The sequence below is a fragment of the Bubalus kerabau genome, chromosome 6 (genome assembly GCF_029407905.1).
Source record: "Bubalus kerabau isolate K-KA32 ecotype Philippines breed swamp buffalo chromosome 6, PCC_UOA_SB_1v2, whole genome shotgun sequence".
Lineage (NCBI taxonomy): Eukaryota > Metazoa > Chordata > Mammalia > Artiodactyla > Bovidae > Bubalus > Bubalus kerabau.
Genome location: NC_073629.1, coordinates 120,006,579 through 120,078,496, shown reverse-complemented (window position 1 = coordinate 120,078,496; position 71,918 = coordinate 120,006,579). Strand labels below are relative to the sequence as shown.

Sequence of the window (71,918 nt, the reverse complement as noted above, 5' to 3'; positions counted from 1 at the left end):
GCAGGTCTGGGACTCAAGGCCTCTGATGGCCAATTAGGTGAGGCTTGGGCTCTGCGTGCACTGGGACTGCCAACCCCCAGGTCCCAGGAGCTGCAGTCCCAAGGCCAATCTTCCCCTGTCCCCTCTCGACCCAAGGCAGGACAGACAGGAAGCCTGAAGTCTTCAGCAAGCAGTGGGGGGCCAACAGAAGGGGAACACAGACAAGTTAGAGGGACCCAGTGCCCCTCGTTGGATGGGTCTCCCCAGGGGGCAGATGTGACCTCCTGGCCCTCAGCCCTCACTCCTGCCCATCCTTGGAGGTCGTCAGTGTGAGGAAGGGAGGCAGGTGGGCAATCTGTGCCTAGGCCAGCACACAGCCCTCTCTACTCCAGACATAGAGACTCTGCCTCCACAAGCCTGAAATGCGGGCACATCCTTACCCCCTTGAATAATGGGAACGTGGAAATGGACTCTGAATCCCCTCTGTTGTTTTTGTTGTTGCTGGCATGTCTAAAATTCTCCGTGTGTGTGTGTGTGTGTGTGTGTGTGTGTGTGTGTGTGAAATTTCAGAATAAACACATGCTTGATGAAATTCAAGAATTAAGATGTGATATAGTACAATGGGGACTTCCCAGGTGGCGCTAGTGGTAAAGAACCCACCTGTCAATGTAGGACACACGAGTTCCATCCCTGGGTCAGGAAGATCCCCTGGAGAAAGAAATGGCAACCCACTCCACTATTCTTGTCTGGAGAATCCCACGGACAGAGGAGCCTGGCGGCTAGAGTCCATGAGGCCGCAGAGTCAGACATGACTGAGCAGTTGAGCTCACAACGGTACCATGGAAATGCGTTTTCCTTTGGCCCCAGTAAAGCCTCGCCTCTCTTAGCAGTTGGGGGTGTCTGCCCAAGGTGTGTCTGCACACGTGAAGCCTTTCTTTTAGGATCTTTGTGTGAATCAGGTCATGCTGTCCTTAGCTCGCAGTTGGGGCCTTCACTTAACAGACAGCCTAGCAAGGGGGTCTTCCCGGCTCGGTTCTGAACGTCTCCACGGTGTTCCCCTGTGTAGGCGCAGCCAGCGTCACGGGTTTCCTGTCCTGACGGCCACTCCCTCACTCTCCTTCCTCTCACAAACCACGACTTAACCTATGTTCATTCTGGGCTCCTGCTAATATTTCTGTGGGCTAGGGTCCTACAACCACATCACGGGTCATTACAGTGTAGACAGCTTGCTTTGTCTTTATTTTTTTATTAACACAGTCTATTTCCTCCAGAAATGTACAACTTATTTTCTTCCACTGGCTCACAAAGATTTGAATTCCCTTCCCCTCACCACGGCTCATCGTCATCCACCCTGACATTTGCACACTTAGCAGGCAGGTAGTGCCTATGAACGTGCTGGTCGCTCAGTCGTGTCTGACTCTGTGCGACCCCATGGATGGTAGACCACCAGGCTCCTCTGTGCATAGGATTTTCCAGGCAAGAATACTGGAGTGGGTTGCCATTTTCTTTTCCAGGGGATTTTCCCGACCCAGAGACTAAACCTGGGTCTCCTGCATTGCAGACAGATTCTTTACCGTCTGAGCCATCAGGGAAGCCCAGGCCTCTATTTCCTTGTGAGGCTGCATATTTTTTCACGTATTAATATTTGTTGACCATTGGCATTTCTGGGACTGGTTTCCTTAAAATGGTGCCCTGGGTCCTTGCTGCCCAGCTTTCAAGAGAGCTTGTGGGATGGACCAGGCACCCCCATGAATTCTGTTATAGCCGGAGGAGGGCACTGGGGATGGCTGAGCCACACCTGAGTGGGGGGTCCCTGCCCCAGACTGAGAGCCCCATCTTTCTCAGTAATTGATAAAACAAGAAGACAAAGTTGGTAGTTATATATTATAAATGATTTAAAATATCAGCCATCTGTATGTCTTCTTTGGAGAAATGTCTATTTTGTTCTTTGGCCCATTTTTTGATTGGGTCATTAATTTTTCTGGAATTGAGCTGTAGGAGTTGCTTGTATATTTTTGAGATTAGTTGTTTGTCAGTTGCTTCATTTGCTATTATTTTCTCCCATTCTGAAGGCTGTCTTTTCACCTTGCTTATAGTTTCCTTTGTTGTGCAGAAGCTTTTAAGTTTAATTAGGTCCCATTTGTATATTTTTGCTTTTATTTCCAATATTCTGGGAGGTGGGTCATAGAGGATCCTGCTGTGATGTACGTCAGAGAGTGTTTTGCCTATGTTCTCCTCTAGGAGTTTTATAGTTTCTGGTCTTATGTTTAACTCCATTTTGAGTTTATTTTTGTGTATGGTGTTAGAAAGTGTTCTAGTTTCATTCTTTTACAAGTGGTTGACCAGTTTTCCCAGCACCACTTGTTAAAGAGATTGTCTTTCCTCCACTGTATATTCTTGCCTCCTTTATCAAAGATAAGGTGTCCATAGGTGCATGGATTTATCTCTGGGCTTTCTATTTTGTTCCATTGATCTATATTTCTGTCTTTGTGCCAGTACCATACTGTCTTGATGACTGTGGCTTTGTAGTAGAGCCTGAAGTCAGGTAGGTTGATTCTTCCAGTTCCATTCTTCTTTCTCAAGGTTGCTTTGGATATTCAAGGTTTTTTGTATTTCCATACAAATTGTGAAATTATTTGTTTTAGCTCTATGAAAAATACCGTTGGTAGCTTGATAGGGATTGCATTGAATCTATAAATTGCTTTGGGTAGTATACTCATTTTCATTATATTGATTCTTCCAATTCACAAACATGGTATATTTCTCCATCTATTAGTGTCCTCTTTGATTGCTTTCACCAGTGTTTTATAGTTTTCTATATATAGGTCTTTAGTTTCTTTAGGTAGATATATTCCTAAGTATTTTATTCTTTTTGTTGCAATGGTGAATGGAATTGTTTCCTTAATTTCTCTTTCTATTTTCTCATTATTAGTGTATAGGAATGCAAGGGATTTCTGTGTGTTGATTTTATATCCTGCAACTTTACTATATCCATTGATTAGTTCTAGTAATTTTCTGGTGGGGTCTTTAGGGTTTTCTATGTCGAGGATCCATTCTGAAGGAGATCAGCCCGGGGATTTCTTTGGAAGGAATGATGCTAAAGCTGAAACTCCAGTAATTTGGCCACCTCATGCAAAGAGTTGACTCATTGGAAAAGACTCTGATGCTGTGAGGGATTTGGGGCAGGAGGAGAAGGGGACGACAGAGGACGAGATGGCTGGATGGCATCACTGACTCGATGGACATCAGTCTGAGTGAACTCCAGGAGTTGGTGATGGACAGGGAGGCCTGGCATGCTGCGATTCATGGGGTAACAAAGAGTAGGACATGACTGGGCGACTGAACTGAACTGAACTGATGTAAAGGATCATGTCTTCTGCAAACAGTGAGAGTTTTACTTCTTCTTTTCCAATTTGGATTCCTTTTATTTCTTTTTCTGCTCTGATTGCTGTGGCCAAAACTTCCAAAACTATGTTGAATAGTAGTGGTGAGAGTGGGCACCCTTGTCTTGTTCCTGACTTTAGGGGAAATGCTTTCAATTTTTCACCATTGAGGATAATGTTTGCTGTGGGTTTGTCATATATAGCTTTTATTATGTTGAGGTATGTTCCTTCTATTCCTGCTTTCTGGAGAGTTTTTATCATAAATGGATGTTGAATTTTGTCAGAGGCTTTCTCTGCATCTATTGAGATAATCATATGGTTTTTATTTTTCAGTTTGTTTATGTGGTGTATTACATTGATTGATTTGCAGATATTGAAGAAGACTTGCATCCCTGGGATAAAGCCCACTTGGTCATGGTGTAGGATCTTTTTAATGTGTTGTTGGATTCTGATTGCTAGAATTTTGTTAAGGATTTTTGCATCTATGTTCATCAGTGATATTGGCCTGTAGTTTTCTTTTTTTGTGGGATCTTTGTCAGGTTTTGGTATTAGGGTGATGGCCTCATAGAATGAGTTTGGAAGTTTACCTTCCTCTGCAATTTTCTGGAAGAGTTTGAGTAAGATAGGTGTTAGCTCTTCTCTAAATTTTTGGTAGAATTCAGCTGTGAAGCTGTCTGGACCTGGGCTTTTGTTTGCTGGAAGATTTCTGATTACAGTTTCAATTTCCATGCTTGTGATGGGTCTTCGCAGCACTGTTTATAATAGCCAGGACATGAAAGCAACCTAGATGTCCACCAGCAGATGAATGGATAAGAAAGCTGTGGTACATATACACAACAGAGTATTACTCAGGCATTAAAAAGAATACATTTGAATCAGTTCTAATGAGGTGGATGAAACTGGAACCTATTATAGAGTGAAGTAAGCCAGAAAGAAAAACACCAATACAGTATACTAACGCATATATATGGTATTTAGAAAGATGGTAACGACAACCCTGTATGCGAGACAGCGAAAGAGACACTGATGTATAGAACAGTCTTTTGGACTCTGTGGGAGAGGGAGAGGGTGGGATGATTTGGGAGAATGACATTGAAACATGTATAATATCATATACGAAATGAGTCGCCAGTCCAGGTTCGATGCATGATACTGGATGCTTGGGGCTGGTGCACTGGGATGACCCAGAGGGAGGGTACAGGGAGGGAGGAGGGTTCAGGATGGGGAACATGTGTATACCTGTGGCAGATTAATGTTGATATATGGCAAAACCAATACAATATTGTAAAGTTAAAAAATAAAATAAAAAAAAATCAGCCAAGCATACTTTCTTGGTGTAAATAGAACATGACATTCAGAAACTGCAGAATATAAATTCCCTTGAAGAACGTGGAACATCACTGTAGCAAGGGGAACAGTGTCACCACCACCCTCCTCCCCCCAAAACAGTGTCTACTTGGAAATTCAGGAAAAAAGTGAAAGTGAAAGTCACTCAGTCATGTCCAACTCTTTGCGATCCCATGGACTGTACCCCTCCAGGCTCCTCTGTCCATGGAATTTTCCGGGACAGAATACTGGAGTGGGTAGCCATTCCCTTTTCCAGGGGATCGTCCCAACCCAGGGACTGAACCCAGGTTTCCTGCCTTGTAGGCATATTTTTTTACCAGCTGAGCTACCAGGGAAGCCCAAAGGGCATGTTGCTTCCCCATCAGGGAATTAAATCCCAGTCTGTCACATGACAGGCAGGGATACTCAACCACTTTACTAAGAGGATGGCAAAGTTGCTCAGTTGTGTCCAACTGTTTGTGACCCCCGTGAACTATATAGTCCATGGAATTCTCCAGACCAGAATATTGGAGTTGGTAGCCTTTCCCATCTCCAGGGGATCTTCCCAACTCAGGGATCGAACCCAGGTCTCCTGCATTGCAGGTGGATTCTTTACCATCTGAGCCAGCACGGAAGCCCAAGAATACTGAAGTGGGTAGCCTATCCCTTCTCCAGGAGATCTTCCTGACCCAGGAATCAAACTGGAGTCTCCTGCTTTGCAGGTGGATTCTTCACCAGCTGAGATACCAGAGAAGTCCTGGTAACTCAGACTATTACCCTATTTGGAAATAGGGTCTTTCCAAATGAATTAGTTAGGAAGAGGCCATACTGGATTAGAAGGACCCTAAATCCAAAAGACTTCCCTGGTGGCTCAGATTGTAAAGAATTTTGTAATATGTTGAGAATTTTTGCATCTATGCTCATTAGAGATAATAGTTGGTAGTTTTACTTTCCTGTTGTGACCTTTTCTGGCTTTTGTATCAGGGCAATGCTGGACTTGAACGAGTTTGAGAGTGTTCCCTCTTCTTCAATACTTTGAAATTGTTTGAGAAGTATTGGCATTGATAATTCTTTAGTGTTTTGTAGAATTCACCATGAAACTATCTGGTCTGTGGCTTTTCTTTCTTAGAAGGTTCTTCATTACTGATTCAATCTTCTTATCCATTTTTGAACTTTTTAGATTTTCTGTTTTTCCCTAATTCAGTCTTTGGAAGCCACATGATTGTGAACTTGCCCAATTTCTTGCAGGCTGTCAGTTTTATTGGCTTATAACAGGTCATGTAATCTCTCAAAATATTTTGCATTTCTGTCGTCTTGGTTGTAGCTTCTCCTGTTTCATGCTGCTGCTGCTGCTAAGTCACTTCAGTTATGTCTGACTCTGTGCGACCCCATAGACAGAAGCCCACCAGGCTCCCTGTCCCTGGGATTCTCCAGGCAAGAACACTGGAGTGGGTTGCCATTTTCTTCTCCAATGCATGAAAGTGAAAAGTGAAAGTGAAGTTGCTCAGTCGTGTCCGACTCTTAGCGACCCCATGGACTGCAGCCTACCAGACTCCTCCATCCATGGGATTTTCCAGGCAAGAGTACTGGAGTGGGGTGCCATTGCCTTCTGCGTGTTTATTTGGGCCTTCTCTTTTTTCTTAATGTATCTGGCTAAAGGCTTATCAATTTAGTTTATCTTTTCAAAGAACCAATTATGGTTTCATTGATCTTTTCTATTTTTTTTTCTTTTAGTCTGATTTATTTATTTCTGGCCTGATATTTTAAAAAGATTTCTTTGATGTGGAACCATTTTTAAAGTCTGTATTGAATTTGGTACAACATTGCTTCTGTTTTTTTTTTTTTGGCCCCAAGTCATGTGGAATCTTAGCTCTCCAACCAGGAATCAAACTTGCACCCTATGCATTGGAAGATGAAGTCTTGACCACTGGACTTCCAAGGAAGTCCCTGGACTGACTTTTATTATTTCATTTCTTCTAGTAAATTTGGATTTTGTTTATTCTCTTTTTCTATTTTCTTTTGGTGTAAAGTTAGATTGTTTATTGGATATTTTTCTTATTTTATGAATTAGTTTGTATTGCTATAAACTTCACTCTTAGAACTGTTTTAGCTGCATCACATAGATTTTGGATTGATGTGTTTTCCTTTTCCTTTGACTCCAGGTATTTTTAAAATTTCTTCTTTGATTAATTCAATGACCTATAGGTAGTTTAAGTGAAAGTGAAAGTGAAGTCCCTCAGTCGTATCCGACTCTTTGCGACCCCATGGATTGTAGCCTACCAGGCTCCTCTGTCCATGGGATTCTCCAGGCAAGAATACTGGAGTGGGGTGCCATTTCCTTCTCCAGGGGAGCTTCCCGAACCAAGGATTGAACCTGGGTCTCCCTCATTGCAGGCAGACGCTTTAACCTCTGAGCCACCAGGGAAGCCCATAGGTGGTTTAGGAACATATTGTTTAAGTCTCTGTGTTTGTGGGGTGTGTGGCAGTTTTATTTTTTTGCAGTTGGTTTCTAGTTTCATACCTTTGTGGTCAGAAAAAGGTGTGTTATGATTTCAATATTCTTGAAGTTATTGAGACTTATTTAGTGGCCTTGCATGTGATCTGTCCTAGAGAATATTCCACATCCACTTTGAAGAATGTGCATTCTGCTGTTTGGGGATAAAATATCCTGTATATAGCAATTCATTCTATCTGGTATAATAGGTCATTTAAAAGCACTGTTTCCTTACTGATTTTCTGTGACATTAAAATAAAAAACAGCAATGTGATAACTACTTCACAAGTATTAGAATGGCTACTCTTAAAAACAAAGAAAGAAAAGAAGATAGGCTGACTAGGAAGTGGAGAAATTGGAAGATTTTTGCTCTGTTGATGGGAATGTAAATTGATACAACTACTATGGGAAGTACTTTGGAGATTTTTCTCCCAGATTAAAAACCATTTACTATATGATCCAGTAATTGCATGTATGAACTTAGAAAGCAGTATCTATAAGAGATATTTGGACAACAGGTGAAAGGTAGAAGTAACCTAGGTGTTGAATAGATAAACAAAATGATAGATAAATAGATAAGCAAAATGTGGTGTATATACATGATGGACTGTTATTCAACCTTTAAAAAACGAAAATATGTTCATTTACAGCAATATGAATGAACCTTGAAAAAATTATGCCAAGTGAAATAACCAGAGAGAAAAAGGCATATTCTGTGTTTTACTTACCTGTGGAATTGAAAGTAGCCACTTTCATGGAGATAAAAATAAATGTTGACTATCAGTGGTGGAGGTAAGGGGAAAATAAGGAGTTGTTGCTGAAGGGGTATGCAGTTCAGTTTTGCAGGATGAAATTTTCTGGAGATCTGTTACACAACAAGGTGAATATATTGAGCAATACTAAACTGTACACTTATGATGGTTAGATGGTTGGAAGGCATCAGTGGCTCAATGGACATGAGTTTGGGCCAACTCAGGGAGACAGTGAAGGACAGGGAAGTCTGAAGTCTGGTGTGCTGCAGTTCACACGGTCACAAAGAGTCGGACATGACTTAGCAGCTGAACATCAACAAGCTGTACACTTATAATTGGTTACAACAGAAATGTTATTTTAAACACAATAAAAATTGTAATCTTTTAAAAAAGTAAGGAAACAGAATTAAAACTACAACATGGTCTTCAAATTTAAGATGTTTATTCTACACTTAATTAAGATAACTAGAACTATGTCAGGTGTATTTCAGAGTACAATGGCTAATTAGCACTGAACTCAAATTATAATCAGCCAGGAGATATGTGCTGAGAACCTGCAATGTGGCACAGGATGCAATGCATGTATAGGATGAACAAACTAAGTAAACTACGTCTAAAATTGTAAAGAGATGTTCACTGCAATCTGAAATCTGGGTAACATAGACAAATGGAGATGTGCAGGGTTTTTAAAAGTCATGTTTTCCAGATTTTGGAGAATTTCTACTCCATTGACTATCTGATTAACTTCCTAAATTTATTCCAAAGTTAGAATTAATGCTCTTCTACTAGAACCACTAATCCCTTATCATATATATAATTAAATTTACATATTGATGATAATTGTACTATTCTGTAAGAGAAAAAATGTGTTTCCTTTTCTCATTTTGGATTCAGATTCTATGTGCTGTTCTTAGTCACTTAGTCATGTCTGAATCTTTGTGACCCCATGGACTGTAGCCCACCAGGCTTCTCTATCCTTGGGATTTCACAGGCAAGAATACTGGAGTGGGTTGCCATGCCCTTCTCCAGGGGATCTTCTCAACCCAGGGATCAAACCCAGGTGTCCCTCATTGCAGGCAGAACCTTTACTGTCTGAGGCCCAAGGGAAGCCCAAGAATATTGAAGTTGGTAACTTATCTGTTCTCCAGGGGATCTTCCTGACCCAGGAATTGAACTGGGGTCTCCTGTATTGCAGGCAGATTCTTTCCCAGCTGAGTCACCAGGGAAGGCCCTAAGATATTATAAGTCGAGGAATTAAGATTAAGATATTATAAATCCTGGAATATCCTTTTGAAAATCCACGGAATGAAAGAAGAATAAGAGAGAGAAGGGAGAAGAAGGAGGAGAACGAGAAAGAAAAAAAAAAAGGAGGAGGAGGAAGAGAAATGTAAGAAGAGAAAGAAGGAAGAGGAGGAGAAAGACTAGGAGGAAGAGGAGGAGGGCCAGAGTAAAACGAGGGGCAGAATTTGGAAGATGGAACAGTCGTGTAGCATGAGAAGATACCAAGGCATGCCAGATGTGGAGCAGGACACCATGGGTTCTCAAAGGAAGAAATGCATTATATCAAATACAGTAATATATGTCAGCATGCTCAGAGATGAGACAAATGGGGACAAGAATCAAGCAGAGACCTTGGAGTAGCTTCCTACTGAGAAACTGTGAGCAGCAATCAGATAAGTTAGCTGTCAGCCTCTCCCCACAGTCCTCCCGAGCAGGCAGAGAAGGAGATGGAGAATTGTGGTTAGAGAGGCAGGACACATCCCTACTGACCATCCAGGATAGAGAGCACCCCTGTGTCCACAGGGCCACCTCCTCATGGTGACCATGGGAGTGGATGACCCCACTAAAGGGAGGCATAATGAGGCCACTTGGCTCTGAATCCAGGCAGCGTGTTGGGTCCATGGTACATGAGGGTGGAGCTCTGAATGGGCAGATCAAGACAGAGGGTCCAGGATCTCCCAGGGAGTGTGGGACAGAGAGCAAGGAGCTGTGCTCTCTGCCAAGAAAGGGCATCTTATCTCTCCACCTCCTGTCTCTAGGGCAGCCATCAGGACTTTCAGAGATGTTTGAGCTGACAAAGCACCATTTTCTGTGGTCAGAAGTAGTCTGGCTGTGTGGTAGAAGGTCACCTGATCTTTGGGTATGAGACATCCACATTGACTCCCTGGGGCTCCCAGCTGTGGTCTGAGGGGAGAAACCCAGGACAGGGAGCACTAGGAGCATCTGAAGCAGGAGCACAGGTGCTCCCTGCTGCCTTGTTGGGTGGTAGCATCAGTGAACAGAAGGGGGAGGGGAGGAACAGCCCCACTCAGGATTGAGGGGAAGCATGGTCTTCCTAACTCCCCCTAATTGGCTGTGGTGGCCCAGGCTATCACCAAGAAAGGGGCCAGGCTGAGTGTCCTCAGGTTCCCCTTCTAGGTGGTTCAGGGGAGATTACCAACCTCTTATATACAGTAGATTTAGGGAAGGAGGGATAGGAATGGCCTGAGAGTCTATCTACTTACATACCTTCACTGGAATTTGTTGAACTTGGGACATAAATTCTGTTTCAATATTCTGTTCACTGCTCTGACAGTTGTGTTATTCAAACTTCAAGATTAGGGTCTTGCCCCATCAATTCACCATCATTTTTCTGGTGCCTTATCTGATCTCTTCATCTCACACTTGCATGGGGGGCCCATGATGTGCTTCCACAGTGTTGAATGAAATGAATGAAAGAATCACTTGGATGAAGGAAGAATGAATACTTCCAACCAAACCTCTGTCTCGCCCAGAGCCCTCATGTCCAGCCCTCAGAACATTCTGTCTCTCCAGTCACCTTCCTTCACATGGCTATGTGCTTTTGGACCAGTCTCCGCAGGGCATCCTTCACGTCCTTGTTTCTCAGACTGTAGATGAGGGGATTCAGCATCGGGATGACCAGAGTGTAGAAGACAGAGACCACCTTGCCCTGCTCCACGGACTCCACAGCTCCCGGCTGGGCATACATGACAAAAAGGGTCCCATAAAAGAGGGACACGGCTGTCATGTGGGAGCCACAGGTGGAGAAGAGCTTGTGTTTCCCTCCTCCTGAGCGCATCCTCAGGATGGTCACTGTGATGTAGCCATAGGAGACGAGGACCACGAGTGTGGTGCCCACGATGATGAGGCCACAAATGCCAAACATGACAAGCTTGTTGATGGCTGTATTGGCACAAGTGAGCTGTAGCAGGGGAATCACATCACAGAAGAAGTGGCTGATGTGGTTGGAACTGCAGAATGGGAGGCTGAATGTGAAGCTGGTCTAAAGGATGGAATTGAAGCAACCTCCACAGTAGGAGCCCAGCACCAGGCAGGCACAGACCGAGGGGTGCATGGAGATGGGGTAGCACAGTGGACTGCAGATGGCCACGAAGCGGTCATAGGCCATCACAGCCAAGAGGAATGCCTCAGTGGTGCCCATCATGGAGAAGAAGAAGAACTGGGTGGCACATCCCTCCACACCTTGGAGGAGGACAGGAAGTTGGCCAGGGCCTTGGGGACGATGACAGATGAGTAGCACAGGTCCAAGAAGGAGAGGTTCTTGAGGAAGAAGTACATCGGGGAGTGCAGACGGGCATCCAGGGTGATGACCACGATCATGGTGAGGTTCCCCAGGACAGCCACCACGTACAGGGCCAGGAACAGAGCAAAGAGCAGGGCCTGGGTCTGAGGACCACCTTCAAATCCCTCCATCACAAACTCCAGAAGAGGCATCTCTGAGAGGTTTCCACTTTTGGGGGGTTGCATGGCCCTGCGCTGGGGGACACAGGGCAGAGAGCAGAGAATAAGTGGGAGACAGCAAGGGGAAGTCAGTCTAAGTCAGATCATTTTCTCTTGGATAACAGGGGCCCTTCAGCACCTTACTGTTCACTGACTAAGAGACCACCGGCTACACAGTTCTGCTCCAGATGAGCTCAGGTCGACCTGAAATGTAAACATTTCCTCTGATTTACTAATTCCTAAGTATGCTTGAAACACTCACTCTATGAGATGGCTCCAGGGGTCCTGCTGAGCTGAGAGTCTCCAGAGTAAGGATGGCTTCCATCTCCCTGTCCTTGTTTTGCAGGACATGCTCTCCCTTCCCATGGGGATGGTCCTGAGTGGTGCCATTTCTGCACCTGCTCAAGTATCCAATCCTGCACCTTCCACCCCTATTTTATTCATTTTTAATTTTAGAAATCATTAAGCACCTGATGCTATCAGGAACAGACCCAGTGATGGTTCTAACTCCAGGCCAGTGAGGGAGCAGACCAGGGACCAGCCTTCACCAGGCTAAAGTGAAACTATGTCTGTCTCTCCTGAAGACCCCGAGACCTATCTCAGCATCTTTATCTCTGATAAGACTGTGATGGCAACCAGCAACAGAGTCCTCCACATCCTTGAGAATCTAAGGGTTCTTTCTTGCAAAGCCCAGATGTTAGGCAGTTCATGGGCAGGGGAGAGCCCAGCTGCATGGTCTGAGAACAGCAGGACAGGGGCTGTGACACATTCAGGACATGGCATTTCCTCCCCCATCATTACTTTTGTGCCCCTGGTTCCTCTGCACACCCCATGGGGCGATTGCTTGGAGCAATGGGAGCCACCAACACGGTCACACCTGCTCAATGACTGGGCCCTCCTGCTGGGTGCTGCTTCCTGTCCCTGTCACAGCCCAGACCTCCCTTGTCTGCCTTGAGCAGGGCTGACCACCACACTTTCATCGGACATGGGGACCAGCTGCGTGATGGCCACAAGAGTGGTTGAGGGGAATTCTGCCCAAAGATGGAGGAATGAAAAAGGAAGTTGGATGCTGAGCCATCGTGCTTCCTTGGAAGGCAAGCAGATTAGTCAGTGGGTGGAAGTCTATTTCAGAGCAGATTCCACATTTTGTAGAGGTCAGATCTGCAGTGTCATGGAGCTGGCTCTCTTTGGATGGAGTGAGTTCCCTGGAAGTGGGGATATACCGGCAGAGGTTGGGTGGTCAGTGGTATCTGTGGAGGAGAGATTACCCCAAGCTCCCCTAAGCAGGGGAGGTAGTCTCTTAGAAGGTAGTCTGAGAGGGTCCATACTTCCCCAATAAAGCACAGGTTGACTACAGTGAAGGCTGTCCAGTTTCCCTCTCCTGGGAGACTTGACCCCAACCATCACATGAATGAGATGGGACAGTATGACCTGGGATGTCTGGAGTTGGTCACTGCTGTACACACCATGGCTGCCCACCCCTTTGCTACCAGCCCTGACCTGTGCACACACTCACATTCACCAAGGCCAAGCTTTTGCTTCCATCTCTGCCCACACCTTGCTCATACATACAGCAGAGCCACTGTGACCAGAGTGACTGTCTTCTCCCCACCACCCCATGCTGGCTGTCTTGCTCCTGTGTCCACTAGTTTTCCCAGCTTCCTGTTTCTGTTCTGTTTCCCAAGGCCATTCATCCACCTCAGTGGCCTTAGGTCATCAAAACAGTGACCCTTAGGATGCCTGGGGAAGCACATGAGCAGAGATCAACGTCTTCATCTGGGAAGTCAAGCTCTTGGTTTTTTAAAAAAACAAACTCGCACATTCCTTTGGTTGTTGAGACAACTCAGTGTGACTGTAGCGCTGGCCTCAGGAAACCTGCCTGTGAGTTGAGCCTGGTAAATGCCTCAATGGGGGAGGCAGAAGAACCCAGTGTTGTCTACAAGCCTCTGTTTTTAAAGACTGTTCTGCATCTATTCCTTGTAAACTGTAGCTTATCAAGTGTGGTCTGAGGTCTGATATCAGGAGCATCACCTAAAGCTGGCCAGAAATGCAAGATCTCAGGCCACTGAATTTAAACCCATGGTGATACAAGACCCCCTAATTATTTCTACTGTTGTTAAAGTCCAGAACTTCTGCCTTGACTGGCCCTGCCCAGTCCATGGGGCTATAAGTGGTGATGTGTCCAGGTCCAGGCTCCCAGGACTCACCTGTCAGTGATGCTGATCACAATCTGTTGAGTGGTGATCACACTGCTCCTGTGATGTCAGGAGGGGCATGACCCACCCAGGACCCTGTGCTCCCGGGGAGGACTCCTGACCCAGGTCTGTGCTGATGATAATGACGTGGTGTTGAGCACCCTCCTCCACCATGTTCAGCTCTGGCCTCCTGTGCAGGGAAGTGAGAGTGGGGAGGGTGCAGAAGAGAGCACCTGGGGTCACAGTGATAGGCAGACCATGTGCTCCAATTGCCTGCTGCAGGAAGTGCTTGGCTCTTGGTACCAGTGGAAGATTGGTTCAACTCACCTGTTACTCTGTCTTGCCCCCACAGCTGTATAGTATTCATGGCAGCTGCATCCTTGGTCCCTCTGCTGGGGAAGATGCTCTCCACTGGGCACAGCTGGGACTCTCATCTTCAATTGGCCAATTAGGTGAGACTTGGCCTGGGAGTGCACTGGGACTCCCAATTCCCTGGATCCCAGGAAGATGCAGTCCTGTGGCCAAACTTCCTCGGATACATCTCTGTCCAAACCAGGGGGAGGCAGGAAGCCAGAAATCCCCATGGGAGCACTGTCGTCCACAGGCAAGAAGCAAGTCGTTTTAGAAGGACCAGTGGCCATCTTGGAAAGGTCTTCTCAGGACTGCAGGTGTGGCTTCCTGGCCTGCAGTCCTTCCTCCTCTGCTTCATCCTTGTATATTGGTGTGATAAAGAGCGATGGGAAGGACTCTGTGTCTGCAGAAGCTGCAAAACGCTTTCTCATTTATAATGTGGCCCTTCCCTCAATGCAGGTTGAGTAAGCATATCTATTAAAACAAAATATTTTAATCCTGGACAGAAACCCCAAAACAGAGTACAAAGGTGATATATGATTACTATTAAAATATAGGAAGTGTGAAAGTAAAAAGTTGGAAAATGTAGTATCATAAATAGCCTGAAAAAGCCAAGGCTACTGTATTTCAATAATTATCAGACAAAGTAGATTTCAGGAGAAAATTTTGCTCATAAAAGGACATTTTTAAATCCATTAAACATTTTTTATTTATTTTTAATTGAAGATGATTGCTTTACAATATTGTGTTGGTTTCTGCCATACATCAACATGAGTCTGCTATAGGTCACATAGCAGGGACACCCTTCTTCTTGCAACTCCCTCCTATCTCCCACCCCATTCCCCCGCTCTGGGTTGTCATAGAGTCTTGGTTTGAGTTCCCTGAGTCATAGGGCAAATTCCCACTAGTTATCTATTTTACACATGGTAGTGTATATGTTTCCATGTTACTATCTCCCTTTGTCCCACCCTCTCCTTCCCCCACCCCATGTCCATAAGATTGTTCCCCTCATCTGCGTTTTCATTGCTGCCCTGAAAATACATTCATCAGTGCCATCTTTCTAGATTATATATACATATATATATGGATTAATATATGATACTTGGTTTTCTCTATCTGACTGACTCACTCTGCATAATAGGCTCTAGGTTCATCCATCTCATTAGCACTGAGTCAGATGCATTCCTTTTTATGACTGAATAATATTCCATTGTATATATGTACCATAGCTTCTTTCTCCATTCATCTGTCAATAGACATCTAGATTACATCCATGTCCTCAGTTCAGTTCAGTCGCTCAGTCGCGTCTGATTCTTTGGGACCCCATGAATCGCAGCACGCCAGGCCTCCCTGTCCATCACCAACTCCCGGAGTTCACCCAGACTCATGTCCATTGTGTCAGTGATGACATCCAGCCATCTCATCCTCTGTTGTCCCCTTCTCCTCCTGCCCCCAATCCCTCCCAGCATCAGACTCTTTTCCAATGAGTCAACTCTTCTCATGAGGTGGCCAAAGTACTGGAGTTTCAGCTTTAGCATCATTCCTTCCAAAGAACACCCAGGACTGATCTCTTTTAGAATGGATTGGTTGGATCTCCTTGCAGTCCAAGGGACTCGCAAGAGTCTTCTCCAACACCACCGTTCAAAAGCATCAACTCTTCGTCGCTCAGCTTTCTTCACAGTCCAACTCTCACATCCATACATGACCACTGGAAAAACCATAGCCTTGACTAGACGGACCTTTGTTGGCAAAGCAATGTCTCTGCTTTTCAATATGCTATCTAGGTTGGTCATAACTTTTCTTCCAAGCAGTAAGTGTCTTAATTTCATGGCTGCAGTCACCATCTGCAGTGATTTTGGAGCCCCCGAAAATGTCCTAGTTGTTGTAAATAGTGCTGTGATGAACACTGGGGGTACACGTGTCTTTTTCATTAAAAGGGCATATCATAAAGAAATCGGAGAAGGAAACGGCAACCTATCCCAACATTCTTGCCTGCAAAATTCCATGGACAGAGGAGCTTGGCAGGGTACAGTCCACAGAGTCAAAAGAGTTGCATGTGACTCAGTGACTAACACTGACTGACTCATAATGAAATGTTCAATTTTCAATACTCTATATTCAAATGGATGATGTGAAAATTTTAAATTTGTATGAAACTAAAAAAGATTAATTATATAAAGGAAAATCTGACAGAATTAAAAAGAATGCAAACATCCAAATCATGGTTTATTATACCGTCTCAGTAACTGATAAGCAAACAGAAAAATTGTAGTCATATGTTAGATTTGATTCAATATATTAGCTAAATGAGATTATTGGGAGTAGATAGAAAACTATACTCAGAAACTGTAGAATGTAAATTCCCCTGAAGCATAGAGAACATCACTATGATAAGGTGAATAGTGTCTCCCTCCAAAAAAAATGTCCACCCCCAAAATCAGAAATTGATTTTGTTTGAAAATAGGATCTTTCAAAATGAATGTGTTATGATGAGGTCATGCTGGATTAGGTGGACTGTAAATCCAGTGACTGATTTCCTTATAAGAGGAGGAAAGGACACAGAGACATAAAGACACAGAGACATAAAGACAAGGGGCATGAAAAGACTGAGTGGAGGTTAGAGCAATACAGCAACAGGGGAAGGAGTGCCAAGGATACCGAGAGTCCCCAGCACCTAGGAAAAGGCAGGGAAGAATTTTTTTAAAGAAATTTAAAAGGCAGCAGGAACTGCTGAAAACTTGATTTTGGACATCTATCCTCCTGACCCATGAGAGAGTAGGTTCTTATTGCTATAAGTTGCCAACTTTGTGTTAATTAGTTGCGATGGCCCTGATGACACACAGGAGAGCAGTGAGGGAGTTTGCTTTTACCTGGCAAGGTCAGCAATACACTTTCACTCTCCTATCTCAGGGGTGTATCACCTCTCCAGGTCTATGTCAAAATGCACTCTGCAGGGATCTTGATCACCTTTCCCAATCCTTCCATGTTCTAGTTCACTTATTTCAATTGCTTTAAACATGAAAACATATCCTAATTACTTGCAGAAGCTTCTTTAGAGAGACATTTGCTGCTGCTGCTGCTAAGTCGCTTCAGTCGAGTCCGACTCTGTGTGACCCCATAGACGGCGGCCCACCAGGCTCCCCCGTCCCTGGGATTCTCCAGGCAAGAACACTGGAGTGGGTTGCCATTTCCTTCTCCAATGCATGAAAGGGAAAAGGGAAAGTGAAGTCACTCAGTCGTGTCTGACTCTTCACGACCCCATGGTCTGCAGCCTACTAGGCTCCTCCGTCCATGGGATTTTCCAGGCAAGAGTACTGGAGTGGGGTGCCATTGCCTTCTCCAGAGAGATATTTAGGTTACTTCATTTTTATTTGTTTCTTCAGTAGTGCATATTATGCAATGGATATTTTATTCACCTCTAAAGTGTAATCTAGAAAAGGATTCTTGAGTACAAAGACATTTTTTCTCAATTTCATTAATTTTCATGTTAATTTTACATTATAGAGACTCCTTTTCTTCTATTCTTATTCATTTTGCCATCCCCTTACTCTACACAACTGAAAAGATAAGGCTTCTCTTTTAAGAGGTCCTGGTTCCATGGGACTGAAGCAGTCTATAAGGTGCTCCATGACCATGGTGTTGTCTAATAAGGTGAGCATAGAGGTTACCCTTGCCAATCTCTCTTTTCTCTTATGGTTCTCCAGAAATATGGTTTGTCTACATCCATAACATCCAAAGCAAAAGGGTGGTGATTTATTCTTCCTATAAATCGTTCTAGCATTTTGCTCTTCTGGGGAGCAACTGCATTGCATAAGCTTCTTTCTTACATTTACACTTATCTGACCACTTTTCTCTCAAACTGATTGTACCAATGGGCTGCAATCAGCAGTGTGGGAGTCTTTGTCTTCACTATATTCCCTCATTTTCTAGGTGTGTTAAATACATGTTGCTTTGTTTTAATTTGAGTTTCCTAAATTCAGAATGAATTCTAGTAACTTTCTGAATTATTTTGGCCATTTGAGTTTCCTTTCCTATTGTTCTTTTAGACATTTGACAAAACTAGTTTCAACTGTTTGCACTAAAATGTATCTAGCTTTTTTTCAGGAAAGGTCCCTCTTGCTTTTTCTTTTTAAAAAGTCCTCTATATATTCTTTGACAAAGAACTGTACAAAAAATATCTTCACAACCCAGATAATCATGATGGTGTGATCACTAAACTAGAGCCAGATATCCTGGAATGTGAAGTCAAGTGGGCCTTAAGAAGCATCACTATGAACAAAGCTAGTGGAAGTGATGGAATTCCAGTTGAGCTATTTCAAATCCTAAAAGATGATGCTGTGAAAGTGCTGCACTCAATATGCCAGCAAATTTGGAAAACTCAGCAGTAGCCACAGGACTGAAAAAGGTCAGTTTTTATTCCAATCCCAAAGAAAGGCAATGCCAAAGAATGCTCACACTATCACACTATTGCACTCATCTCACACGCTAGTAAAGTAATGCTCAAAATTCTCCAAGCAGACTTCAGCAATATGTGAACTGTGAACTTCCAGATGTTCAAGCTGGTTTTAGAAAAGGCAGAGGAACCAGAGATCAAATTGCCAACATCCGCTGGATCATGGAAAAAGCAAGAGTTCCAGAAAAACATCTATTTCTGCTTTATTGACTATGCCAAAAACTTTGACTGTGTGGATCACAATAAACTGTGGAAAATTCTGAAAGAGATGGGAATACCAGACCACCTGACCTGCCTTCTGAGAAATCTGTATGCAAGTCAGGAAGCAACAGTTAGAATTGGACATGGAACAACAGACTGGTTCCAAATTGGGAAAGGAGTACATCAAGGCTGTATATTGTCACCCTGCTTATTTAACTTCTATGCAGAGTACATCATGAGAAATGCTGGGCTGGAAGAAGCACAAGCTGGAGTCAAGATTGCCGGGAGAAATATCAATAACCTCAGATATGCAGATGATACCACCCTTATGGCAGAAAGTGAAGAGGAACTAAAGAGCCTCTTGATGAAAGTGAAAGAGGAGAGTGAAAAAGTTGGCTTAAAGCTCAACATTCAGTAAACTAAGATCATGGCATCCGGTCCCATCACTTCATGGGAAATAGATCGGGAAACAGTGGCAGACTTTAGTTTTTGAGCTCTAAAAGCACTGCAGGTGATGACTGCAGCCATGAAATTAAAAGACACTTTCTCCTTGGAAGGAAAGTTATGACCAACCTAGATAGCATATTAAAAAGCAGAGATATTACTTTGCCGACAAAGGTCCGTCTAGTCAAGGCTATGGTTTTTCCAGTGGTCATGTATGGATGTGAGAGTTGGACTATAAAGAAAGCTGAGTGCCGAAGAATTGATGCTTTTGAACTGTGGTGTTGGAGAAGACTCTTGAGAGTCCCTTGGACTGCAAGGAGATCCAACCAGCCCATCCTAAAGGAGATCAGTCTTGAGTGTTCATTGGAAGGACTGATGCTGAAGCTGAAGCTCCAGTACTTTGGCCACCTCATGAGAAGAGTTGACTCATTGGAAAAGAGTCTGATGCTGGGAGGGATTGGGGGCAGGAGGAGAAGGGGACAACAGAAGATGAGATAGTTGAATAGCATCACTGACTCAATGGACATGAGTTTGTTTAAGCTCCGGGAGTTGGTGATAGACAGGGAGGCCTGGAGTACTGTGGTCCATGGGGTCATAAAGAGTTGGACAGATTTGACAAGAGGCCAAGTGGAGGCAATGGGCCCTTTCAGTCAATGCTTATCATTGCTCGATGGGAGGTGGCAAAGCCCTGCATCCGGGTGGGCTCAGGATGAATGGTAAAGAGTGTGGGGAAGGTATTAGGGATTTTTTTTTTTTTCTGTGTGAAGTTTGAGTCAAGGTGATACCACAAGATATTTATTCTCTTTCCTACTAAATAAGTGCTTTGATGACAACAAACATTTATGTGCATGATACATAAAAATACGGGGGGAGGAGAGAGAAAATAGTATTACTGACTAGTATGTAAGCAAATCGGAGAAGGCAATGGCAACCCACTCCAGTACTCTTGCCTGGAAAATCCCATTGGTGGAGGAGCCTGGTAGGCTGCAGTCCATGGGGTCGCAAAGAGTTGGACACAACTGAGCGACTTCACTTTCACTTTCCCTTTTCCCTTTCATGCATTGGAGAAGGAAATGGCAACCCACTCCAGTGTTCTTGTCTGGAGAATCCCAGGGATGGGGGAGCCTGATGGGCTGCTGTCTATGGGGTCGCATAGAGTCGGACACGACTAAAGCGACTTAGCAGCAGAAGCAGCAGCATGTAAGTAAATACATAAAGAAAGCTGAGCACTGAAGAATTGATGCTTTTGAACTGTGGTGTTGGCTGGATGGCATCACTGACTCTATGGATGTGAGTCTTAGTGAATTCCAGGAGTTGGTGATGGACAGGGAGGCCTGGCATGCTGTGATTCATGGGCTTGCAAAGAGTTGGGCACGACTGAGTGACTGAACTGAACTGAACTGATGTAAGTAAATACTATGAAAACTTGTGATGGTTTGGAAATCAAAGACTGTAACTCAGTATATTAAGAGGATGATGGGGGAAAATCCCAAGATCAGCTCAACTAATGCAGGTGAATGTTTTAAAAATCCAATTCCCTTTAATTGTATATTAAAAAACAAATAGAAAATGAAAGAAAAAGTTCAACTAAGTGAAATCCACATAGGAACTCTCACAGCTAACATCATACTCACTAGTAAAAGCTTTTCTTCTAAGATTAGGAACAAAATAAGAATGCCTCTTGCCACCTCTATTTAACATAGTACTGGAGGTCCTGACTAGAGCAGGTAGGCATGAAAAAGACATAAAAGAGATCCAAGTTGATAAAGAATTTAAAAATATCTATATCTACAGATGACATGATATTATATATACAAAACCCTAAATATCCATGAAAAATCTGTTAGAAATACAAAATTTAGCAAAGTGTCGATATATAAAATCAATACATTAAAATGAGAAGCACTAATATGCACTATTAATGAACTACATAAAAAGGAATTAATAAAGCCAATCCATTTACAAAAATATCAAAAAGAATAAAATACTAAGGACTAAACTTAGCCACGGGGATAAAAGACTTGGGGATATAAAACTAGAAATCATAGCTGAAAGAAGTTAAAGATATTCAACATAAATGAAAGATATCCCAAGTGCATGAGTCGGAAGATGAAAATATTACCTGATGTGTTCTGAGATTCAGTGCAACCCTTATCAAAATCACAATGTTATTTTTTCTAGAAAATGAAAACATTTTAAATTCATATAGAGTCTCAGGGAGGCTATATGACAAAAACCAACTTGAAAAGAAATTTGGGGGTCTCAGACTTCTTTATTTCTTAACATAAAAGCTACAGTAATCAAAACAGTATGGTATTGGCACAAAGATAGACTGGTTGAACAATGGGGCAGGACAGAGAGCTCAGAAGTGAACCTTCATGGTTTTAGTCAAATGACCTCCAACAAATGTCCCATGGAGAAAACACAGCCTCTCCAACAAATGTCATTGGAAAACTAGCTGTGTATGTGCACAAGTATAAAGCTGGCCCTTTACCTTGCATCATGAACAAAAACCACCTTAAAATGGAATGAAAACCTAAATGGATGAGCCGAGTGTCTTAAATCCATGGAAAAAACATAAGAGAGAAGCTAATAGTCTTAGATTTAGGCATGGTTTCTTGGATATGACATCAACAGGATATGAAACAAAAGTGAAATAGACATGTTGGATGACGTCAAACTTAAAAACGTGTTCATTGAAGACTTAAATATTAATAACAGTGTGGAAAGGCAAGCTGTGGGGTGGGGAAAACGTTTGCAAATGTCTAATAAGAGGATAATATTTGGAATACATAAAAATTACTAAGTTAAGCCAATAACCGTATTTAAAATTTTCATATTACTCGAAGGTATTTCTCTAAAGATGATCTACAAATTGCCAACAAACATATAAGAAAATGCTCAAATCACTAACCATTAGTGAAATAAAAACAATAAAGAGATAATACTTTACAATCATTAAATGGCTGACATGAAAGAGAAAAGAACATGTGTTGGCTATTATGTGGAGAAATTGCAATGATTTTGCCCTGTTGCTGGGAAGAAAAATGGTGCATCTACTATGAAGAGTAATATAGGGTTCTTCCCAAAATTGAAAAAGAATTATTATATGATGCAATAAAACATCTAAATAGATACTAAAAAAAGAACAAAAAAAAAAAGAAAAGAAAAGAGGTAGTCTGTCTAAGAGATATTTGCATGCCCATTTATATAGCAACACTCTTCTGCATAGTTTAAAAGTGGAGGCAACCCAAGTGTTCCTTGGTGGATGAAGACGGAAACAAAATATACACATGTGATGGAATACTCTTCAGCCTTAAAAAGGATGGAAATACAGTCAGATGCTTCAAAATGGCTAAATCTTGAGGACACTATGCTAAGTGAAACAACCAAACCCCCAAAAGACGAATGCTGTAGGTTGTACTTTTCTGGAGTATCTGAAGAAGTCACATTCGTTAGGATAGAAAGTAGAATGGTGGCTGCCAGTGGTGGAGATAATGGGGAAACAAGGAGTTATTGTTTAGGTGCATGGAGTTTCAGGATTGCAAGATCGGAGATCTGATTTACAACAAGTTCAGAGATCTGATTTACAACAGGGTGACTATGCTAAACACTACTGAACTGCACGCTCAAAATTAGTTACAACAAAAAATGCTATTGTTTTGGATTATAAAAAGGTAGAAACTTATAAAAGTTAGTAAAGAATCAACATCAAAACTACAGTAAGGTCTTGAAATATAATGGGTTTATTTTCCGCTTAAGGAGAATAAAAAAACTAGAGCTGCATCATGCATATTTGGGGGTTCAATGACTAGTTAACACTGAACTCAAATTGGAATCAGGCAGTAGGTTAGGTGTGAACTAAGAACCTACTGTGTACCAGCAGCTTGCAAACCATTAACAGGATAAAAAGCCAAATAAACCACTTCTGACACCTTACAGTGATCTTCAGTGTAAAGATCAACCAGGGGTAAAGCCAACCTGTAGGGTTTTAAAAATAATTCTCTTTAAGAGTGTTTGAGAATTTCTACTCAATCTAAAATCAGACAAGCTTTCCTGATTTAGTCAAATTTAGAATTAAGGGTCTTCTAAGATCCACAGATTCCTTTCTGTTTGTACCATTAAATGGACATAATGATGAGATATCTAGAGTCGCAGACAACATATTGTGCTTTTTCTTTCATTTACAAATTTAAATGAAGTATTCCATGGAGTGACAAAAATAAAATAGATGAGAGAGAGAAAGAAGGAAGGAAGAAAGATGAGGAAAAGAGGAGGAGAGTGAGGAGAATAAAAGAGATGAAGAAAGAGAGAGTATGAGATAGAATTATATAATAGCATGAGATGATAAAGAGGCATGTCATTTGGGAATGGAAAATTGTAGGCACTCCTCAGAGTGAAGGCATTATGTGAGAGGAATACAGTAATCTATGGAAGGCTTTGAATTAATTTTGGAGCCCAAAGATGAGACAATGGGATCAAGAATCCAGAAGGGTCCTTGGATTATCTACCCCTTCAGTAATGGTGATCAACAGTCTGATGACTTGCGTGTTCTAGCCCCTCACCCACAGTTCTCCTGAGCAGGAGAGCAGGGAGATGGAGAGCTGTAATCAGAGGCAGGGCACATCCCCACTGACCATATAGGGTGCAGACCATACCATGTCCAGGGGACCACCTTCTGGTAGTGACCATGGGAGTGGATGACTCTAGGGAGCTATGACAAGGAGGCCATTGGGCTCTGAGTCCAGGCTGTGTGTTGAGTCCAGGGAGCAATGAAGATGGAGCTCTGAACAGGCAAGTCAGGATTGAGGGTCCAGGCTACCCTGGGGAGAGTGGGACAGAGAGCAGGGAGCTGTGCTCTCTGCCAAGAAAGTGAACCTTCCCTCTCTAACTCCTGCCTCTACAATAGATACCAGGACCTTCCTCCTTATTCAGAGATACCTGTGCTAACAAAGCACCATATTCTGTGGTCTTAACTAGCCAGGACACTGTCACCTGCCGGGCTGGGTTGTGAAGGATCAGTAGAACTATGGATGTTGGGCATCCCTGGGGCTCCTAAGGGGAGAAACCCAGGACAGGGAGCACTAGGAGCATCTAAAGCAGGAGCAGAGGTGTTCCCTGCTGCCTTGTTGGGTGGTAGCATCAGTGAACAGAAGGGGGAGGGGAGGAACAGCCCCCTGCAGCACTGAGGGAAGCATGGTCTTCCTGACTCCCCGTAACTGACCCCCATGTTATCACTATGGAAGGGGCAAGGCTGAGCCTACCAATGCCCCCCTTCTAGGTGGCTGAGGGGGAATGCAGAGCACATATTTACATGGATTCAGTGAAGTGAAGTGAAGAGGAGGCATCAGAGTTTGTGTAGTTTCATGTCTTCAGTGAAGGATGTTGAATTCGGACACATATGCTATTTCAGAGACTCTGCTCACCACTCTGCCCACTCTGTTACCCAGACTTTGAGCTTGGAGTCTTACCCTTTAAGGATATTAATTTTCTGTTGGCAAGTAAATGCCTTATTCATTTTTCATCTCATACTTGCAGTTATTTTTTTGTCCAGGATATGCTTCCAAGAAGGATTAAATAAAATATAGGATGAAAGAATAAATTAAATGAATGAGGAATTAATTCCTCAAACTAAACCCAGGGCCTCCTCCAAAGCCCTGTTATCCTGCCCTCAGGAAAACCAGTCTCTGCAGTCACCCTCCTTCACGTGGCTGTGTGCTTCTGCCCCAGTCTCCACAGGGCATCCTTCACGTCCTTGTTTCTCAGACTGTAGATGAGGGGGTTGAGCATCGGGATGACCAGGGTGTAGAAGACAGAGACCACCTTGCCCTGCTCCATGGACTGCAGAGCTCCCGGCTGGGCATACATGACAAAGATAGTCCCATAAAGGAGGGACACGGCTGTCATGTGGGAGCCACAGGTGGAGAAGAGCTTGTGTCTCCCTCCTCCTGAGCGCATCCTCAGGATGGTCACTGTGATGTAGCCATAGGAGACGAGGACCACAAGTATGGTGCCCACAATGATGAGGCCACAAATGCTAAACAAGACCAGCTCATTGATCATAGTGTCAGCACAGGCAAGCTTGAGCAGAGGCAGCACATCACAGAAGAAGTGGTTGATGTGGTTGGGGCTGCAGAACGGGAGAGTGAATGTGAAGCTGGCCTGCAGGATGGAGTTGAAGGAGCCCCCACAGTAGCAGCCCAGCATCAGGAGGGCACAGACTGAGGGGCGCATGGAGATGGGGTAGCGCAGGGGGCTGCAGATGGCCACAAAACGGTCATAGGCCATCACGGCCAAGAGGAATCCCTCAGTGGTGATCATGGTGGAGAAGAAGAAGAACTGGGTGGCACATCCTGCAAAGGTGATGACCTTGGTCGACGACATTAAATCAAACAGGGCCTTGGGGTAGATGACAGATGAGTAGCACAAGTCCAGAAAGGAGAGGTTCTTGAGGAAGAAGTACATTGGGGAGTGCAGACGGGCATCCAGCGTGATGACCACGATCATGGTGAGGTTCCCCAGGACGTCCACCAAGTACAGAACAAGGAACAGAGCAAACAGCAGGACCTGGGTCTGTGGGCCACCCCCAAATCCATCTAGCACAAACTCCTGCGGAGACATCACTGACAGGGTTCCATTACCATAGGGTGACATGGCTCTTAGCAAGGCAACAAGCGGCAGACAGCAGAAAGCAAGTGGGAGCAAATGAGAAGGAGCAGGTCAAGGTCACAAGGTTGCATTCTTTTGGAGAACAGGATCCCCTCAGTGACCCACTGCCTCCTGACTAAGGGACAACTAGATACACACCTTTCTTCTAGGTGAGCTGTAGACATAACCTGAAACACATATTTCCTCTAATTCACCAATTCCTAAGTATGCTTGGACCATAAAAAAAGACAGGCACCAAATGATTGATACTTTTGAATTGTGGTGCTGGAGAAGACTCTTGAGAGTCCCTTGGGCTGCAAGGAGTTCAAACCAGTCAATCCTAAAGGAAATCAACCCTAACTATTCATTGGAAGGACTGATGCTGAAGCTCCAATACTTTGACCACCTGATGCAAAGAGCCAAGTCATTGGAAAAGACGCTGAGGCTGGGAAAGGTTGAAGGCAGGAGGAGAAGGGGGCAACAGAGGATGAGATGGTTGGATGGCATCACCGACTCAATGGACATGAGTTTGAGCAAACCCCAGGAGACAGTGGAGGACAAGGAAGCCTGGCATGCTGCAGTCCATGGAGTCTCAAGGAGTTGGACACGACTTAGTGACTGAACAGAACAACAGAGTATGATTGGAGCACTCACTCTGTGGAGGACGCCCAGTGTTTGGTAAGAGATGGTGAGAAAGTCAATTCCTAGGCAGGTTGATAAGAAGTCTGGGGTCCCTGAGGAGGAGAGAGGGGTTTGGGGCTCTCAAAGAGGAGATAGGGGTCTGGAATTCTCAAGGAGGAGGAAAGGACAAGCGTTTTTTTCCTACATTCCTTAGTAAGGGTTATATAACAACAGTGTATCCTGCTTGAGAAACTTGAGGACAGTTTCTCCTTCCTGAAAACCTTCTGGCTGAGCCTGTTATTTTAAAAATGTAAATTATGGGAGTGGGTCTAGTAAGATCCTTACAACCTTGAGACAGTCTTTTGATTTATTGTAAAACCAATATAAAAGTACATAACTCCCTTGCTTAGACTAGTGAGGGGGGCACTCTCCATCCCTCTTCTGATGTCTATGTCAGAACCTTTCTCTGGCCCTTTTCTTACTTTAATAAAACTTCGCTACGCAAAAGCTCTTTAGTGATCAAGGCTGGCCCCTGGTCCCAAAGCTATATCTTCTTCTTCAGAGATCATGAATCCGACATTGTTCACTGTAAGCTATCATTCTGGGGCTTCGTCCAGGATCTTCAGGACAACATAAGAACCCTCAGAGCTCTAGACTCTGCTTTCTCAACATGCACATTTTCTGCTTTACTTTACCAACTCTTCTGTGTGCTTTTGTGAACGAATGACATGCCCCACGTGAAGCAAGTGATGAGCCCTGCTCTGTGGTTTCACAGTGCTGTGTAATGACTGATGGAAGCCCCAGAAAGGGGAACCTTGTCGGGGGTTTATATCAACCTGCCAATGCCAAGAGACACCCAACATCCCTGCGAGGGTAGCAGCCAGAGTTGGGCAAAGCGTGTGGACCAAACTTTCCTTTCTCAGTTACCTTTTCCTGGTTTCGTTGACCATTTTGTAATTGCTTGGGGAATTAAACCTACTAACATAATCTGTCAGATCATAAACTTTCAAGGGACTTGTGATCCATGCTGCTATTGTGTACTTTTACTTAGACCCCCTCTATAGGAGTGCTTAGCCTTGCTAGAAAGTTACTAGGAGCATATATGGAGCAAGGGGGAACTCTCGGTCCAGCAGCATGTTCGGGAACTAGGCAGAACTCTAGCTCCAGGAATATCTCTCAGGCTAGAGGTCACTCCCTTGGCTGTCTGCCTCAGGGACCAGAGTCCTAAAAGTGAGTCTTTGTCATGGCTGTGCCTCCACCCAATGTGGATAGAAGCGCTGCTGGTGACCATGAGGTTTTTGAGGACACAGACCAGGAATTGCAGGATCTGGTCAGATTGGAAGTGCAATGGGCTTCTTCCTTTGCTAGTGCTGTTAGTGGACCAGGGGAATGAACGGGAAGGATTGGTCCTAGAAGCTTGAGGACAAAATTCACGTTTTCCTCACTGGCCAACCCTCCACCACCTCTTTTACTATCACGAATACTAGCGTGGTGACGCTCAGAAGGGACGTCTTGATCGTTGTTCATCTCTTCGTGACTCACCGCTTCTACTGCAGTCAGGATTGTATTCAGGAATGTGAATGGGCACATGGAACACTGATGCTTCCCATAGCAGTCCCAGCTTGGGCAACATTGCGGGACAGCTACTCTGTTGCATTCTGGGTGGCAGTAGAGAAAAGGACAAGTGAAACAAAGATCTTGGTGGTAAGGAGCTAGAAATCAAGCTGGGATGCCATCAGGTCTACCCCTGGTGCATCTCCACCCCTCCTCAGTGGAAGAACCGGGAGGGATGAGTAAGGCGCCTGTGTGGGTAAGGGACAGACTACGTCTGACCAGGGAAAAAAAGCTTCAGTGGAAAGTCTGTCTACACCCCCATTTAGAGCAGGGAGGGATGCCTCTGATGGAAAGAAGCCATGGCTGTGGATGCTGCTTTTTTCTCTCTTACAGATGGGAGGTAGCAGTTCCAAAACCACTCCTTTAAAACGTATTAAAAAAAAAAAAAAAAAAAACTGGGATGAGTTTGATCCCTACAATTTAAAAAGACATACCTGATCTTCTTCTGTGATATTGAATGGGCTCAGTATCCTTTGGAAGACAGGGAACACTGGCTGGTTAAAGGGTCTCTCAATTATGACACTGTTTTACAACTAGACGAGTTCTGTAGAAAACAAGAGAAAAAGGGTAGAAGTACCATATGTGTGGCTCTTTATCTCTCTCTGAGATATTCAAGACTTGGGTTCCAAGGGTGCAGATTTGGGTGTTAAACCTTCAGTTCCCCCCAGTCCTCTTACTTTGCCCCTGCATCTGGGGTTCCCAACTGAACAGGCTGAGAATCAGGACACCCTTCCAGGAGGGGTTGCTTCAGTCTAGGTAGAAATTCACACAGTTCCAATTGTGGTCATGACTATTTAGAGGATCCAAAAAGTACATAGAAGTCTTTATGGGACTAACTTTACTTTATGAGCTTACTTAGAGAGATATAATACATGTCTTGGGACAGATGCTGACTCCTGATTTGAGAGCTCGAGTTCTGAGGGAAGCTACTACTTTTGGAGATGAATGTCTTGAACCTGAGATAAGGGGAAAGAGGGAACATGAAATAGGCCTCCCCCCTACTGGGAGCCAAGCAGTTCCCACGACAGAGCCAGACTGGGACTATAACATGGCTAACTGGGATCAGAATCACTTTGCCAGACATATTCTTGAGAGACTCAAGCAAATACACACTCAGACTTTATGCTAATTTGGCTGACATAGAGCAGGATGAGAAGGAAACTCCTGGCAAATTCCTAGATAATTATGGGAGGCTCTCTGCAAGTTTACTGACGTTGATCCTGTAACTGCAGAGGAGGAACGATCTTAAAAGATGGATTTCTCACTCAGTTGATTCCAGATACCTGCTGTAAGTTACACAAACAGGCATTCAGACCAAATCAGCCTTTAGAAAAACTGTTGCAGCTGGCTCAGACAGTATATTACAGTAGAGAAATGAGGATAAACGACAACAGACAAGAACCAAAGAAAAGACCCAGGCTCTAGTGATGGCTGTGAGAACTGCTATGAATCAACCTGAAGAGAAAAGTGCCCAGAGGGACCCAGGTGAAAAGGGGCGGACTTGTTATCACTGTGGAGAGGAGGGGCATCTCAAGCGGGATTGCCCTCAGGCATCTACGCCGCCCCTGGCTCCATGTCTGGTCTGCAAAGGACCACGCTGGAGGAGAAACTGCCCTCTGAGGCATAGGCCCCAGGAGTCAGACTTTCAGGACAATCAGGACTGAAGCTGCCCAGGGTCCCCACACAACCCCCCCATCCTAACAGCCCTTGAGGAACCCTGGGTATTAATAACTGTGGAGGGCCAATCAGTCAATTTTCTTTTGGACACTGGGGCAAATTTCTCTGTCCTCACTGAAGCCCCTGGCCTGCTTTCCTTCCAATCCACTACCATCATGGGACTATCTGGACAAGCCAAATATTATTTCAGTCATCCTTTAGGCTGCAACTTGGACTCTGTACTATTTTCTCCTGAGTTCCCATTCGCGCTGGAGTCTCCCTCACCCTTTCTGGGGAGGGATACACTGAGCAAGGTCCAGGCCTCCGTTTTCATAAATGTGGAGCCTGCTCCTTTTCTCCCATTAATTGAACAAAATGTAAATCCTAAAGTGTGGGCTGATGGAAAAACTGTGTGTCGAGCACAAAATGCTGTTCCTGTCTTTATCAAGCTCAAAGGTCCTCACCTATTTCCACATCAAAAGCAGTACCCACTGAAAGTTTAAGGAAGGGTTAAAACCCATCACTGAGAATTTAAAGGAGCGGGGGCTATTAATTCCCTGTAACAGTCCATGCAACACTCCTATTTTGGGTATAGAAAAATCAAATGATAAATGGAGACTAGGTTTATGAAAAATAAGATTTATGAATAATCTCATTATCTCATAATAAGATTTATGAATAATAAATGAGGCTGTGGTTCCTTTTCCTCATGTGCCAAAAACAAATGGATTTTCTTGCTCACAGGTCTGGGTGGACACTTTTACTGGGTGGACTGAGGCCTTTCCCTGCTGTAGTGAACAGGCTAAGGAGTTATGCACATTTTGATCCCTGAAATTATTCCCAGGTTCCGGCTGCTGCAGAGCCTCCAGAGTGACTATGGCTCCACCTTAGAGCTGCTGTGAGTCAGTGGGCGTCAAAAGCTTTAGGAATAGAATACTACTTATACTATCACTGGAGACCCAGTCCTCAGGAAAGGTTGAAAATCTAATGACATCATGAAGAGACAGCTGCACAAATTAACCCAAGAGACACAGGAAAATGGGCTTAAAATTCTACCCATAGCTTTAATGAGGGCTCGAGCTGTCCCCCAAAAGGAGGGACTGTTCCCCTTTGAATGTATTTATGGAAGACCCTTCTTATGCACAGACATTGTTATAGACCCTGAAGCCTCAGAATTAACTATGTGACTCAGCTTTCAGCTTTTCAACCTCCTCACCAATTGATGGCTTCCCATGGTGGGTTTCTCCACTTCAGGGGAAGGACTTTCTTCAACTCTGTGAAAACCTTCACCACCAACAACAATCATATGTGATGCCTCTTCTTGATCTGATGGCATCTAACAATCCTAAGATGGACTGGTATAACTTAACTAAGGACATAATGTGACTTTTAATTTTAGAATTAAAATTTTATGTTTTAACTTGGTTTAATGACTATTTTGCCTTACATCTGTAACTGTAAAGTGAGGTTTGTTTCTAAGCGTCTGAAAGCTTCTAAGTTACAGATGGCTGTCCAGGTTCCTACAATTGCTGCAGCCTCCCCCAACTATTACTGGGGCCCCTGGTCAAAGACCCTGCTATGAGGGTTAGCAGAATATGTTGCCTCAACAGTTTAGGGACTATGCTCCTCAACAGCAGGAAGTAGTTATGGAATGAAAACGATGCCCCTTTCCCTTGGAAACATAATTCTCCTAAAATATAAGGGGGGAATGAGAGAGTCAATTCTTAGGCAGGTTGATAAGAAGTCCAGGGTCCCTGAGGAGGAGAGAAGGGTCTGGGGTTCTCAAAGAGGAGGCAGCGGTCTGGAATTCTCAAGGAGGATGGAAGGCCAAACTTATTTTTTTTCTTCTATATTCTTAGTAAGGATTATATAACAGCAATGTATCCTTCTTGAGGACAGTTTCTCCTTCCTGAAAACCTGGCTAATCCTGTTATCATAAAATATAAATTATGGGAGTGGGTCTAGTAAGATCTTTACAACTTTAACACATTCTTTTGACTTATTGTAATAACTAATTAAAAAAGTATATAACTCCCTTTCTGAGACTAGTAGGGGGGGCACTCTCCATCCCCCTTCTGATGTCTATGTCAGAAACTTTCTCTGGCCCTTTTCTTACTCTAATAAAACTCTGCTACACAAAACTCCTGAGTGATCCAGGCTGGTCCCTGGTCCCGAACTTAAATCTTCTTCTTCAGAGATCATGAATCTGACATCGTTCACCATAGGCTGTCAATGGCTTAAGAGGCCCTGCTGAGCTGAGAGTCTCCAGCATAAAGATGGCTTCCATCTCCTTGTCATTGTTTTGCAGGACATGCTGTCCCTTCTCACGGGGATGGTCCTGAGCTGTGCCATTCCCGCACTGGCTCAGATATCTAATCCTGCACTTCCACCCCTATTTTACTCATTCTTAATTTTAGAAATCATTAAGCACCTGATGCTATCAGGAACTGACCCAGTGATGATTCTAACTCCAGGCCAGTCCGGGAGCAGATCAGGGACCAGCCCTCACCAGGCTAATGTGGAGCTATGTCTGCCTCTCCTGCAGACCCTGAGAGACAGACCCTATGTCTCTCAGCACTTTTGTCTCTGAGGTAAGACTGTCGTGGCAAACATCAACAGAGCTTTCCACATTCTTGGGAATCTAAGGGTTCTTTCTTAAAATGCCTAGAAGTTGGACAATTTGTGGAGAGGGGACAGCCCAGTTCCATGGTCTGAGAACAGCAGGACAGAGGCTGGGACACGTTCAGGACATGAGCAAATCCTCCCTGTCCTTACTCCCATGCCCCTGGTGCCTCGGCACATCCCCTGAAGTGATTGCTTGGAGCCATGGGAGCCACCAACACGGTCACATCTGCCTCAATGTTTGAGTCCTCCTGCTGAGTGCTGCTTCCTGTTCCTGTCACAACCCAGGCCTCCCTTGTCTACGCTGGACAGGGCTGACCACCACACTCACATGGAGCATGGGGACAAGCTGTATGATGGCCAGAGAAAATGCTTAGAGGAAATCTATCCTAAATAGGAAGGAGTGTGGAAGGCAGGGGACACAGAGCTACGGGGCCCCGAAGAAGTTGAGGCGATTAGTGAGAGGGTGAGGTCAATCAGCTTTAGAGCAGTTTCATATTTTCTAGAGGTGAGATCTTTGCCATCCTGGAACTGGCTGATTTTGGCGGGAGTGAGCTCCCTGGGAGTCAGGGTGTGCAGTTGGAGCCCTGTTGGTTGGGGGCTCCTTGAAGGAGCGATGACCTTCCCAGCCTGAAGTTCTCTTAGAAGGAGGTCTGAGAAAGTTCACTCTTTCCAACAATAGAAGTGTGGATGACCATGAAGGTTATCCAGGTTTCCTCTTCTGGCAGACTTGAGTCCAACCCTCACGTGAGAGCAGAGGGGACAGTCTGGCTTGGGACAGGCAGGGTTCACTGTGATATGTGTTTGGAGCTGCTGCTAAAAGCGGAGTTGATGGTCTGCCCTATGCTCCATGGCCAACCACCCTGGCCTCCCACCCCTGGCCTGTGCAAGCAGTCACATTCATCATGACCAAGCTTTTCTGTCCAACTCTGCTTACCCCCTGGTCATACGCACAATAGATTCACTGTGACCAGAGGGACTATCTTTTCCCCACCACCCCAGGCTGGCTGTCTGCTCCTGGGGTTCCCAGCTTCCTGTTTCTGTTCTCTGTTTCCCAGGGCTATTTGTCCACCTCAGGAGCCTCGGGTCATCAAAACAGTGACCGTTAGGGTGCCTGGGGGAGCACATGAGGAACAATTTGCATTTTCATCTGGGAAGCCAATCTCTCAGTTTGCTTTATGGAAACATACTCACACATTCCCTTGGCTGTTGAGATGAGCCAGAGTGGCTGCAGTGCTGGCTTCACTGAATCTGTGAGCTGAGCCTGAGAAATGCCTTAAGGGGGTGAATCGGAATAATCCAGTGCTGTCAGAAGCCTCTGCTTGTAATGACTGGGTCCTGAGTCCTTTCCTAGTATATCTAGTTATCATGTGTGTCTGAGGCCCTACAGCAGCAGCAGCATCTAAGACCCGGTCAGAAATGCAAGGTCTCAGGCACTGAATTTAAGATCAAATTTATTCAAGACCCCCTGATTATTTCTACTCTCATTAAAGATAAAATCCACACTTATATAACACCTCCTGATTATTTCCACTCTCATTAAGGTTCAGACCTGTGGCCCTGACTGATCTTGCCCAGTGCAGTGAGAGGTAGGGGGTCATGTTGTTCGGAGTCCAGGCTCCCAGGACTCACCTGTCAGTGATGCTGCCCACGCCTGCTGAGTGATGACTGCAGCGCTCCTGTGACGTCAGGAGGGGCATGGCTCACCCAGGACCCTGTGCTCCCGGGGAGGACTCCTGACCCAGGTCCGTGCTGACGATAATGACGTGGTGTTGAGGATCCTGCTCCCTCCTTCACCTCTGGCGTCCTGTGCAGGGACATGGGAGTGAGGAGGGGGCAGCAGAGAGCACCTGGGGTACCGGTCAGAGGCAGGCCATGTGCTCCAAGTGCCTGCTGCAGGAAAGTCTTGGGTCTTGGTGTAAGCAGAAGATGAGACTGGCTCAATTCTACCTGTTACCCTCAGCTGGGTAGTATTCATGGCACCTGCATCTTTGGATGACTCTATTCGAAGATGCTCTCCACCTGGCACAGCTGGGATTTGAGGCCTCAAGTGGCCAATTAGCATTAACTTGAGCTCTGAGTACGCTGGGACTCCCAACTCCTTGAGTCCCTGAAAGATGCAATCCTGTGGCTAACCTTCCTTTGATACATCTCAGCCCAAAACAGGAGGAGCAGGAAGCCTGAAATTCCTCTGGGAGCACTAGGGTCCACCGGGTGAGAAGCAACTCAGAGGGACCCAGTGGCCCTTCTTGGAAAGGTCTCCTCAGGCTGCAGGTGTGACCTCCTGGCCCACACCACACCATTCTCCTTTGCTTCATCCTGGCGTGTTGGTGTGACAAAGAGTGATGTGCAGGACTCTGTGTCTGCAGAAGCAGCACAACCCTCTCTAAGTCATAATATGGTCCTTCCCTCATTGCAGGTCGAGAACATGTATCTCTTAAAATATTTTAATCCTGCACTGAAAATCAAAGCCAATTTATAAATGTGATATATGATTATTAGAAAAGTATAGGAAGTATGAGAGTAAAATCCTGGAGAAAGTTGTGTTATGAATATGGTAAGGAAAATGAGGCTCTTAAGGTTCAAAAATTATTAGACAAAGTAGGTTTCAGGGGAAAAGTTTGCTTATAAAGGGACATTTCAAAATAAAAATGTTGAATCCACGTGGATTATCAGAAAATTTAAATTTGTATACCGCTAACCAGTTCATTCTTCTTTGCAACCAAAGATGGAGAAGCTCTATACAGTCAGCAAAAAGAAGACCAGGAGCTGACTGTGGCTCAGACCATGAACTCCTTATTGCCAAATTCAGACTTAAATTGAATAAAGTAGGGAAAACCACTAGACCATTCAGGTATGATCTAAATCAAATCCCTTACGATTATACAGTGGAAGTGAGAAATAGATTTAAGGGCCTAGATCTCATAGATAGAGTGCCTGATGAGCTATGGAATGAGGTTTGTGACATTGTACAAGAGACAGGGATCATGACCATCCCCATGGAAAAGAAATGCAAAAAAGCAAAATGGCTGTCCGGGGAGGCCTTACAAATAGCTGTGAAAAGAAGAGAAGCAAAAAGCAAAGGAGAAAAGGAAAGATATAAGCATCTGAATGCAGAGTTCCAAAGAATAGCAAGAAGAGACAAGAAAGCCTTCTTCAGCGATCAATGCAAAGAAATAGAGGAAAACAACAGAATGGGAAAGACAAATCAGAGATACCAAAGGAATATTTCATGCAAAGATGGGCTTGATAAAGGACAGAAATGGTATGGACCTAACAGAAGCAGAAGATATTAAGAAGAGATGGCAAGATTACACAGAAGAACTGTACAAAAAAGATCTTCACGACCCAGATAATCACGATGGTGTGATCACTGACCTAGAGCCAGACATCCTGGAATGCGAAGTCAAGTGGGCCTTAGAAAGCATCACTACGAACAAAGCTAGTGGAGGTGATGGCATTCCCGTTAAGCTATTCCAAATCCTGAAAGATGATGCTGGGAAAGTGCTGCACTCAATATGCCAGCACATTTGGAAAACTCAGCAGTGGCCACAGGACTGGAAAAGGTCAGTTTTCATTCTGATCCCAAAGAAAGGCAATGCCAAAGAATCATCAAACTACCACACAATTGCATTCATCTCACATGCTAGTAAAGTAATGCTCAAAATTCTCCTAGCCAGGCTTCAGCAATATGTGAACCGTTAACTTCCTGATGTTCAAGCTGGTTATAAAAAAGGCAGAGGAACCAGAGATCAAATTGCCAACATATGCTGGATCATGGAAAAAGCAAGAGAGTTCCAGAAAAACATTTATTTCTGCTTTACTGACTATGCCAAAGCCTTTGACTGTGTGGATCACAATAAACTGTAGAAAATTCTGAAAGAGATGGGAATACCAGACCATCTGCCTCTTGAGAAATTTGTATGCAGGTCAGGAAGTGACAGTTAGAACTGGACATGGAACAACAGACTGGTTCCAAATAGGAAAAGGAGTATGTCAAGGCTGTATAGTGTCACCCTGTTTATTTAATTTCTATGCAGAGTACATCATCTGAAACGCTGGACTGGAAGAAACACAAGCTGGAATCAAGATTGCCGGGAGAAATATCAATAACCTCAGATATGCAGATGACATCACCCTTATGGCAGAAAGTGAAGAGGAACTAAAAAGCCTCTTGATGAAAGTGAAAGTGGAGAGTGAAAAAGTTGGCTTAAAGCTCAACATTCAGAAAATGAAGATCATGGCGTCCGGTCCCATCACTTCATAGGAAATAGATGGGGAAACAGTGGAAACAGTGTCAGACTTTATTTTTCTGTGCTCCAAAATCACTATAGATGGTGATTGCAGCCATGAAACTAAAAGACGCTTACTCCTTGGGAGGAAAGTTATGACCAACCTAGATAGTATATTCAAAAGCAGAGACATTACTTTGCCAACAAAGATTCGTGTAGTCAAGGCTATGGTTTTTCCAGTGGTCATGTATGGATGTGAGAGTTGGACAGTGAAGAATGCTGAGCACCGAAGAATTGATGCTTTTGAATTGTGGTGTTGGAGAAGACTCTTGAGAGTCCCTTGGACTGCAAGGAGATCCAACCAATCCATTCTAAAGGAGATCAGCCCTGGGATTTCTTTGGAAGGAATGATGTTAAAGCTGAAACTCCAGTACTTTGGCCACCTCATGGGAAGAGTTGACTCATTGGAAAAGACTCTGATGCTGGGAGGGATTGCGGGCAAGAGGAGAAGGGGGCGACAGAGGATGAGATGGCTGGATGGCATCACTGACTCGATGGACATGAATCTGAGTGAACTCCGGGAGTTGGTGATGGACAGGGAGCCCTGTCGTGCTGTGATTCATGGGGTCACTAAGAGTTGGACACGACTGAGTGACTGATCTGATCTGATCCAAACCAGTCCATTCTAAAGGAGATCGGTCCTGGGTGTTCTTTGGAAGGAATGATGCTAAAGCTGAAACTCCAGTACTTTGGCCACCTCATGTGCAGAGTCGACTCATTAAAAAAGTCTCTATTGCTGGGAGGGATTGGGGGCAGGAGGAGAAGGTGACAACAGAGGATTAGATGGCTGGATGGCATCACGGACTCGATGGACCTGAGTCTGAGTGAACTCCGGTGTTGGTGATGGACAGGGAGGCCTGGCGTGCTGTGATTCATGGGGTCACAAAGAGTCAGACACGACTGAGTGACTGAACTGAACTGACTGACAATGAAGGAGACCTGGGTTCGATTCCTGGGTTGGGAAGATCCCCTGGAGAAGGAAATGGCACCCCCTCCAGTATTCTTGCCTGGAAAATTCCATGGACAGAGAAGCCTGGTAGGCTACAGTCATGGGGTTGCAAAGAGTCGACATGACTGAGCGACTTCACTTCACTTCACCACTAATGAAGATTTCAAATATATAAATTAAAAACTGACAGAATTAGAAATGTAAACATCAAAATCATGATTTAAATTTATCATACTTCTCTCAGTAATTGATGAAACAAATAAAAATATTGTTGTCATGTATTAGATTGATTCAAAATATGAAACATGATATCACAACAAACTGTTGAAAATTCTTAGACAGATGGGAATTCTTAAAGAGATGCCTCTAAGGAAACCTGTATCCAGGTCAAGAAGCAACAGGTAGAACAGGACATGGAACAACAGACTGGTTCCAAATTGGGAAAAGAGTACGTTAAAGCTGTATATTGTCACCCTGCTTATTTAACTTCTATGCAGAATATATCATGGGAAATGCCAGACTGGATGAATCACAAGCTGGAATCAAGATTGCTGGGAAAACCGGGATAACCTCAGATATGCAGCTGACACCACCACTATGGCAGAAGTTGTAGAGGAATTAAAAAGCCTCTTGAGGAAGGTAAAAAGGAGAGTGAAAAAGCTGGCTTAAAGCTCAACAGTCAAAAAACAAAGACTATGGCGTCTGGTCCCATCACTTCATGGCAAATAGATGGGGAAACAATGAAAACAGTGACAGATTTTATTTTCTTGGGCTCCAAAATCACTGCAGGTGGTGACTGCAGCCTTGAAGTTGAAAGACGTTTGCTCCTTGGAAGAAAAGCTATGACAAACCTAGACAGCATATTAAAAAGCAGAGACATCACTTTGCTGACAAAGGACCGTATAGTCAAAGCTATGGCTTTTCCGGTAGTCATGTACAGGTGTGCGAGTTGGACCATAAAGATAGCTAAGCGCCAAAGAATTGATGCTTTTGAGCAGTGGTGTTGGAAAAGGCCCTTGAGTGTCCCTTGGACTGCTGAAATAGCTGAAAGAAATTAAAGGCAACCCAAAAAATGAAAGATATCCCATATGCTTGAGTTGGAAGAGAACAAAATTATCCAATGTGATCTAAGCTTCAATGTCACACTTTCAAAATCACAGTTACATTTTGCAGAAAATGAAAAGTACATTTTAAAATTCATATGGAGTCTTAAGAAAGACAAATAGTCAAAACAATTTTGAAAGCAAAGTTGAAAGTCCCAGACTTTTTAAAGAAATTTATGTATTTTTAATTGAAGGATAATTGCTTTACAATATTGTGTTGGTTTCTGCCATACATTAACATGAATGCCATAAGTCTACACATGTCGCCTCCCTCTTGAACCTCCCTCTCACCCCCCACCCCACCCCATCCCACCCCTCTAGGTTGTTACAGAGCCCAGTTTGAGTTCTGAGTCATATAGCCAATTCCCACTGGCTAACTGTTTTATATGTGGTGATGTATGTGTTTCCATGACACTCTCTCTATTCATCCCACCCCCTCTCTCCTCCGCCTGCCCATGTCCATAAGTCTGTTCTCTATGTCTGCACCTCCATTGCTGCCCTGCAACTAGGTTCATCAGTACCATATTTTTCAGATTCCCCATATATGCATTAATATACAACATTTGTTTTTCTCTTTCTGACTTACTTCACTCTGTATCATACATTCTAGTTTCATCCACCTCATTAGAACGGACTCCAATGTGTTCCTTTTCATGGCTGAGTAATATTCCATCGTGTATATGTGCCACGGCTTCTTTATCCATTCATCTGTCTATGGACATTCAGGTTGTTTCCATGGCCTAGCTATTGTAAATAGTGGTTCAATGAACGTTGGGGTAAGTGCATCTTTTTCAATTTTGGTTTCCTCGGGGTATATGCCTAGTAGTTGGATTACTGGACATATGGCAGTTTTGTTTCTAGTTCTTTTTAATTTTCTTTTTTAAAAAATATATTTATTTTTAATTGATTGATGATTGCTTTACAATATTGGCTTGATTTCGGCCATACATTAACATGAATTAGCCATAAGTGGGAAGTTGAAGAGGGAGGGGACATGTGTACACGTATTCCTAGATTTTAAAGCAATCTCCATACTGACTTCCATAGTCACTGTATCTATTTGCATTCCCACCAACGGTGCAATAGTCTTCCTATTTCTCTACAGCCTTTCCAGCATTTATTGCTTGTGGATTCTTTGGATAATGGCCATTCTGACTGGTGTGAAGTGATAGCTCATTAGAAAGAAAGATTTTTAAAGATCCTGTCTTTTACACCCAACCCCAACAGTCTCACTCTAAAGAAGATAAAGCTAATGACTTTCCTTACAAGAACTCATGACTAATGTCACTTTGCTATGAAAATCTGTTATTTCTGATTCATTATGAGCACTGAGACAAGATTCAAATATTCCCAGAGAAAGAAGCATAATGCGTGTTGTGATAGTGAGCACGGCATCCCAAACTATCTCATCCCAGCAATTAAATGAACTCAGCCACATTCATCAGTATTTGCTCCACTGTAGAATTGTAGAAAGTCTCAAAGTCATAAAGAATCTTCTTTTCTTCTTCAGTAGCAAAGTTTATAGCCACACTTTTCCTCCCAAATAGACCCCATCTACCGCTTCTGTGATCATCATTTTCATGATTAGTAAGTAGATCATAGATTATAATCAGTGACCCTTGTTGTATATCAGTCGCACAACCCAACAAGTCAGTAAGATCAGAACACAACTTGATCCTGACCGGAGTTCCCTCATGATTACAACTCTTTCCTTCTGATTTATGTCACCATGCACAGAAGAAACTCTGAAGTTCCTGCCATGCATTTTCTCTATGAGTCAGTCTACATTGCGCCTTGTGTTGAGAAAAATAACAGCCTGTGTAATCGTTAGTGTCTCATACAAGTCACAAAAGAATGTCCAACTTTCATTTCTCTCTCTCAACATTAATATTAAATTGTTTGATTCCTTCAGTTCAGTTCAGTTCAGTCACTCGGTCGTGTCCAACTCTTTTCGACCCCATGAATCCCAGCACGCCAGGCCTTCCTATCCATCACCAACTCCCGAGTTCACTCAAACTCATGTCCATCGAGTCAGTGATGCCATCCAGCCATCTAATCCTCTGTTGTCCCCTTCCCCTCCTGCCCTCAATCCCTCCCAGCATCAGGGTCTTTTCCAATAAGTCAGCTCTTCGCATGAGGTGGCCAAAGTATTGGAGTTTCAGCTTCAGCATCAGTCCTTCCAATGAACACCCAGGACTGATCTCCTTTAGGATAGACTGGTTGGATCTCCTTGCAGTCCAAGGGACTCTCAAGAGTCTTCTCCAACACCACAGTTCAAAAGCATCAATTGTTTGGCCCTCAGCTTTCTTCCCAGTCCAACTCTCACATCCATACATGACTCGTGGAAAAACCTTCAAGGGTCAATTATTCCTTTTTCACCAGAATTTGAATTGGGTTTCTCATGAATTTTGGTCACTTCCAACACAGCTGTTGGCCTTGTGGCAGAAAACAACATCACATGAATATTTGTATTTAATTTTTGGAAAATCTCATAGATTTAATCCTTAAACCCTCAGCTCAGCATTTTATCTGCTTCACCCAGAACAAGCATTTTGACCCGTTTTGGAAAAAGATAATTGTTTAACACATCATAAACTCTCCCACGGGTACCAAAAACAATATGTAGTGCTTCAGCCTGCAGTTTTGCATTTTATTTAGAACATTGGCTACACCAATGCAGACATGACAAGTTGCTCCCACGTACTCTCTAAGTGCCAGAATTACTTTTTGTATCTGTGAAGCCAGTTCTCTGGCAGGGGCCAATATTGTGCTTGGGTCTCCTGGAACTCAGTCTCCAACCATTGAGCAAATGTAGCTGTCTTGCCAGTACCTGACTGAGCTTGATAATCACATCATACTCCTTAATACATGGAAGAATAGCTCTCTGCTGAATAACTGATGATTTCTCAAAACCATAAGCATACGTGCCCCAAAGAAGAGATTCCTTTAAGTTCATATTATCGATGTGATCAACAGCCTCATTCCAGTTGCTCTCGATGACACCAGTGGGTCCACTCCCTCTGGGTCATGGTCACCATGTTCTCTCTTGTTATGATCTATGGAACTGCCAGGCATGATCTGAAGAGCCACTCAGCACCCAACTGAAAGGCCCTCAGCCTTCTTACTTTGGAAACATATTACAAATCTACAGTAATCAGAACAGAATAGTATTGGCACAAAGGCAGATTGTAGAGCAATGGAGCAGAATACAGAGCTCAGAAATGAAGCTTCATCAATTTAGTCAAATGGTCAACAAATGTGCCAAGATGACTCACAGGGAAAAGACAGCCCCTTCAACAAACGGCATTGGAAAACTGGCTGCTTATGTGAAAAAGCATAATGTGGGCCCTTACCTTGCTTCATGAACAAAAACTAACTTAATATGGATTAAAAACCTAAACATATGACCTTAGTCTCTTAAACTCCTGGAAGAGAACATCTGAGAAAAACTCAATAACCTTAAATTTAACAATGATTTGTTGGATATGACACCAACAGCATATGAAAAAAAAAAGGAAAATAGGCACATGTGACCACATCAAACTAAAAATGTGTGCATTAAAGACTTAGATAGCAGTACGGTGCCGGGGTCCAGCCCTGGTGGATCCAGGGAATTCGAAGCGGGGACAGCGTCGGCGAGGATCAGGAAACAATTGCTTAATTAAACGTTAATTAAGGATATAAAGAGTGTTTAAATAAGGATAGCTCAGTGAGGAAATTCAGTGGAGAAAAGAGGCTGAAATAAGGATAGCTCAGTGAGGAAATTCAGTGGAGAAAAGAGGCTGAATAATTCAGCCAGAAGGTGAGAGAAAGAATGACATGGGGAGACCAAGTTTTGGTGAATAAGGCCCGCACTTTATTTTCCAAAGTAGTTTTTATGCCTTAAGTTATGCATAGAGGATAATGGGGGAAGGGGTAGAGTCATGCAGTAAGCCAGGCTTTCTTCCTGCAAACTTATATGCAAAAGTTTAGGTGATTTGCATCATCTTCTGGCCCGGAGGCCTGTTAACATTTTAAGACCCTTTCTTCAGAAAACTTATTTTTCTCTAAAGGTGATTAGTCAAGTGCCACCCTCCAAAAGCATTAGATAAAGTTGCATTCCTATAGGGCAAAGGTGTGGTGGGCTACAACAAGAAAAAGAATTAACTCAAGGGTCCAAGGTTACAAACATTAAAGCTACTACTTACACCAATTATATTAATCAATACACTGCCAGGGACACAGCAGGCAAGGGATATGGAAACCTAGCAGCAAACATTGGCCCAACAAGTGAAAAACCCTTCACCAATACAATTTCTAATCAATCTTTTAACAGCTCAAAGGAATCTGTATTTAGACAGTTTAGAACATCTCATGCCTCTCACAGTTGGGAGGCTCTGAACAATCACATGTGGCCGGAAAAGCCTATTGAGGCAGGCTAGAGGATTTCCAAAGGAGTTTGTAGTTTGAAACACTGTCACACCCAGGAATTATTAACTGGAGCTGTAAGTTAACTCTTTTTCAGAGAGAGGTAGTGGGGGACAGCCCCCCGTAAAGTCAGAGGTGTAGGTGAGAGCACAAAGCAGAAAGTAGGCAGACTCTGGTTTTGGGGGTAGATGCTCGAGAATTTCCAGGGGGACTCCTGAGGCTCGATCCCGCCTCTGCGTATACTGAGCCTTCTTCCTCATGACCTTTGCCATGGGCGGAGCTCCTGCTCCCAGCAGTATGGAAAGGCAACCTTGATCTGGAAGAAAATGTTTAAAATGTTATGTCTGATAAGAGGATAATATTCAGAATACATAAGGAATTACTACAATTAAACGAACCAATAACCTAATTTAAAATTTTCATGTTACTTAAAGATATTTCTCTAGAGATAACCTACAAATTGCCAACAAACATATAAGAAAATGCTCAAAATCAATAATCATTAGGGAAATATTAAAAAACAACAAAGAGATTATACCTCACAATCATTATAATGGCTGGCATGAAAGAGAAAGGAAAAGAACATATACTGACTATTATGTGGAGAAATTGCAACACTTTTGCACTTTTGGTAGGCATAAAAATGGTACAGCCATTATGAAAAGTATATAGGGTTCTTCCTAAAATTAAAAAAGAATTCCAATATTATGCAATCAAATATCTGGCTATATAGTAAAAAATAAGATAAAGAACAAAACAGCAGTCTTTCTAAGAGATATTTGCATGCCAAAAGGTGGAGGCAACCCAAGTGTCCCTTGGTGGATGAAGAGATAAACAACAAGTTGCATACACATGTGATGGAATACTATTCAGCCTTAAAGAGGATAGAAATCCTGTCACATGCAGCAACATGGGTAAATCTTAAGGAGACTATGCTAAGTGTTAAAACCAGATGCCAAAAGACCAATGCTTTAGGTTTTACTTACCTGGGGCATCTGAAGAAGTCACATTCGTAGAGAGAGAAGAAGAATGGTGGCTGCCAGTGGTGGAGGTAAGGAGGAAACAGGGAGTTGTTATTTAGGGGGATGGAGTTCCAGGTTTGCAAAATGAAAAGTTCTGGAGATCTGATACACACAAGCTGAATATGCCAGACACTACTGAACTCTACAGTTGGGAAGATGCCCTGGAGGAGGAAATGGCAGCCCATTCCAGAATTCCTGCATGGGAAATTCCATGGACATAGGAGCCTGGCGAGCTCACTCAAAATACAACAAAAGTTACTATTTTTATTATTATTTTTGCTTTTAAAAGGTAGAAACTCCTAAAGTTCACCGAAATATCAGCATCAAAACTACAATATGGTCTTGAAATGTAATGTGTTTGTTGTCCACTTAAGCACAATAAAGAAATGGGCTTTATCATGTATATTTTGGAATTCAGTGACTAACTAACACTGAACTCAACTTATACTCTGGTGTTAGGTGTGAACTGAGAATCTAGTGTGTGCCAGTAGCTGGCAAAGCATAGTATGGGGTGAACAACCAAGTAAACCACTTCTAACATTGTATAGAGATATTCACTGCAATCTGAAATATAGTTTTACGAAGAGGTAAAGTCAACCTGTAGGGTTTTAAAAATAATTATCTTCCAGACTATAGAACAATTTCATTCCATCTAATACTGGACTCAATTTTCCTGATTTATTTGAAAGTGAAAATTAATGTTCCACTGAGAATCATAGATTCCTTACTGCTTGTACCATTAGAATTTACATAATGATGAGAACTCTTCACTTGCATATAAAAGATTGGGATTTTTCTTTTCCTTTAGAAATTTAGAGTAAGATATTCCTTGGAATGACAAAAATAAAATGAGGGAGAGAAGGAGAGTGGAAAGAAGGAAGGAAGGGGAGGAAATGAGGAGGAGGCGGAGAAAAAAGAGGAAGAAAGGAATGCAGGCAAAGAGAACAGTATCCCAGCATGGCACTATAAGAAGGTATGTTATTTTCGGAAAACTCCTCAAAGAATAAAGGTCATCAGATGAATACAGTAATCTACAGCAGACTTAAAACTGATTTTGAAGCTCAAAGATGAGACAATACTATCAGAGTCCAGCAGAGACATTGGAGTAGGTTCCTATTGAGGAATGGTGAGCAGAAATCTAATGACTTGGGTTTTGGCTGCTTGCCAGAGTCTCCTGAGCAGAGACAGCAGGGAGATGGAGAGCTGCGATCAGAGAGGAGGGCACATCCCTACTGGCCCTACAGGGAAGAGACTAGCCCTGTGTCCACAGGACCACCTCCTGAGAGTGACCATGGGACTGGATGACCCTACCCAGGAGACACCATAGGGATCTGAGTGTAGACTGTGTGTTGGGTCCATGGAGCAGGGGCCTGGAGCTCTGAATGGGGAGGTCAAGGCAGACGATCCAGCTGCCCCAGGGAGTGTGGGACAGAGGGCCAGGGAGCTGTGCTTCTGCCAGGAAACTGCCCCTTCTCTCTTCACCCCCTGCTCTCTGCAGCAGCACCAGGACCTGCATCCTTATTCAGAGATGTCTGTGCTGACAAGACCCCATTTCTTAGGGTCACAAGTCATCAGGACAGTGTCACCTGTCAGGTTGGATGGTGAACTTCGGGTATCAGACATCCATGTTTACTCCCTGGGGTCCCAGCTGCTGTCTGAGGGGAGAAACCCAGGACAGGGAGCACTAGGAGCCTCTGAAGCAGGAGCGCAGGTGCTTCTGTTGCCTTGTTGGGTGGCAGCATCAGTGAACAGAAGGGGGAGGGGAAGAACAGCCCTGCTCAGGATTGAGGGGAAGCATGGTCTTCCAAACCCCCCTAATTGGCTGTGGTGACCCAGGCTATCACCAAGGAAGGGGCCGGGCTTAGTGTCCTAGAACCTCCCTACTAGGTGGTCCAAAGGAGATCACTGAGCACATAAATACATGGACTCAACAATGAAATGAAGGGAAAAACATCAGAGTTTGTCTAGTTTCATACCTTCATTGGAGAGCAAGGAGATCCAACCAGTCCATCCTAAAGGAAATCAACTCTGAATAGTCATTCGAAAGAATGATGCTGAAGCTGAAGCTCCAATATTTTGGCGACCTGATGCAAAGAGCTGACTCATTGGAAAAGACCATGATGCTGGGAAAGATTCAGCACAGGAGCAGAAGGGTGTGACAGAGGATAAGATGGCAGGATGGCATCACCAACTTAATGGACATGAGTTTGAGCAAGCTCAAGGATATAGCAAGGAAAGGGAAGACTGGCGTGCTACGTTCATGGGGTCACAAGAAATTGGACACAACTTAGCTACTGAACAACAACAATATCTTCACTGGAGGATGCTGAATTTGGAAATATATTCTCAATCAAAGACTCTCTGCTGATCACTCTGCCCACTGTATCACCCAAACTTCCAGATTAGAGTCATACCTTTTAAGGATCTTAATTTTATGTTGGCAAATAAAATGCCTTATTCATTTTCCATCTCTTGCAGTTTGAAGTCCATGATGTTCTTCAAGAAGGCCTAAATAAAATGTTGGAGGAAAGAATGAATTGAAAGAATGAATTACAAGAAGGAGGAATAAATTCTTAAAATTAAACCTAGTGCCTCCCCTCAAGTCCCTTGTCCAGCCCTCAGGACACTGTCTCTCTGGCCATCATCCTTCACGTGGCTGTGTGCTTCTGCCCCAGTCTCCACAGGGCATCCTTCACGTCCTTGTTTCTCAGACTGTAGACGAGGGGGTTGAGCATCGGGATGACCAGGGTGTAGAAGATAGAAACCACCTTGCCCTGCTCCATGGACTCCACAGCTCCCGGCTGGGCATACATGACAAAAAGGGTCCCATAAAAGAGGGACACGGCTGTCATGTGGGAGCCGCAGGTGGAGAAGAGCTTGTGTCTCCCTCCTCCTGAGCGCATCCTCAGGATGGTCACTGTGATGTAGCCATAGGAGACGAGGACCACGAGTGTGGTGCCCACGATGATGAGGCCACAGATTCCAAACAAGAGCAGCTCATTGATGGTAGTGTCAGCACAGGCGAGCTTGAGCAGAGGCGGCACATCACAGAAGAAGGGGTCGATGTGGTTGGAGCTGCAGAACGGGAGAGTGAATGTGAAGCTGGCCTGCAGGATGGAGTTGAGGCAGCCCCCGCAGTAGCAACCCAGCACCAGGCGGGCACAGATTGAGGGGCACATGGAGATGGGGTACTGCAAGGGGCTACAGATGGCCACAAAGCGGTCATAGGCCATCACGGCCAAGAGGAATGCCTCAGTGACACCCATTAGAGAGAAAAAGAAAAACTGAATGATACATCCCTCAAACGTGATGACCTTGGAGGAAGATACGGTGTTTGCCAGGGCCTTGGGGTAGATGACAGACAAGTAACACAGATCCACAAAGGAGAGGTTCTTGAGGAAGAAGTACATTGGGGAGTGCAGACTGGCATCCAGGCTGATGACCATGATCATGGTGAGGTTCCCCAGGACGGCCACCATGTACAGGGCCAGGAACAGAGCAAAGAGCAGGTCCTGGGTCTGCGGACCACCCACAAATCCATCCAGCACAAACTCCTGCAGAGGCATCACTGAGAGGTTTCCGTTTCCTTGGGGTGACATGGCCCTGAGCTGGTGACACAGGACAGAGAGTTAGGAGCCAGTGGGAGGCAGTGAGAGGGAGCAGATCAGGGTCACAAAGTCATCCTCTCTTGGAGAACAGGCACCCCTCAGTGCCCAACTGCAGGACAACTAGATACCACTCTTCTTCCTGATAAATACTAGCTGATCTGAAGCATAACCATTTCCTCTGATTTACTAATTACCAAGTGTGCTTGGAGCACTCACCCTGTGGGAGACGGGGCATTTGCTATGAGAAAAGACTCAAGGGGTCCTGCCAAGCCGAGAGTCTACTGTGTAAGGGTGGCTTACATCTCCCTGTCCTTGCTTTCAAGGACATGCTCTCCCTCCCCACAGGGATGCTCCTGAGCTGTGCTATTTCTGCACTTGTTCAGGTATCTAATCCTGCACCTCCCACCCCTTATTTACTCATTCTTAAATTTCAGAAATTGTTACGGACTTCATGCCATATGGACATGACCCAGTGATAGCTCTATCCTGGGACAGGCTGGGAGCATGTAAGGGACCAACCCTCACCAGGCTTGTGTGGAGATATGCCTTTCTCTCCTGCAGGAGCAGAGGCCTAACTTAGCATCTTTGTCTATGAGATAGGGTCTTGATGGCAACCTCAGTTGAGCTCTCTGCATCCTTGAGAATCTAAGGGTTCTTTCTTATAATGTCCAGATGTCAGCCATTTCCCAGAGAGGAGAAAGTCCACCTCCATGGCCTGAAAAGCAGCAGGTCAGAGGTTGTGACACAGTCAGCGTGTGGCATGTCCTGGCTCATCCTGACTTCCATGCCCCTGGCTCCTCTGCACACCCTGTGGGGTGATTGCTCGGAGCCGTGGGAGCCACCAACACAGTCACGTCTGTCTCAGTGACTGGGTCCCCCATCTGGGCGCTGCTTCCTGTGCCAGTCACAGCCCAGGCCAGGGCTGAACTCCACACTCACATGGGACATGGGCACCAGCTGTGCGATGCCCAGAGGGGAGGTCAGGGGAGATGCAGACTAAGAGAGAGGAGTGAAGAAGGAAGGTGGACACCACAGTGTCTCCCAGGCCTAAGAGGAGCATCAGTGGGAGAGCAGAGGTGATTTTAGAGCAGTTTCATTCTTTAGAGGTGTGAGCTGCAGGATCACAGGGCTGGCCGCCTTCGGAGGGAGCACCCTCCCCGGGAGTCGGGGTGTACAGGCAGCAGCTATGTGGTCAGTGGGGCCTGAGGAGGAGCGACGACCACCACACTCTCGCTCAACCTGCAGTTCTCTTAGAAGGTGGTCTGAGAGAGTTCATGCTCTCCAACAATAGAGCATGCAGGAGAAAGAATGGGTTGCCCATCTTTCCTCTCCTGGCTGGCCTGACTCCAACCCCCACAGGACAGCAGAGCATTAGAGTTTGCTAGGGATGCCCTGGCATTGTGACATGGGTTAGGAGCTGGTGGTCGGAGTGCAGTTGGTGGGACGCCCTACACACCTCGGCTGCCCCCTCCTTGGCTGTCCTCCCATTCCTGTCCTGTGCACACATTCACATTAGTCTCAGCTGAGTTTTTGCTGGACTGGAATGAGTGAATTAAACTCAGGTGACGATGATATCTACTGCTGTGGACAGGAATCCCTTAGAAGAAATGCAGTAGCCCTCCTAGTCAACAAAAGAGTCTGAAATATAGTATTGGGTACAATCGCAAAAGCGACAATGATCTCTCTTCATTTCCAAAGCAAACCACTGAATGTAACAAATATCCAAGTCTATTTGTATGCAGGTCAGGAAGCAACAGTTAGAACTGGACATGGAACAACAGATTGGTTCCAAATAGGAAAAGGAGAACGTCAAGGCTGTATATTGTCACCCTGTTGATTTAACTTATAAGCAGAGTACATCATGAGAAACGCTGGACTGGAAGAAACACAAGCTGGAATCAAGATTGCCGGGAGAAATATAAAAAACCTCAGATATGCAGATGACACCACCCTTAGGGCAGAAAGTGAAGAGGAACTAAAAAGCCTCTTGATGAAAGTGAAAGTGGAGAGTGAAAAAGTTGGCTTGCAGCTCAACATTCAGAAAACGAAGATCATGGCATCTGGTCCTATCACTTCATGGGAAATAGATGGGGAAACAGTGGAAACAGTGTCAGACTTTATTTTTCTGTGCTCCAAAACCACTGCAGATGGTGCCTGCAGCCATGAAATTAAAAGATGCTTACTCCTTGGAAGGAAAGTTATGGCCAACCTGGATAGCATATTCAAATCCAGAGACATTACTTTGCCAACAAAGTTCCGTCTAGTCAAGGCTATGGTTTTTCCTGTGGTCATGTATGGATGTGAGAGTTGGATTGTGAAGAAGGCTGAGCACCAAAGAATTGATACTTTTGAACTGTGGTGTTGGAGAAGACTCTTGAGAGTCCCTTGGACTGCAAGGAGATTCAACCAGCCCATTCTGAAGGAGATCAGCCCTGGGATTTCTTTGGAAGGAATGATGCTAAAGCTGAAACTCCAGTACTTTGGCCACCTCTTGGGAAGAGTTGACTCATTGGAAAAGACTCTGATGCTGGGAGGGATTGGGGGCAGGAGGAGAAGGGGACGACAGAGGATGAGATGGCTGGATGGCATCACTGACTCAATGGACGTGAGTCTCAGTGAACTCCGGTAGTTGGTGTTGGACAGGGAGGCCTGGCATGCTGTGATTCATGGGGTCACAAAGAGTTGGACACTACTGAATGACTGATCTGATCTGATCTGATGCCCCAACAGTAATGCTAAAGAAGCTGAAGTTGAACGGGTCTATGAAGACCTGTAAGACCTTCTAGAACTAACACTCACAGCGATGTCCTTTTCATTATAGGGACCTGGAATGCAAAAGTAGGAAGTCAAGAAATACCTGGAGTAACAGGCAAATTTGGCCTTGGAGTACAAAATGAAGCAGGGTAAAACCTAACAGAGTTTTGCCAAGAGAACATACTGGTCATAGCAAACACCATCTTCCAACAACATAAGAGAAGACTCAATACATGGACATCACCAGATGGTCAGTACTGAAATCAGATTGATTATATTCTTTGCAGATGAAGATGATGAAGCTCCAGTCAGCAAAAACAAGACTGGTAGTTAAGTGTGGCTCAGATCATGCACTCCTTATTGCCAAATTCAGACTAAATTTGAAGAAAGTAGGGAAGACCACTAGACCATTCAGGTAAGTTTAAATCAAATCCCTTATGATTATACAGTAGTAGTGACAAATAGATCCAAGGGATTAGATCTGATAGACAGAGTGCCTGAGAACTATGGAAGGAGATTCATGACACTGTACAGGAGGCAGTGATGAAGACCATCCCCAAGAAAAAGAAATGTAAAAAGGCAAAATGTTTGTCTGAGGAGGCCTTACAAATAGCTGAGAAAAGAAGAGAAGCTTAAGGCAAAGGAGAAAAGGAAAGGTATGCCCATTTGAGTTCAGAGTTAAAGAATAGCAAGGAGAAATAAGAAAGTTTCCCCAATGATCAATGCAGAGAAATAGAGGAAAACAACAGAATGGGAAAGACTAGAGATCTCTTCAACAAAAGTAGAGATATCAAGGGAATATTTTATGCAAAGATGGCCACAATAAAGAACAGAAATGGTATGGATCTAACAGAGGCAGAAGCTATTAAGAAGAGGTGGCAAGAATACACAGAAGAACTATACAAAAAAGATCTTTATGACCCAGATAACCATGATGGTGTGATCACTGACCTAGAGACAGACATCCTGGAATGCAAAATCAAGTGGGCCTTAGAAGCATCACTATGAACAAAGCTAGTGGAGATGATGGAATTCCAGTTGAGCTATTTAAATCCTAAAAGATGATACTGTGAAAGTGCTGCACTCAATATGCCAGGAAATTTGGAAAATTCAGCAGTGGCTACAGGACTGGAAAAGGTCAGTTTTCACTCCAATCCCAAAGAAAGGTAATGCCAAACAATGTTCAAACTACCACACAATTGCACTCATCTCACATGCTAGAAAAGCAATGCTCAAAATTCTCCAAGCCAGGCTTCAAGAGTATGTGAACCATGAACTTTCATATGCTTAAGCTGGATTTAGAAAAGGCAGAGGAACCAGAGATCAAATTGCCAACCTCTGTTGGATCATTGAAAAAACAAGAGAGTTCCAGTAAAACATCTACTTCTGCTTTATTGACTACGCAAAAGCCTTTGACTGTGTGGATCACACCAAACTGTGGAAAATTCTTCAAGAGATGGGAATACCAAACAACCTGACCTGGCTCCTGAGAATTCTGTATGCAAGTCAAGAAACAACAGTTAGAACCATACATGGAACAACAGACTGGTTCCAAATTGGGAAAGGAGTACGTCATGGCTGAATATTGTCACCCTGCTTATTTAACTTATATGCAGAGTACATCATGAGAAATACTGTGCTGTATGAAGCACAAGCTGGAATCAAGCTTGTCAGGAGAAATATCAATAACCTCAGATATGCAGATGACACCACCCTTATGGCAGAAAGTGAAGAACTAAAAAGCCTCTTGATGAAAGTGAAAGAGGAGAGTGAAAAAGTTGACTTAAAACTCAACATTCATAAAACTAACGTCAGGGCATCTGGTCCCATCACTTTATGGCAAATAGATGGAGAAACAGTGGAAACACTGGCAAACTTTATTTTTTGGGGCTCCAAAAGCACTGCAGATGGTGACTGTAGCCATGAAATGAAAAGATGCTTGATCCTGGGAAGAAAAGCTATGACTAACCTAGACAGCGTATTTGAAAGCAGAGACATTACTTTGCCAACAGAGGTCCATCTAGTCAAGGCTATGGTTTTTCCTATAGTCAGGTATGGATGTGAATGTTGGACTATAAAGAAAGCTGAGCACTGAAGAATTGATGCTTTTGAACTGTAGTGTTCGAGAAGTCTCTTGAGAGTCCCTTGGACTGCAAGGAGATCCAACCACTCAATCCTAAAGGAAATCAGTTCTTAATATTCTTTGGAAGGACTGATGTTGAAGCTGAAATTCCAACACTTTGGGCACTTGATGCGAAGAACTGACTCATTCGAAAAGACCCTGATGCTGGGAAAGATTGAAGGCAGGAGGAGAAGGGTGATGGCATCACTGATTCGACGGACATGAGTTTGAGTGAACTCCAGGAGTTGGTAATGGAACAGGGAGGCCAGGCATGCTGCAGTCCATGGGTCAAAAGGAGTCAGACATGACTGAGTGACTGAACTGAACTGAAGCTTTTTCTGTCCATCTCTGTGTACCTCCTATTTATACACACTATAGAGCCACTGTGACCAGAGTGACCATGTTTCCTCCACCATCCCAGGCCTGCTTTCTTTCTTTTATGTCTCCTGTGGTTCCCAACTTCATGCTCTATTCTTGTTTCCCAGGACACTGGGAAAGAAGAATTTGTCCACTTCAGGAGCCTTGGGTCCTGAGAACAGTGACCTCTAGGATGCCTAGTGAAGCACATGAGAAGCAGTTTGCATTTTCTTCTAGGAAGCCAAGATGGTTTTTGAAAATAAACTCACACATTCCATTGGCTATTGAGATACTGCAGTGGGGCTGTGGTTGCTTCAGTAAACCTGTGATTAAACTTGATATGTACCTTCCCCTGTGTAGCAGAAGAATCCAGTGTTGTCTGCAAGCCTCTGTATTTATTGACTGGGTCCTGTGTCCTTTTCCTTGTACATTTAGTTAGGCAAATGCAGTCTGAAGCCCTATGACAATATCATTACCTAGAGCTGGTCAGAAATGCAAGGTCTCAGGCCACTGGATTTAAGCCCATGTTTCTTTGAGACCTCCTGATTATTTCCACATCGTTAATGTTCAGACCTGCTGCCCTGACTGACCCTGCCCAGTGCAGTTGGGAAGTGGGCAGTGATGTGTCCAGGTCCAGGCCCCCAGGACTCACCTGTCAGTGATGCTGACCACACCCTGCTGAGTGATGGCCTCGGTGCTCCTGTGATGTCAGGAGGGGCATGGCTCACCCAGGACCCTGTGCTCCCAGGGAGGATGGGACTCCTGACCCAGGTCTGTGCTGACGATAATGATGTGGTACTGAGGGCCCTCCACCCTGTTCAGCTCTGGCCTCCTGTGCAGGGAAGTGAGGGTGGGGAGGGCGCAGCAGAGAGCACCTAGGTCAAAATGAGAGGGAGGTCAGGTGCTCCAAGGGCCTTCTGCAGGAAACTCTTAGGTCTTGGTAAAAGCAGAGGGTGGGGGTGGACTCAGCTCACCTGCTCCTCTATGTCTGTCCCCTCAGCCAGCTGGTACTCATGGCACCTGCATCCTTGGGTCCCTCTGCTGGGAAGATGCTCTCCACTTGGCACAGCTGGGATTTGTGGCCTCAAATGGCCAATTAGGTGAGACTTGCCTCTGAGTGCACTGGGGCTCCCTACTCCCAGGGCCCCAGAGAGATGTAGTCCTGTGGCCAAACTTCCTCTGATACATCTCAGCCCAGAACAGGACGGTTAGGAGTGACTCCCTGAAATCATTCTGAACTACTGGGGTCCACTGAGCAAGAAGTAAGGCAATTTGGAGGAACCCAGTGGTCTTCCTTGGAAAGGCCTCCCCAGGGCTGCTGCTGTGACCTTCTGGCCCACAGCCCTTCCTTCCCGTTTCATCCTGGTGTGTTGGCATGACCAAGAGTGATGTGCAGGACTCTGTGCCTGGTGAATAAGCATAGCCCTTTCTCGGTCATAAGGTGGCTCTTCTATCAATGCAGATTGAGTAAACATATGTTAAAACAAAACATTTCCACCCTGGGCAGACATCCAAAATCAAATTATAAATGTTGTATATGGTTACTAGAAAAACATAGAAAGTTTTATAGTAAAAAGTTGGAGAAAGTTGTGTTATGAATATCCTTAGGGAAATGAGGCTCTTATGGCTCAGTAATTATTAGACAAAATAGATTTCAGGGAAAAGTTTGCATATTATAAAGGGATGTTCAAAATGAAAATGTCCAAGCTGGATGATGTGAAAAATTTAAGTTTGCATACAGATTATGAAAATTTAAAATATATGAAGTAAAAACCATGAGAAGAGATGTAAACATCCAAATCATGATTATATTATCACGTTTTTCTCAGTAGTTGATGAAATGGACCAAAGCATTGCTGTCAGGTGTTACATTGTTTCAAAGTGTTAGCACTATGGACCTGCGCGGCATAGACGCAGCACTACACTCAGCAGCTGCGGAATATACATTCCCCCGAACCAGACACAGCATCAGTGTAGTATGTGAACAATGTCTGCCTCCAGAAATGAGTACCCAGAAACTCAGGATGTGACCTTACTTGGAAATGAGGTCTTTCCAACTGAATTAGTTAGAAAGATGTCATGCTGGATTAGGTGGGTCCTAAATTCATCTGGTCCCATCACTTCATGGGAAATAGATGGGGAAACAGTAGAAACAGTGTCAGACTTTATTATTTGGGGCTCCGAAATCACTGCAGATGGTGATTGCAGGCATGAAATTAAAAGACACTGAATCCTTGGAAGGAAAGTTATGACCAACCTAGATAGCATATTAAAAAGCAGAGATAAAGGTCAGTCTAGTCAAGGCTATGGTTTTTCCAGTTCTCATGTATGGATGTGAGAGTTGGATTGTGAAGAAACCTGAGCACCGAAATATTGATGCTTTTGAACTGTGGTGTTGGAGAAGACTCTTGAGAGTCCCTTGGACTGCAAGGAGATCCAACAAGTCCATCTTAAAGGAGATCAGTCCTGGGTGTTCATTGGAAGGACTGTTGCTGAAGCTGAAACTCCAATACTTTGGGCACTTGATAGGAAAAACTGATTCATTTGAAAAGACCCTGATACTGGGAAAGATTGAAGGCCAGAGGAGAAGCGGTTGACAGAGGGTGAGATGGTTGGATGGCATCACCGACTCGATGGACATGAGTTTGAGTAAACTCCAGGAGTTGGTGATGAACAGGGAGGCCTGGCGTGCTGTGATTCATGGGGTCACAAAGAGTCAGACACAACTGAGCAACTGAAGTGAACTGAAATTCAATAACTGGTGTCCATTGAAGAAGAGGAAAAGGCACAAAGACACAAGATCAAAGGGCATGTAAATATGGGACAGAAGTTGGAGTGACACAGGAACAGGGGAAGGAACATCAATGTTGCCAGGAGCCCCCAGGAAGAGGCAAGGAAGAATATTTGTATAAAGCTTTCAAGGGCAGCAGCCCCTGCTGACAAATTGATTTTGGACATCTATCCTTCAAGCTTATGAGAAAATAAATTCCTATGGCTGTAAGTCACCCATTTTGTGTTAACCAGTTACAATGACTCTGGTGACTCTCACAGGAGGGCAGAGAGGGTCTGCTTTCACCTGGCAAGGTCGGCAAAAACCTCTCTCCCAGCTCTCCCGCTCTCCCAGGGGTGTATCACCTCTCCGCTCTATGTCAAAGTGTATCTGCATGGATCTTTATCATCTTTCCCAATCCTTCCTTGTTCTCCATCACTTATTTCAGTTGCTTTAAACATGAAAACATAACTGAATTAGTTGTAGAACCTTCTTTAGAGAGACATTTATATTACTTGCTTTTTATTTGGTTTTTCAATAAAGAATATTATGCAATGGACATTTTTCCACCTCTGAAGTGTATAAAGACATATTTTTTTTCTAAACCTCATTAATTTCAACATTAATCTTACATAATGGAGCCTCCTTTTCTTCCATAATTATTCCGTTTTGTCATCCAGTTACTCTACTCAGTTGTAGAGATAAAAGCCTTCCCTTTCAAGATGTCCTGGTTTCAAGGGACTGTTGGTGTATACGGCGCACCGTTACCAAGGTCTTGTCTAACATGGTGGGCACAGAGGATTGTCCACGCCAATCTCTCCTTTCTGTTCTAGTTCTTCAAAAATCTAAATGGACTACATACATAACATCTATGGGAACAGGAGGTTGATTTTTTTTTTTCTATAAATCATTCTGGCCTTTCACTTTTCTTGGTGAGCAATCATGTCACATAAATTGATGTTTATACATATCTGGGCAATTTTCCTCTCAAAAAGATTTTACCAATGGAGTGCTATCAGCAATGCATGAATCTTAGTTTTCATATATCCTCATTTTTCTGTGTGTGCTAAATCTGTGCTGTTTTGTTTTAATTTGTATTTCCTAGTTGCCAATGTGTTCTAGTAACTTTTTCGAAGTATTTCTGGCCATTTGAGTTTTCTTTCTTATTTTCTATTAGACATTTGCTAAAACTTCAGTTTCAATTTTTGCACTAAATGGAATGATTTAGGACATCTCTCTCTCTTGCTCCTCAAAGTCTTCTACATATTCTTTGACATGGTGCACCCTCTTTTACATTCAGTTTTAACCCTTGAATTTATAGCATTGATTTTAGAGTCATGAGACTAGTTAACTCTGGAGTACAAGAAATGGAATTTAGGAAAGTTTCTTTGTCTTGATCTGTGTAGTGGTGAGTTTCAGGAGTGAATTTCACTGTATAATTTTTTTAACATAATTATAAATATAAAATATTAGCACAAATAGAAAGATCTATGTATTCAATTCTGAGACTAGGAAGGTGAATACTGTGCCTGAAGGTCTGGGTGACCATCTCTAATGACAATGTCACCCATACCCTTGGTGTGATGGAGCAGGAACCACAGAAACATCTGACCCAAATGGAGCCACCAGATTCACATCAGACCACTGACCTGGCTCCTCGATGAAACACACTGTTTGTCAGACCTGAGCCACTGAAGCAAAACCTATGCCAGCAACATCAATCACACCATGTGGAAACTTGCCCACCTATTTTAATTATTTCTCAAACAATTCTCTTTTGTGATGGCGGTGAAGGTGGGCTGGAAAGAGGCCAAGTGGAGGCAGGAGTCAATGCTTCTTGAAAGTTAAGGCCTTTCAGTCAATGCTTATCATTTCTTAACGGGAGATGGCGAGGCCCTGCATCTGGGTAGGGTCAAGAGAAATGGTTAAATATATGTGAAAGTCATCAGGGACTTTTTTCTGTGTGTAATTTGGGTCAAGGTGATACAACAAGACAATGTTTGTTTTCATTTCTACAAAAAAAACCTCTTAATGACAACACATTTTTGTGTGTGCAATAAATAAACATATGAGGGGAGAGAGAGAATAGTATTACTGAGTAAATGTAAATAAATATTATAAAGGCATGTGATGTTTTGGAATTCAAAGAATATAATATAGTACATTAAGAGAATACAGTTAAAATTTGATAAAAATCAACACCTTTTCATCATGTATATGAAGGTAAGCCATGATATATAGATATATAGATATATAAAATATATGAACAATGTGGTTTATATATGAATATAAACATTGATATATATATGTGCTGTGCTTATTCACTCAATCATGTCTGACTCTTTGCGAACCCATGGCTTGTAGCCCGCCAGACTCCTCTGTCCATGGGATTCCCCAGGCAAGAATACTGGAGTGGGTTGCCAAGCCCTCCTCCAGGGGATCTTCCTAACCCAAAGATTGAACCCAGGTTTTCTGTATTGCAGGTGGATTCTTTACCATCTGACCCACCAGGAAAGCCCATTATATATATATATAATACTTATAAGATTTTCCTATAAGATTAGGAACAAAGTAAGGATGCCTGCTCTTCCCACTTCTATTCACTGGAGATCTAGGCTACAGCAATTAATCATGAAAAAAGATATAAAAGAGATCCAAATTGATAAAGAATTTAAAAATCTCTGTTTACATATAATGTTATAAAATATACCAGTCAGTCAGTTCAGTCCCTCAGTCATGTCTGACTCTTTGTGACCCCATGAACTGCAGCACACCAGGTCTCCCTGTCCATCACCAACTCCCGGAATTCACTCAAACTCATGTCCATCGAGTCAATGATCCCATCCAGCCATCTCATCCTCTGTCATCCCCTTCTCCTCCTGCCCCCAATCCCTCCCAGCATCAGAGTCTTTTCCAATGAGTCAACTCTTCGCATGAGGTGGCCAAAGTACTGGAGTTTCAGCTTTAGCATCAGTCCTTCCAATGAAGACCCAGGACTGATCTCCTTTAGGATGGACTGGTTGGATCTCCTTGCAGTCCAAGGGACTCTCAAGAGTCTTCTCCAACACCACAGTTCAAAAGCACCAATTCTTCGTCACTCAGCTTTCTTCACAGTCCAACTCTCACATCCAAACATGACCACTGGAAATATCATAGCCTTGACTAGACAGACCTTTGTTGGCAAAGTAATAGCTCTGCTTTTCAATATGCTATCTAGGTTGGTCATAACTTTCCTTCCAAGGAGTAAGCATCTTTTAATTTCATGGCTGCAATCACCATCTGCAGTGATTTTGGAGCCCCTGAAAATAAAGTCTGATACTGTTTCTACTGTTTCCCCATCTATTTCCCATGAAGGGATGGGACCAGATGCCATGATCTTCGTTTTCTGAATGTTGAGCTTTAAGCCAACTTTTTCACTCTCCTCTTTCACTCTCATCAAGAAGCTTTTTAGTTCCTCTTCACTTTCTGCCATAAGGGTGGTGTCATCTGCATATCTGAGGCTATTGATATTTCTTCCAGCAATCTTGATTCCAGCTTGTGCGTCTTCCAGCTCAGCGTTTCTCATGATGTACTCTGCATAGAAATTAAATAAGCAGGGTGACAATATACAGCCTTGACGTACTCCTTTTCCTATTTAGAACTAGTCTGTTGTTCCATGTCCAGTTCTAACTGTTGCTTCCTGAGCTGCATATAGGTTTCTCAAGAGGCAGGTCAGGTGGTTTGGTATTCCCATCTCTTTCAGGAATTATCCACAATTTATTGTGATCCACCCAGTCAAAGGCTTTGGTGTAGTCAATAAAGCAGAAGAAGATGTCTTTCTGGAACTCTCTTGCTTTTTCAATGATTCAACAGATGTTGGCAATTTTATCTCTGGTTCCTCTGCCTTTTCTAAAACCAGCTTAAACATCAGGAAGTTCTCGGTTCATGTACTTTTGAAGCCTGGCTTCGAGAATTTTGAGCATTACTTTGCTAGCCGGTGAGATGAGTGCAATTGTGTGGTAGTTTGAACATTTTTTGGCATTGCCCTTCTTAGGGATTGGAATGAAAAATGACCTTTTCTAGTCCTGTGGCTACTGCTGAGTTTTCCAAATTTGCTGGCATATTGAGTGTAGCACTTTCATGGCATCATCTTTTAAGATTTGAAATAGCTCAACTGGAATTCCATCATCTCCACTAGCTTTGTTCGTAGTGATGCTTCCTAAGGCCCACTTGACTTTACATTCCAGGATGTCTGGCTCTAGGTGAGTGATCACACCATTGTGGTTATCTTGGTCCTGAAGTTTTCTTTGTATAGTTCTGTGTATTGTTTCCACCTCTTCTTAATATATCCTGCTTCTGTTAGGTCCATACCATTTCTCTCCTTTATTGGGCCCATCTTTGCATGAAATATTCCCTTGGTATTTCTAATTTTCTTGAAGAGATCGCTAGTCTTTCCCATTCTATTGTTTTCCTCTATGTCTCAGTGTGTGTCTTTTGTTTATTTCTTTGATAATATTGCTGAAGTGGTAAATGAGTTCTAATTTAATTGACTTAAAGAAAAGTAAGCACTTACAAATCAGACAATTCTTAATACACAAGAAATTAACCTAAATAAATTTCAGATTCACATGAACTGGGAAATATTCAATATTGAATATCTAGTATTAATGTTTGTTTGCTAATCCAATATAGATGTGTCTAAGAGTCATTAACATTAAGCATAATATTTTCATTGTGTCTAGGTTTATTATCAGAGAAGGCAATGGCACCCCACTCCAGCACTCTTGCCTGGAAAATCCCATGGATGGAGGAGCCTGGTGGGCTGCAGTCCATGTGGTCGCGAAGAGTTGGACACGACTGAGTGACTTCACTTTCACTTTTCACTTTCATGCATTGGAGAAGGAAATGGCAACCACTCCAGTTTTCTGCCTGGAGAATCCCAGGGACGGGGGAGCCTGGTGGGCTGCCATCTATGGGGTGGCACAGAGTCGGACACGACTGAAGCAGCAGCAGCAGCAGCAGGTTTATTATAACTTAGATATTTTTATATGTTTATATCTGTTACACGTTCGTCAGCAAGGAAAGTACCTCTAGTGAAGAAACTTCAAAAAACATAATACAAATGAGATATGAGCTTTTAGATAAACTCTATTAAGAATAATTATGCTTTAGAAATGTCTGTCTAAAACAGTCTCTAGAGATTTTGGTAACCTGAATTTCTAGGGTTGTGCTAAACTAAGTGATGGAAGTTTATTGGATAGTTAAGTAATTTCCAAATATTATACGATTCTGAAACATCATTACTGAACTCTGACTTCCTCTTACAAAGCAACTTGAGATTTTTGACTATTAATGAATAATGTTTGATGCCATCCTGAGATGTTCTCTAGAATTTTTTTAAGAAATTATCACTGATATTTATGTTCACCTTTCTATAGAATGTTAATATAAAGGTCAGTTCTTGGTTGCTTAAGGAAAGTAGGATGTGTGTTTTCAGTAAAGAAGGTATGAGGAAAGAAATTACATTTTGTGAAGGGAAAAGGAAGTAGGTCTGACTTACAGGTGGCTGTTTCAGGATGGGAAAACAAAGTGATGAGTACAGAAAGTGATAAGAAGGTTTTATGGAAAGTGAACCCCAAGGGAAGAGTTTTGTGAGTAATACAACTTTTCTTGAGATATTGAACTGCCTTTGATAATGGATTTTTAAGTTTCTTTACCTCTAAAGTGATCTGTTTGATGTTTACCTTTGAAATCTTGTTACTTTGGCTAAGTGAATATATTGTTTCACAGTGATCTATATGATTCTATCTGACTGAGTGTTATAATCCCTTATGATAGTTATTGACAAAACTTCCTAAATAACTTGACCTTTAGCTAACTTTGGGACACTTCAAAGGGCCTGTGAGATATCCCAAAGAGCTATCAAACTACCTGGGTTCATTGCACATGTTAAATTACATGGGAAGTACTGTTGAAGGGGTGTGATAAATATTCTCAGGTTATACTGTATGGTTGATGTTACTAATATAGATATCCTGAAATTATGTGGAATTCATGTAGATCTGATATGCCCTGATAAAATGTGGTCAATTATAATTCTAGTAATAGTATTAAATTGTTACATATCACAGCAATGACCAGGGTACCTTGTCAATTGCAATTTAACCAGATTTTAAACATGCCTTCTATGGTTTCACTCTGATGCCCTTGCAAGAATACTACTACTTCAAGATTTATGGAAAAGACTTCTCTAACGTTAACCAATAAACAACTTTTGTTTGTTTGTTATCTGGTAAACTGGTAACAGACTGGAATTTAGTTTACTCTCTATGTTAAGAGAACACAACTTAGAATGCATCTTTCAATGACAGATTATGAACTTTTTTGCTTTTCAGTGATTTATATTTGTTTTTAAAATCTTTTCTTACTTTGGTAAAGTAAACAAACATTATTTAAGATTATGGTACATACAGACAAAGCTCATTCTGTTTCTACAAAAAATAAGTCCTTATGGTTAGATTTTTGCTATCCTGATGTCCTCAAAACATGGCAAATCTACTCCTAAATCGGGGAATTAAAAATAGATGAGCAATAGTTGTAAATCAAAGAGTCAGGGCTATGGGAAATCCAAGAGAGCCGCTTGGATTTCCCAGCTCCCTGACAAACCTCATTTTTATTTGATGGGTTAAAGCCTTCCCTGGCTACAGGGTTAATGACCTCATGATGACAAAAGTTGTATTTCACTTAATATTAAGTCCTAGTTTTGTTAATTAAGGTCTGTGTTTACTACGGCTCACTTCTGAGATAGTTCCTTGTTGTTATGTTATATTTCTAAAAGTTTTAATTACATTATTAAAAATTACAATATAAGCTTGTTTCTAAAGCTTATCTGAGTAACCAATCTTTTTTTTTTAATATGATATTATACATGTTTTAATGCCATTCTCCCAAATCATCCCCCACCCCCACAGAGTCCAAAAGACTGTTCTATACATCTGTGTCTCTTTTGCTGTCTCACATACAGGGTTGTCGTTACCATCTTTCTAAATTCCATATATATGCATTAGTATACTGTATTGGTGTTTTTCCTTCTGGCTTACTTCACTCTGTATAATAGGCTCCAGTTTCATCTATTTCATTAGAACTGATTCAAATGGATTCTTTTTAATGGCTGAGCGGCTGCGACCGGCGCACTAAGCGCGGCTGAGAGGAGCTACCCCACGTCCAAAGTCAGGGGCAGAAGCCGGGAGGACCCCATGCCCGAAAGGTGGCAGCCAAGAGGAGTTACCCCACGTCCAAGGTCAGGGGCAGCGGCCGAGAGTGCCAGGATGCGACGGCACAGGAATGGCGGAGAAGAGCTACCCAAGTCTGAGGTCAGGGGTGGTGGCTGGAGGACCAACCCCATGACCAAGGCCAGGGGCGGTGGCCGGGAGGACCAAACCCACGTCCAAGGAGCAGTGGCTGTGTGGGCTCAGGAGGGCCTAGAGGAGTTATCCCACGTTGAAGGTCAGGAAGGACGGCAGTGAGGAGATACCCCTCATCCAAGGTAAGGAGCAGTGGCTGCGCTTTTCTGGAGCAGCCGTGAAGAGATACCCCAAGTCCAAGGTAAGAGAAACCCAAGTAAGATGGTAGGTGTTGCAAGAGGGCATCAGAGGGCAGACACACTGAAACCATACTCACAGAAAACTAGTCAATCTAATCACACTAGGACCACAGCCTTGTTAACTCAATGAAACTAAGCCAGGCCCGTGGGACAACCCAAGATGGGCGGGTCATGGTGGAGAGATCTGACAGAATATAGTCCACTGGAGAAGGGAATGGCAAACCACTTCTGTATTCTTGCCTTGAGAACCCCATGAACAGTATGAAAAGGCAAAATGATAGGATACTGAAAGAGGAACTCCCCAGGTCAGTAGGGGCCCAATATGCTACTGGAGATCAGTGGAGAAATAACTCCAGAAAGAATGAAGGGATGGAGCCAAAGAAAAAGCAATACCCAGCTGTGGATGTGACTGGTGACAGAAGCAAGGCCCGATGCTGTAAAGAGCAATATTGCATAGGAACCTGGAATGTCAGGTCCATGAATCAAGGCAAATTGGAAGTGGTCAAACAAGAGATGGCAAGAATGAATGTCGACATTCTAGGAATCAGCAAACTAAAATGGACTGGAATGGGTGAATTTAACTCAGATGACCATTATATCTACTACTGCAGGCAGGAATCTCTTAGAAGAAATGGAGTAGCCATCATGGTCAACAAAAGAGTCTGAAATGCAGTACTTGGATGCAATCTCAAAAATGACAGAATGATCTCTGTTCATTTCCAAGGCAAACCATTCAATATCACAGTAATCCACATCTATGCCCCAACCAGTAATGCTGAAGAAGCTGAAGTTGAACAGTTCTATGAAGACCTACAAGACCTTTTAGAACTAACACCCAAAAAAGATGTCCTTTTCATTATAGGGGACTGGAATGCAAAAGTAGGAAGTCAAGAAACACCTGGAGTAACAGGCAAATTTGGCCTTGGAATACGGAATGAAGCAGGGCAAAGACTAATAGAGTTTTGCCAAGAAAATGCACTGGTCATAGCAAACACCCTTTTCCAACAACACAAGAGAAGACTACACATGGACATCACCAGATGGTCAACACCGAAATCAGATTGATTATATTCTTTGCAGCCAAAGATGGAGAAGCTCTATACAGTCAACAAAAACAAGACCGGGAGCTGACTGTGGCTCAGATCATGAACTCATTATTGCCAAATTCAGATTTAAATTGAAGAAAGTAGGGAAAACCACTAGACCATTCAGGTATGACCTAAATCAAATCCCTTATGATTATACAGTGGAAGTGAGAAATAGATTTAAGGGCCTAGATCTGACAGAGTGCCTGATGAACTATAGAATGAGGTTTGTGACACTGTACAGGAGACAGGGATCAAGACCATCCCCATGGAAAAGAAATGCAAAAAAGCAAAATGGCTGTGTGGGAGGCCTTACAAATAGCTGTGAAAAGAAGAGAAGCAAAAAGCAAAGGAGAAAAGGAAAGACATAAGCATCTGAATGCAGAGTTCCAAAGAATAGCAAGAAGATATAAGAAAGCCTTCCTCAGTGATCCATGCAAAGAAATAGAGGAAAACAAAAGAATGGGAAAGACTAGAGATCTCTTCAAGAAAATTAGAGATACCAAGGGGACATTTCATGCAAAGATGGGCTTGATAAAGGACAGAAATGGTATGGACCTAACAGAACCAGAAGATATTAAGAAGAGGTGGAAAGAATACACAGAAGAACTGTACAAAAAAGATCTTCATGACCCAGATAATCACGATGGTGTGATCACTGACCTAGAGCCAGACATCCTGGAATGTGAAGTCAAGAGGGCCTTAGAAAGCATCACTACGAACAAAGCCAGTGGAGATGATGGAATTCCAGTTGAGCTCTTTCAAATCCTGTAAGATGATGCTGTGAAAGTGCTGCACTCAATATGCCAGCACATTTGGAAAAACTCAGCAGTGGCCACAGGACTGGAAAAGGTCAGTTTTCATTCCAATCCCAAAGAAAGGCAATGCCAAAGAATGCTCAAACTACCACACAATTGCACTCATCTCACATGATAGTAAAGTAATGCTCAAAATTCTGCAAGCCAGCCTTCAGCAATACATGGACCGTGAACTTCCTGATGTTCAAGCTGGTTTTAGAAAAGGCAGAGGAAACAGAGATCAAATTGTCAACATCCGCTGGATCATAGAAAAAGCAAGAGAGTTCCAGAAAAAACATCTATTTCTGCTTTATTGACTATGCCAAAGCCTTTGACTGTGTGGATCACAGTAAACTGTGGAAAATTTTGAAAGAGATGGGAATACCAGATCACCTGACCTGTCTCTTGAGAAATCTGTATGCAGGTCAGGAAGCAACAGTTAGAACTGGACATGGAACAAGAGACTGGTTCCAAATAGGAAAAGGAGTATGTCAAGACTGTATATTATCACCCTGCTTATTTAACTAATATGCAGAGTACATCATGAGAAACGATGGACTGGAAGAAACGCAGATGGAATCAAGATTGCCAGGAGAAATATCAATAACCTCAGATATGCAGATGACACCACCCTTATGGCAGAAAAGGAAGAGGAACTAAAAAGCCTCTTGATGAAAGTGAAAGTGGAGAGTGAAAAAGTTGGCTTAAAGCTCAACATTCAGAAAACGAAGATCATGGCATCTGGTCCCATCACTTCATGGGAAATAGATGGGGAAACAGTGTCAGACTTTATTTTTTGAGGTTCCAAAATCACTGCAGATGGTGACTGCAGCCATGAAATTAAAAGACGCTTACTCCTTGGAAGGAAAGTTATGACCAACCTAGATAGCATATTCAAAAGCAGAGACATTACTTTGCCAACAAAGTTCCGCCTAGTCAAGGCTACGGTTTTTCCTGTGGTCATGTATGGATGTGAGAGTTGGACTGTGAAGAAGGCTGAGTGCCGAAGAATTGATGCTTTTGAACTGTGGTGTTGGAGAAGACTCTTGAGAGTCCCTTGAACTGCAAGGAAATCAAACCAGTCCATTTTGAAGGAGATCAGCCCTGGGATTTCTTTGGAGGGAATGATGCTGAAGCTGAAACTCCAGTTCTTTGGCCACCTCATGCGAAGAGTTACCTCATTGGAAAAGACCCTGATGCTGGAAAATATTGAAGGCAGGAGGAGAAGGGGACGACAGAGGATGAGATGGCTGGATGGCATCACTGACTCGATGGATGTGAGTCTGAGCGAACTCCGGTAGTTTGTGATGGACAGGCAGGCCTTGCATGCTGTGTTTCATGGGGTCGCAAAGAGTTGGACATGACTGAGAGACTGAAGTGAACTGAATACTCCATTGTGTATATGTACCACAGCTTTCTTATCCATTCATCTGCTGATGGACATCTAGGTTGCTTCCATGTCCTGGCTATTATAAACAGTGCTGAGATGAACATTGGGGTACACGTGTCTCTTTCAATTCTGGTTTCCTCGGTGTGTATGCCCAGCAGTGGGATTGCTGGGTCGTATGGCAGTTCTATTTCCAGTTTTTTAAGGAATCTCCACACTGTTCTCCATAGAGGCTGTACTAGTTTGCATTCCCACCAACAGCGTAAGAGGGTTCCCTTTTCTCCACGTCCTCTCCAGCATTTATTGCTTGTAGATTTTTGGATCACAGCCATTCTGACTGGCGTGAAATGGTACCTCATTGTGGTTTTGATTTGCATTTCTCTGATAATGAGTGATGTTGAGCATCTTTTCATGTGTTTGTTAGCCATCTGTATGTCTTCTTTGGAGAAATGTCTATTTAGTTCTTTGGCCCATTTTTTGATTGGGTCGTTTATTTTTCTGGAATTGAGCTGCAGGAGTTCCCTGTATATTTTTGAGATTAGTTGTTTGTCAGTTGCTTCATTTGCTATTATTTTCTCCCATTCTGAAGGCTGTCTTTTCACCTTGCTTATAGTTTCTTTTGTTGTGCAGAAGCCTTTAATTTTAATTAGATCCCATTTGTTTATTTTGCTTTTATTTCCAATATTCTGGGAGGTGGGTCATAGAGGATCCTGCTGTGATGTACGTCGGAGAGTGTTTTGCCTATGTTTTCCTCTAAGAGTTTTATAACTTCTTGTCTTATGTTTAGATCTTTAATCCATTTTGAGTTTATTTTTGTGTATGGTGTTAGAAAGTGTTCTAGTTTCATTCTTTTACAAGTGGTTGACCAGTTTTCCCAGCACCACTTGTTAAAGACATTGTCTTTCCTCCACTGTATATTCTTGCCTCCTTTGTCAAAGATAAGGTGTCCATAGGTGCATGGGTTTATCTCTGGGCTTTCTATTTTGTTCCATTGATCTATGTTTCTGTCTTTGTGCCAGTACCATACTGTCTTGATGACTGTGGCTTTGTAGTAGAGCCTGAAGTCAGGCAGGTTGATTCCTCCAGTTCCATTCTTCTTTCTCAAGATCGCTTTGGCTATTCGAGGTTTTTTGTATTTCCATACAAATTGTGAAATTTTTTGTTCTAGTTCTGTGAAAAATACTGTTGGTAGCTTGATAAGGATTGCATTGAATCTGTAGATTGCTTTGGGTACTATACTCATTTTCACTATATTGATTCTTCTGATCCATGAACATGGTATATTTCTCCATCTATTACTGTCTTCTTTGATTTCTTTCATCAGTGTTTTATAGTTTTCTATATATAGGTCTTTAGTTTCTTTAGGTAGATATATTCCTAAGTATTTTATTCTTTTCGTTGCAATGGTGAATGGAATTGTTTCCTTAATTTCTCTTTCTATTTTCTCATTATTAGTGTATAGGAATGCAAGGGATTTCTGTGTGTTGATTTTATATCCTGCAACTTTACTATATTCATTGATTACCTCTAGTAATTTTCTGGTGGAGTCTTTAGGGTTTTCTATGTAGAAGATCATGTCATCTGAAAACAGTGAGAGTTTTACTTCTTCTTTTCCAATTTGGATTCCTTTTATTTCTTTTTCTGCTCTGATTGCTGTGGCCAAAACTTCCAAAACTATGTTGAATAGTAGTGGTGAGAGTGGGCACCCTTGTCTTGTTCATGACTTTAGGGGAAATGCTTTCAATTTTTCACCATTGAGGATAATGTTTGCTGTGGGTTTGTCATATATAGCTTTTATTATGTTGAGGTATGTTCCTTCTATTCCTGCTTTCTGGAGAGTTTTTATCATCAATAAATGCTGAATTTTATCAAAGACTTTCTCTGAATCTATTGAGATAGTCATATGGATTTAATTTTTCAATTTGTTAATGTGGTGTATTACATTTATTGATTTGCGGATATTGAAGAAGCCTTGCATCCCTGGGATAAAGCCCACTTGGTCATGGTGTATGATCTTTTTAATGTGTTGTTGGATTCTGATTGCTAGAATTTTACTAAGGGTTTTTGCATCTATGTCCATCAGTGATATTGGCCTGTAGTTTTCTTTTTTTTGTGGGATCTTTGTCAGGTTTTGGTATTAGGGTGATGGTGGCCTCATAGAATGAGTTTGGAAGTTTACCTTCCTCTGCAATTTTCTGGAAGAGTTTGAGTAAGATAGGTGTCAGCTCTTCTCTAAACTTTTGGTAGAATTCAGCTGTGAAGCCGTCTGGACCTGGGCTTTTATTTGCTGGAAGATTTCTGATTACAGTTTCAATTTCTGTGCTTGTGATGGAGCTGTTAAGATTTTCTATTTATTCCTGGTTCAGTTTTGGAAAGTTGTACTTTTCTAAGAATTTGTCCATTTCTTCCACATTATCCATTTTATTGGCATATAATTGCTGATAGTAGTCTCTTATGATCCTTTGTATTTCTGAGTTGTCTGTTGTGATCTCTCCATTTTCATTTCTAATTTTATTGATTTGAATTTTCTCCCTTTGTTTCTTGATGAGTCTGGCTGATGGTTTGTCAATTTTATTTATCCTTTCAAAAATCCAGTTTTTGGCTTTGTTGATTTTTGCTATGGTCTCCTTTGTTTCTTTTGCATTTATTTCTGCCCTAATTTTTAAGATTTCTTTCCTTCTACTAACCCTGGGGTTCTTCATTTCTTCCTTTTCTAGTTGCTTTAGGTGTGCTGCTGCTGCTAAGTCGCTTCTGTGTCCGACTCCGTGCGACCACATAGACAGCAGCCCACCAGACTTCCCATCCCTGGGATTCTCCAGGCAAGAACACTGGAGCGGGTTGCCATTTCCTCTCCGATGTATGAAAGTGAAAAGTGAAAGTGAAGTCACTCAGTCGTGTCCGACTCTAGCGACCCCATGGACTGCAGACCATCAGGCTCCTCCATCCATGGGATTCTCCAGGCAAAAGTACTGGAGTGGGGTGTGCTTTAGGTGTAGAGTTAGGTTATTTATTTGACTTTTTTCTTGTTTCTTGAGGTATGCCTGTATTGCTATGAACTTTCCCCTTAGCACTGCTTTTACACTCTCCCATAAGGAGAGTGAAAAAGTTGGCTTAAAGCTCAACATTCAGAAAACGAAGATCATGGCATCTGGTCCCATCACTTCATGGGAAATAGATGGGGAAACAGTGGAAACAGTGTCAGACTTTATATTTTTGGGCTCCAAAATCACTGCAATGGTGCCTGCAGCCATGAAATTAAAAGACGCTTACTCCTTGGAAGGAAAGTTATGACCAACCTGGATAGCATATTCAAAACCAGAGACATTACTTTGCAAACAAAAGTTCGTCTAGTCAAGGCTATGGTTTTTCCTGTGGTCATGTATGGATGTGAGAGTTGGACTGTGAAGAAGGCTGAGTGCCGAAGAATTGATGCTTTTGAACTGTGGTGTTGGAGAAGACTCTTGAGAGTCCCTTGGACTGCAAGGAGATCCAACCAGTCCATTCTGAAGGAGATCAGCCCTGGGATTTCTTTGGAAGGAATGATGCTAAAGCTGAAACTTCAGTACTTTGGCCACCTCATGGGAAGAGTTGACTCATTGGAAAAGACTCTGATGCTGGGAGGGATTGGGGGCAGGAGGAGAAGGGATGACAGAGGATGAGATGGCTGGATGGCATCACTGACTCGATGGATGTGAGTCTGGGTGAACTCTGGGAGTTGGTGATGGACAGGGAGGCCTGGCATGCTGCGATTCATGGGGTCGCAAAGAGTCAGAGACTACAGAGCGACTGAACTGAACTGAACTGAACTGATGGGACCAGATGCCATGATCTTCAGTTTCTGAATGTTGAGCTTTAAGCCAGCTTTTTCACTCTCCTCTTTTAATTTCACAAGAAGCTCTTTAGTTCTTCACTTTCTTACATAAAGGTGGTGTCATTTGCATATCTGAGGTTATTGACATTTCTCCCAGCAATCTTGATTCCAGCTTCTGCTTCATCCAGCCCAACATTTCTCATGATGTACTCTGCATATAAGTTAAATAAGCAGGGTGATTATATACAGCCTTGACATACTCCTCTCCCGATATAGATACAGTCCGTTATTCCACGTCTGCTTCTAACTGTTGCTTCATGACTTTCATACAGATTTCTCAACAGGCAGATCATGTGGTCTGGTATTCCCATCTCGTTAAGAATTTTCCACAGTTTGTTGTCATCCACACAGTCAAAGGATTTGGCTTAGTCAATAAAGGAGAAGTAGATGCTTTTCTGGAACTCTATTGCTTTTTTGATGATCCAACACAAGTTGGTTATTTGATCTCTGGTTCCTCTGCCTTCTCTAAATCCAGCTTGAACATCTACAGGTTCACAGTTCACATACAGTTGAAGCCTGGCCTGGAGAATTTTGAGCTTTACTTTGCTAGCATGTAAGATGAGGGATATTGTGTAGTAGTTTGAACAATCTTCAGCGTTACCTTTCTTTGGGGTTGGAATTAAAACTGACCTTTTCCAGTCCTGTGGCCACTGCCGAGTTTTCCAAATGTCCTGACATATTGAGTGCAGCACTTTCACAGCATCATCTTTTAGGATTTGAAATAGCTCAACTGGAATTCCATCACCTCCACTAGCTTTGTGCTTAATGATGTTTCCTAAGGCCCACTTGACTTTGCATTCCAGGATGTCTGGCTCTAGGTGAGTGATCACACCTTCGTGATTATCTGGGTCATGAAGATCTTTTATGTATAGTTCTTCTGTATATTCTTGCCACTTCTTCTTAATATCTTTTGGTTCTGTTAGGTCCATACCATTTCTATCCTTTATTGAGCCCATCTTTGCATGAAATGGTCCCTTAGTATCTTTAATTTTCTTGAAGAGATCTCTAGGCTTTTCCATTCTATTGTTACCCTCTATTTCTTTGCATTGATCACTGAGGAAGGCTTTCTTATATCTCCTTGCTATTCTTAGGAACTCTACATTCAAGTGGGTATATCTTTGCTTTTCTCCTTTGCCTTTAGCTTCTCTTCTTTTCACAGCTATTTGTAAGGCCTACTCAGACAACCATTTTGTCTTTTTGCATTTCTTTTTTCTTGGGGATTATTTTGGTGACTGCCTCTTCTACAATGTCACAAACCTCCATTCTTCAGGCATTCTATCAGATCTAATCCCTTCAATCTATTTGTCACTTCCACTGTATAATTGTAAAGGA

At 43.2% G+C, this 71,918-nt stretch overlaps 2 protein-coding genes, 1 long non-coding RNA gene and 2 pseudogenes across 4 annotated transcripts; 1 reads left to right on the top strand and 4 right to left on the bottom strand.

Annotated features, from left to right (window-relative positions):
* Positions 1-10,758: 10,758 nt before the first annotated feature.
* Positions 10,759-14,433, bottom strand: LOC129656374 (olfactory receptor 12-like; annotated as a pseudogene).
* A 7,140-nt stretch (positions 14,434-21,573) lies between these two features.
* LOC129655776 (olfactory receptor 12-like) lies at positions 21,574-34,434 on the bottom strand. 2 transcript variants are annotated; one of them, XM_055586618.1, is made up of 4 exons: positions 34,113-34,434; positions 28,637-28,746; positions 28,131-28,246; positions 21,574-25,977 (listed from the first exon to the last, which is right to left on the bottom strand). In XM_055586618.1, the coding sequence occupies exon 4, from the start codon at positions 25,971-25,973 to the stop codon at positions 25,023-25,025; it is 951 nt and encodes a 316-aa protein (XP_055442593.1). In that variant the 5' UTR covers positions 25,974-25,977; positions 28,131-28,246; positions 28,637-28,746; positions 34,113-34,434; the 3' UTR covers positions 21,574-25,022. The 2 variants fall into 2 exon arrangements, with proteins under 2 accessions (XP_055442593.1, XP_055442594.1); XM_055586619.1 differs by lacking the exon at positions 34,113-34,434 and adding an exon at positions 33,675-33,991.
* A 5,808-nt stretch (positions 34,435-40,242) lies between these two features.
* LOC129656373 (eukaryotic initiation factor 4A-II-like) lies at positions 40,243-41,899 on the bottom strand (annotated as a pseudogene).
* Positions 41,900-44,181: 2,282 nt separating this feature from the next.
* Positions 44,182-46,833, top strand: LOC129656372 (uncharacterized). Its single transcript, XR_008716341.1, has 3 exons — positions 44,182-44,282; positions 45,062-45,226; positions 46,732-46,833. It is a non-coding gene; the product is annotated as an uncharacterized LOC129656372 (long non-coding RNA).
* A 68-nt stretch (positions 46,834-46,901) lies between these two features.
* On the bottom strand, positions 46,902-47,852 carry LOC129656371 (olfactory receptor 12-like). Its single transcript, XM_055587060.1, has one exon. The coding sequence runs from the start codon at positions 47,850-47,852 to the stop codon at positions 46,902-46,904; it is 951 nt and encodes a 316-aa protein (XP_055443035.1).
* Between the last annotated feature and the right edge of the window lie 24,066 nt (positions 47,853-71,918).

What these genes read in the sequence shown, in the direction of transcription:
- LOC129655776 (XM_055586618.1), bottom strand. Translation starts at nt 25,973, where the DNA reads ATGTCACCCTATGGTAATGGAACCCTGTCAGTGATGTCTCCGCAGGAG.
- LOC129656371 (XM_055587060.1), bottom strand. Translation starts at nt 47,852, where the DNA reads ATGTCACCCCAAGGAAACGGAAACCTCTCAGTGATGCCTCTGCAGGAG.